Genomic DNA, 55,380 nt, shown 5'->3' on the forward strand with positions numbered 1-55,380 from the left:
ATGGTATACGCTCAAAGCTGAATATTTGAAAACCAAGGATGTAATGGTTGTAATAATCTCGAAGTTTACCCTATCGACGAATGGGGTCTGCTCCTTTTGAAGTTCATGCGATTCCTTCCGTCACTTTTTTTTAACCCTGATTTGTCTTTTTTTATAGATTTATGAGTTTCGAACATCGGTAAACTACGGTTATCTCTGATTTAGGTTTGATAATGATGATAATAATAATAATGTTAATACTAATAATAATAGCAGTAAGAAGAAACAGAACAAACACTGCAAGTCTAAAAAATACCTTTGGTTTGGGCGAAAATAACGATAAGGAAAATGCGTTAGGACGCTACACAAAAGTCGCCAAAACCACAACAGGCCTCTAGTTTGAATAAAAAATATCTGTAACAAAGCAGGTCATACTTCTTATAACAAAAAGTCATGTAAATAATCAATTTTCAAACATTAAATGTTTTGGAGTTATAAACTGAATAAAAAATGTGCTAATAAAACATGTAAAACACCTAAGGGGAATCAGTAATTATATTATCAAGTAATACTGTTAAAAGATGCTAACACAAAAATTGCATAAACTGAAGTGTGTCTCTGGGCTAGATACTAGTCAACAAATATCTGAAACCAAACAGGTCACAGTTCTTTATTTATCAAGTTTCAATCAAGTTATAAACTAAGAAAAACAATAAAAAAAACTTTTAGACCAAGTGTGCCTCTTGTAAAATTTAAAAAAAAGTTTCAACTTCTATTGATTCAAATAAGCTTGTCGAAAAACTAAGTTAACTAATTGAGAGAGCTTTTGATAAAACATGCCTAGAATTTATGTTGTCATTAAAGATATTAAAAATATTATTTCTGCAGAAATTATTTCTTAAAAATGTCCTGTACCAAGTCAGGAAAATGGCAATTGTTATCGTATAGTTTGTTTCTGTGTGTGTTGCATTGTCGTTTGTTGTTTGTTCCCTTCAATGTTTCTGTTGTTTCGTTGTCCAAATGTACTATATTGTATTGTTTATTTGCGTAATTCTCTGTCCGTAATGTTGTTCATGTCATGTAATGGTGTCATTTTAGTGTTATATTTAACATTGCCATAAAAGTGCGAGGTTTGGCTAGCCACGAAACCAGGTTCAACCCACCATTTTTTTCTTAAAATGTCCTGTACCAAGTCAGGAAAATGGCCATTGTTATATTATAGTTCGTTTCTGTGGGTGTTACATGTGTTTCTGTTGTGTCGTAGTTCTCCTCTTATATTTGATGTGTTTCCCTCAGTTTTAGTTTGTAACCCGGATTTGTTTTTTTCTCAATCGATTTATAAATTTCGAACAATGGTATACTACTGTTGCCTTTACTTTACATGTATTGCTTGTCAACAACTTTGTTCGTTATGACAAGATTTTAAATCTTCGAATTATCGAGCTTCCAATGGGTACAAACTGCGCACCTCGTATTGTCGATCTTTTTCTTTACTGTTATAAATCTCCTTTTTTGGCAAATTTCGGAAAGGGTAAATTTATAAATCTGACAAATCAATTGATATTATAAACAATAATTGCAGATGCCTTGATGATGTATTCCAAGTAAATTTTGTTTAATAAAACCAGTATGAACAGTCAATGTTGTCAAATTCTGGAAATAACTGTCCATGTAGAAAATAACAATATTTAAACCAAAATATACGACAAAAGTGACGTTGTTTAACTTTGCCTTCACAAAATTCCCCTTTATTGATGATGATGTTCCGTATCGTTTGACTGTAATAAGCTTTCCTTTGCTTTATCTAATACAAAAGTTACGTTATTATGGTTACAGAGACATCAGGCTTAAGTGTGAGAATAAACCATTGCAGCCGTTTTCTGAATCTTATCTGTAAAGGTAATGCTTGTTGTAAAAATAATATAAGACGGTATTTCTTCCACTAGATTCTATTGTAATGTCGAAAATGGAAGTAAAATTAAACAAATAATATCTTATAACTTGGGATATACTTTTAAAAGTAATTATGCTCTTCCGATTGACTATTTCAATTTAACTCATTGGGAAGGTTTCACGAAGGCTGTTAGAAGTGTTGTAACTGATTTTTGTTTTCATTGAGCAGCCTATATGGCTACTATATTTTCCTATGGATCATTTCTTGTACAATTTAGTAATCAACTTGTTAATCGCTGGACAGTGTATGTGTTTTTGTATTGAGTTTTCTTTTGCGACATATGATCTAGATTGGTAAAAATAGCGCAAAAAAGGAGGGTTACGTGTATTGTGACACATAAACTTGTTAAACTCAACAACACTCTGCGTTTTTACCTAGTCAGGCTAAAAGGAACATGTGTTGTTTGTTCGTCTATTTTCTCGGAGAAGTCTGTTATTCTTTCTTAATTTTTTTTTGTAATTCCTGTTAACCTATATATTTCAACTGACCTTTGCTATGACTTTGCGTCCGTCAATCGCCCGTAAACCTTTCTTTAAGAACCATCTCTGAAACAGCTCAATTGTTTGAAACTATAATTATTCTGCTTCGTCTATTGGATGTGTGTACAATTTAAGGCTTGTAGTTTCCATTTTGCCACTTCGAATTTTCCTATTATGTAAAAAATATAGCTTTAGAAAAGAAAGCCTCAAATTAGGTTTATATGAATATGATGTGAAAGTTCTATTTTATTGGGAATATGTTACTGTAAATTCAGAAATTATTGCGATGTTTTTATTATTGCGAAAAATGCGACAGCGTTATAATCGCAATAATTTAAACTCGCATTTTGAAATTTTTTATATGAATTAAACAGGATTTTTCTCAATATCGCAAAAATTAAAATCGCATTTTAGTCTAAAATGACAAAATCGCAATAATAAATGCACGCAATAATTTCTGAATTTACAGTAACTGTTTGACAGTTTGTATTATCATATTCATTTATAACATGATAATTTGTTCTCGTTCTCAAAATGCATGCAATCATTGCCACTGGACATTAAGAGTTTTTAAAGATTAATATCAATGCTTTCCGAAAAAAGGTATCACTCAAAGGGATTTAGATTTCTCTTCGGGCCAAATTTGGGTGCTAAATGTGACAGTTTCTACGCTGATGTTTGCAAAATTTTAGGCAAACTCGGTGGCCAAGTGTTGCAATGATGACACATAAATATAAGTTATATTTAACACTATTTACTATTGGAAATTAGTTCTAAGGAATAACTTATCTGTATAATCGAATACGAATACGAATACTTTTTATCAAATCCAATTAAAGGGCCTGTTTCCGAGCATATAAATATATATATATAGTGTTAATTATACAGCAATTTTCAAGGTATATTACACTGAATATAAATGAATAACCAATACACGAGGTACAGCCAAATAGACACATCAACAAAACGGGTTTTGTTGCCATACGGGTAGGAAATCCTTATCCCCTCTGTATCACCTAAGTTAATCCCCTTTTTGTGGGCGTGGGTGTTCTGTTGCTTGGCAGGCACACTTTCAGGCAGGGTACCGTAAGGTGTTTTTTGCTGTTCTGTTCATGGCTTTTTAGTTTTATGTTTAAAAGGTTTTATATCTTTTGGCTTTCCTAACGTTCGGGTGCCGAGTGTTCCTGATGAAGATTAGATTCAGAGTTGTGCCTACTGAAATTGGTAACATACGACTGCGCCGCGCTGTTGTTGGTGTACTGTCCCAAAAGAATGCAAACAACATGTTATAAATTTCATGCGTCCGTAAATTTAAAAATTTATAAATGGACAATTTTAGAGAGGTTTGTTATAAATCATGTAAGTACCGAGGTACTGACTACTGAGCTGATGATATCCTCGGGGACTGATAGTCCACCAGCATAGGTATACCAGTTTTGTAAAAAAAGAAAACAACACGTTATAAATTTTATGGGTCCGAGGCGTTTTTCTAGATTTACCTTTACCAGAAACACTCAGAAAGCCAAGAATGTATAAGAACCGAATCTGTAGAAGAGCTATATAACCAAAAAGGACCTAAAAAAAAATAGCCAAATTCTTCTAAGGTCAACTTTGCCTGAGGGAGTTGAAACTTTTTTTTTATAATTTCAATGTTTTTAAACGGACTATTTTATAAAGGTTTGTTATAAATCATGTCAATGACTACTGAGCTGATGATACCGTCGGGGACCGATAGTCCACCAGCAGAGGTATCGACCCAGTGCTGTATAGATGAAAACAACACGTTATAAATTTTATGCGTCCGAAGCGTTTTGTCTCGCCTTGACGGAGTCAAAAAGGGAGACATAAGTATGCTGTTTCCGGCGGCGGCGGCGGCGGCGTCAACAATGTATTAGTTTGTGATTAGGTCTAGTTTAAGGTGAACCACTAGTGGTTGGTCAATGATATTTGGTATGCAGTTGTATTAGCACTGGCACATCTCATTTCTATGGAGATTATTTGGCCCTGCCCTCTCAGTCATGGTCTATTGACTATGAAACTTTTGCTTAGTTTACATGTATTAGTTTGTGATTAGGTCAGTTTATGGGGAACCACTAGTGGTAAGTCAATGATATTTGGTATGCAGTTGTATAAGCATTGGCATATCTCATTTTCATGGAGATTATTTGGCTCCGCCCCCTCAGTCATGGTCTATTGACTTTGAAACTTTTGCTTAGTTTACATGTATTAGTTTGTGATTAGGTCAGTTCAAGGGGAACCACTTGTGGTAAGTCAATGATATTTGGTATGCTGTTGTATAAGCATTGGCATATTTCATTTCCATGGAGAATATTTGGTCTCGCCCCCGCAGTCATGGTCTATTGACTTTGAAACTTTTGCTTAGTCTACATGTATTAGTTTGTGATTAAGTCTGTTCAAGGGGAACCAATAGTGGTAGGCCAATGTTAATTGGTATGCAATTGTATAAGCATTGGTACATCTCATTTTCATGGAGAATATTTGGTCCCGTCCCCTCAGTCATGGTCTATTGACTTTGAAACTTTTGCTTAGTTTACATTTATTAGTTTGTGATTAGATCAGTTTAAGATGAACCGCTAATGTTAAGTCAATGATATTTGGTATGCAAATTTATTGGCATTTGCAAGTCTCGTTTCCATGGAGATTATATAGCCCCACCCCCTCATCATGGCTCATTGACTTTGAAACTTTTACATAGTTTACAAGTCAATGTTTGTGTTTAGGTTTGTTGAAAGGGAACAACTTATGATAAGTCTATGGTATTTGGTATGCAGTTGTATTAGCATTGGCACATCTCATTTCTATGGAGATTGTTTTGACATGTACCTTCAGTCATGGTTTATTGACTTTGAATATTTGCATAACTTACATGTTAAAGTATTGCTATTTTAGTTTCAACATTTGCATTATCAAAAGTACAAGAAGGCGAGACATATCTCTTTGTTAACAGTTTATTATAGATTTACCTTCATCAGGAACGCTCAAAGCCGAATATTTCGATGGCCTGATGCAATGCGACATTTCTTACCCTATCCAACAACCCTGATTTTCTTGAGGCAATAGAAATGCCTTCCCTTCATCCATTGGATCCACTTTACAGAACCTACCAATTCTATTTATTGTTAATTTGTTCTCGTCTTGAATAAGCATGAACCATTTGCCACTTGACGTCAAGCAGTATCGTGAATATGATATTTCGTAGATTTATAAGCATGCCTTCAGTGGGGAAAATGGCTTCTTTGCGTTTCATTTTGCAATTTTTGTAATATTATATTAAAACAGTTGAAAAAGAGTTGAACAGCAAACATATTATTCAATTTTGATGGTCCACCCACACTACAGTTTTATAGCTGCCTTTATTTACCACGCGTTCAAAAACATATTAATATGTACAGTGAACCCTAAGGCTGTTATCTTACAGGTGCTATAATTATGACTTATTTGAAGAAACATCTTTATTAGGATACAATAATAATAGATATAAGCGTGTGGAAAGTACATTCGTTGATACAACTCCTACTGAAACATTTTGGACATACGCATTCAATGCAATTGATTGTCTTACAACTTATCAAAATACCAATCAAAGAATCGGAATTTACCCCCTTCACCAAAGAAGATTTAAATACTCTGTTACTTACGTACGTGAAAGAGAAAGGACGCATATTGCTATGCATTGATAATATGTGACGTTTACCCTGTCCATTAAACTTTCATCTTGCTTCTTTAGAAGTTCAAGGTGTCTACCTCTTCTAGTCACATAATTATGGACATACGAATGGGACAATAACTGTTACATACATCATAAAGTTGTTTTTATGACCTCTGAATTCATTCATTAAATTGACGCCCACTACATAAAGCACATACCATTATACATTTGAAGAATCTAAAACAAGATGTAACAATTTAATTGGCGGTCTGACAAAATTCTAAGAATAATATGTATAAATTAACATCATATGATGTATATTGTTCCCATCGGTACCAAAATCAGGACAAAGCATGTGGGTGCTATGAACTAATGGTGATTAATCATAAGTTCCTTTAAACTATTTTCATTTTGAACCACATATCAATGCGTTAGTATATCAGAGGGAAAAATACAGGTTCTTTAATGAATTTGTGCCTTAAGTAAAACCACAGCACATCTACACAATGTACCATCAAAGAAAAAGCTACTAAAATAAAGCCCCCGTCTATGTTATGCTTATAAAACAATCACAGATACGTATGTACAAATGACTCACCTATACATGGATCAAAAGCGTTTGAAAAAAGACACAATAATTAAAAAAAACCTATTCAGAATTACCAAAACCGTCTTCCAGAGCTTTCGTTTTCTATCATGATTTCCCCGACAGAGGGTTGCTGCTAATTACAGGGAAGCTATTGAACCAAGGGTTTCTAGTGGTTAAGTTGATGTCATCCTTTCGATAGTTTTACGGACGCCATCATGCATTGGTTGACCGTTTTGGAATATCTGTGTCACAGATTACAACGGATATGTTTCAATTGTTGTAGGCATACTCCCGTCCTCCTTTTTACTCGATTTTGATATTACCGAATGAGATAATACTGCATGTTTTCTTACCATGAGCAACACGACGGGTGCAAAATATACCCACTCCCAATTTTTGGAGGGTTCGTGTTGTTCAGTCTTTGCTTTTATGTAATGTTTTCGTTTTTTTTGCCATGATTTTGTTGACCTCTCTTCGAGTTATGAGTTTTTCCCTTTGTGTTTTCCACCTCTTTTTATTATTGACTACATACTGCATGGATTTTTAAAAAGGTTTTTAATGAGCTCTTTTGATAACACATCAAATTTATGTTATAAATAACAGGACAGGACATGCTCACCTATCAAAGTAACTATTTCATTCCGTTTGGAGTTTCGTGCGATTCTAATTGTTTTCACTTAAATGTTTTATATGTCCCACTTTTGTCTCAAAAACTAGGACTACAAAATTAACTGAACATTGTTATAATACCCTTATATGTAATTAACTTAATCTAGTTACACATATGCTTAGCATATTTAGGACCAAAATAAATCACGAACAAGCAGGGTCCTAAATTTTTGATGACTGGGATGGAATGGGAAAAGTCAGAGGGTCAGAAGAAATGATCGCAACAGGTCATTTACGGGTACTCAATGAATTTTTGTAAGGATTTGTCAACATGTTGAGATTGCTTAACTCTCCCAAAAAAGACCATCAATAAAAACTTTCCTATGCGAACGTGCAAATATTATTTTGAGGATAGACAGGTGGAATATTGCAAAGCTAAATGTTTGCAACCATCCGACATATCCTCATTCTGTGACAGTTCAAATATTCTGCCCATTATCCCGATCGATTCACTTTTTATTTAAAGAACACCCCTTCCCTGGCATAAGCTTTAAAGCCGCACGGGAGAAATCAATGTTGATATATATATATATATACGTATACACCAGTATAAAAATAATGAGATGTGTTATGAATCCCAAATGAGACAACTTTCCATCAGTGTTCAAATGACAAAGATATAAGCAATGATAGCTCATCGTACGGCCTTCAACAATGAGAAAAACCCATACCGTATAGTCAGCTACAAAAGGCCCCGACATGAAAAAATGTAAAACAATTCAAACGAGATAAACTAACTGCCTAATTTATAAAAATACAATTTATGAAAAACATGAACCAACAACAACCACGGAATTACAGGTGCCTGACTTGGGTCAGGCACACACAGAGTTTGCCGGGAAAAAAATATATGTGAGCGCTAAACCTTCCCCCTAACCTGGGACATTGGTGTAACAGCACAACAAAAGAACAAACTACTGTAAAAGTCAGTTGCAAATGGATTAACTCAATAGATCGGTACGAAGCACAAAAAATAAACTAACATGAAAACAAGACACAAAGCACCGAATTAAGAGAACTCGCAGTTACAGAAAGCTAGTTTAAAGCCAATTACAACTAATGAATAAATCATGTTCTCTCAGACTAAAGTATCAATCAGTATACATCCAAAATATTTGGTGTAAAGACGTTATGAACAGTCTGAGAACGCACGACCTTGTGCAATGCAAAAATATAAGTAAACAGCATCGACAGAATGTATGATACTGAGTATACATATTTGTACATATGTAGCAATATATATTTAGTTATATTTTTTTTTTCTAAAACAAAATCAATATTAGTTCCGATAAAAACAATATTTAAAGATTTTACTACGGTGTTAAATTAATAACATTTAAGAATAAGTTTATTCAAAGGATAAATAAGTTTACATGGTTTAAATTTTCAGGCTGTAAGAACAATAAAAATAAGGATGTGATATCCCATTTCTAATAAGAACTCCAGCAAAACTCCCGACCCAAATGTTTGTATATATGAAAGAATTTAGTTTTAATTAATTTGTTGTAACGAAATCACTGACTTAAAGTGAAACAAGGGAGGTACCAGGAATAACCATTTCGTTGACTGATCCGGCCCGCAAAAAACATTCTTAACCAGAAAGTGAACAATTATTGCTGCCTGTATTATATTTATTTGAAGTAAATATAAATAAGAAGATGTGGTATGAGTGCCAATGAGACAACTTTTAAAGTAAGTTCCTTTGTATGAATTTCAGCAGTAAAAATCCTTGATTTTTTAAAGCAAAAATATCATCAAGGTAACGATGAGTGTTTTAACATTCATCAATTAAATGTAATTAAGACGGATCTTTACTTAGTTTGGTCACAAACAATTATTCATAACAATAATGATCAATTATAATATTAAAGGTGCGCAATTGGTACCCATTTGTCTAAAACCTGTCGATAAACTAACTGTATTGCCGAATGTTCATAGAAGTTGTCAGGGAGAAAATTTACAGCTTTGATCATCTCATTACAGTTCTAGTAAGTATATCTAGCATATTTCTTTTTTTCATTCCAATAGAAGGCTTTATATGAGTTGCAGCAAATAAATCTGCAATCAGATGTCAAAAGACCAATTAATTGAATACGAGAACATCTTTTTGATAAGATTGCAAAAATTTAGGATCATTCGTATGCAGTATAAAAATGAATTAGCAAAATATCCATAATCATGTTTCAAAATATGAAAATCTTGTTTCATAGATATCCATATGAAAAAAAGCCATGCCGTCGTATAGAAAATGATTAATTGTCCATACCTTTACATACATTTGAACTTCATGTACATTGTATTTATAATTGAAATCATGATTTCCATTTTCACATTTTAAGTGCTGTATTGTCCATCTCTTTTGCGTTTTTTTTTTTTTCCTTCTTTTTTTATTGGAGGAAGGGAAAAGAGAAGTTGCTACACACTAGCACATAGTTCTTGTCTTTAAAAAAATGTGATTTTTGGAATATTGTTATCGTGAAATAATAGTACTTTCCATTGCGAATTGAATCAAAACATATGAATGAAATTTATGTTTGAATTTTTTGATATTATAACTGGATGAACTATGAGGTCGATTCGTATGAATATTTTAACTAGACCGAAGAGAAGCACAGTTGGTTCCTATACGATTGCCTATTGTTTGTTGAAAAACACGTCCTCCAAACGTAACAAATATATTTGTATTAAAAAAAAATATCTTTGTCAGTTTCACGTACAGTTCTCTTGTTTAAACTAAACACTGTTTTACAAAGTGTCATTTGTTCGTTTTTAAAACAAAATATTTGTATCTACCTTGGTTATTTGTTATGATACAAAGTTGTACTAATTAGTCTTTAAGATAATAACGAGATCTTGAAAACGTGTGTAAAGAATAAGAAAAACACGTTGTACATTTTTTCTCTGTTTATTGGTGAAGCATTTGCCTAGTTGCGTTTGTGTCGCAGTGGAAGCTACGTCACTGGTGTTATCTAGGAACTTTCCTTAAGTAAAAATAGTAGGAAAGAAATTATTCAAAATTGTAATTTCTTCTTTGAAAATTACCTAAGGATTGACTAGGTTAGATGGTCATTCCTTGGACTTCTCCAGTTTTGGCAGTAAATTCCTTGCAAAAGTGTGGCGTCCGTTTGGCTGTACGGGATTTATGAAAATCAATAAAAGCCACGTCCGGTCGAAATGGAGATGTTAAACCAGTGTAGAAAAAGTACCACATTATCTCCACGTTAGAGAACCATTGCAACAACTCTCGGAAGGGACCGTAGGTGACCTGTTTCAAAGCAAAATTTCTATCCGTATCCAATATATCCTCGTTTTCCAGTGGCACTCCAAATTTCCCGCCCTTCCTCCCGGTAGACCCATAGGACAGACTGTTTTCCATATCAGAATTTTTTTTAGGGAAGGAGCATGTTTGGATACACGTAAGCTTTATAAACTTTAATTCCGAAATGATTTATTTTGCAATCCTCTTTTAACCAAAATGTGCAATGCACTTTTAATTATTCGTACAATGAAAATAACACATTATTAACCTCGTGCGTCTGAATGGCTTTTGTGGATTGACCTTCATCTGGAACGTTTGAACGCGAGGGATGTATAGAGACATTAGGAGCTATATGACCAAAAGGGACCAGAAAAAAAGACAAATTTCAGCTGTGGTCAACTTTGCCTGAGCGAGTTGGATCCTTAGTTTCTTACTAATATCTAATTTATCAACGTGAATTTTAGAAAAGTATGTTAGAAATGAAAAAAAAAAACACACACCAATCATTGTGCCACTTGCTTTGTATAAGCACAGTTTTTCCTTCTTCCGTGTTTTCTCCTTTTTTAAATTGGAAACAAATCATCTCTTTGGAATTCGACTTTCCTTTGAAAGCCATCCCGAGTGTCACAAAGAATGACGGTTGACGACACAATCATAGTCCACACAATCAACATCAGAAATTTTTTTTTTAATTAGTTGTTATTGGCTTTGAACTAGCTGTCAGTAACTGCGAGTACTCTCAGATTTGTACTTTTGTTTTTTTGTTGTTGTTGTGAGGATGTATAAATTCCCTGTCACGTCCGATCTGTGTATTTGTTAGATGTTTTTCTGCTTTGTATCGATCTGATGAATTAAGCCCTTATCAACTGATTTTTATAGTTTCTTCTTATGTTGTGACGTTACACCACTGTCCCAGGTAGGGGGAGGGTTGGCGCCTTCAAACATGTTAAAACCCGCCACATTCTGTATGTGCCTGTCCCAAGTAAGGAGCCTGTAGTTCAGTGGTTGTCGTTGGTTCATGTCTGTCATATTTGTTTTTCGTAAATTGTTTTGTTATAAATTAGACCTTTAGTTTTCTCAAATGATTTGTTTCATATTTTTCATGTCGGGGCCTTTTATAGCCGACTATACGTTATGTTTTTTTCTCGTTATTGAAAGCCGAACGGTTGCCTATAATCGCTAACATCCACTTCATTTGAACTTTGGTGGATATTTGTCTCATTGGTAATCAAACTTATCTTATTTTTACATGAAAAACAAACTAGAGGCTCCCAAGAACCTGAGTCGCTCACCTGATTCTACTTTGGTTTTGGAAATCATGTAAAAATAGATTAAAATCATAACAGATACCCAAATAATGATTGAGGCCAAATTTGGTTTAATATTGGCCCCGTAATTTAATCAAAAGCAGAAGAATTTTGTAAAGTTTACAGAAATTACCAATAAATTCATTGAAATTGTAGAAAATGACTTTGTAAGGACAATGACAAATCAGCTAAAAAGTAACAACACTTGGTCAGCAACTCAAAAGTCACATTCATACCATGTTTGGTTTCAATCCATTAAGCGGTTTTCTAGAAGAAGACATTTGTATATATTTCCCATAGGGTCCTTTGTTAAACTAAGTCCCCCGTTGGCAGCCATCTTGGTTGATGGATTTGCTACAAAGTAACAACACTTGGTCAGCATCTCATAAGGAACATTCATGCCATGTTTGGTTTCATTCCATTCAGTGGTTCTTCAAAAGAAGACTTTTGAATGTATTTCACATAGGGTCCTTTGTTAAACTAAGTTTCCCGCTGGCAGCCATCTTGGATGATTGATTGGCTACAAAGTAACAACACTTGGCCAGCACCTCATTAGGAACATTCATGCCATGTTTGGTTTCATTCCATTCAGTGGTTCTCTAAAAGAAAACATTTGTATGTATTTCCCATAGGGTCCTATGTTAAACTAAGTCCCTGCTGGAGGCGATCTTGGATTATTGATCACTTACAAAGTTACAACACTTGGTCAGCACCTCATAAGGAACATTTATGCCATGTTTAATTTCATTCCATTTAGTGGTTCTCTTATAGAAGACATTTGCATGTATTTCCCATAGGGTAATATGTTAAACCAAGTCTCTCTCTGGCGGCCATCTTGGATGATGGATCGGCTTCAAAGTAACAACACTTGGTCAACACCTCATAGGGAACATTCGTGCCATGTTTTATTTCATTCCATTCAGTGGTTCTCTAAAAGAAGACATATGTATTTCCCATAGAGTCCTATGTTAAACTAAGTCCCCCTCTGGCGGCCATCTTGGATGATGGATCGGCTTCAAAGTAACAACACTTGGTCAGCACCTTATAAGGAACATACATGTTTGGTTTCATTCCATTCAGTGGTTCTCTAAAAGAAGACATTTGTATGTATTGTCCATAGGGTCCTATGTTAAACAAAGTCCCCCGCTGGTGGCCATCTTGGATGATGGATCGCCTACAATCTTACAACACTTGGTCAACTACTCATAAGGAACATTCGTGCCACGTTTTATTTCATTCCATTCAGTGGTTCTCTCAAAGAAGTCATTTGTATGCATTTCCCATAGGGTCATATGTTAAACCAAGTCCCTCTCTGGCGGCCATCATGAATGATAGATCAGCTTCAAAATAACAACACTTGGTCAGCACCTAATAAGGAACATTCATGCCATGTTTGGTCTCATTCCATTTGGTGGTTCTCTAAAAGAAGACATTTGTATGTATTTCCCAGCTTAAAAAATGTTGACCAAGTGGTATAGCTTTTTGTCGAGTGAGCGCAGCGAACGAGTTCAAAAAGGCTTCATATTGTGCCGATTTATCGGATTGTATTTGTGTAATTGCATGATAGAAACAAGTGTTTTTCTTTTTTCATCAGCAAACCGTAAGATGACGTGATGAGTTCGGATCAAACTAGGTTGGTTCCCTCCGTAAAATATTCAGTATGGCTTCGGAATATACAAATATTATCATATGGCATTTAAATGGGAACTAAGTGCCACCAATGCTGTCACTTTTGCCATCTAAGTGATCATCAACGCAGACAATGTGTAGAGGGTCAGCCAATCGTCACTCTGATAAAATATCGAATCATTTCGTTTTGGGTTTTTTTTAATTGGCCAATCAAAATCAAACATTTCTTATTGCACTACATGGCCATGTTTTCGTCAAATTAGAACCAAATGAAAGGACATATTTCTGCCAAATTTTGTAAGCCATGCCCATGTAGTTTCAGAATAGATAATAAAAATGTGGATTTCCATCAAGTTTGAAAGCCGATCAACAGTGAACAATGGTCGTTTTTAGGGGTCTCTCAATCAATATTCTGTAAAGTGTCAGAGAAAAGTCTTTTGAATTAGAGATTTTCTATTACGGTTGCATTTTTCGTCTGATCAGAACAAAATAAATATCGTTTGTACAGCATCTTCCATAAACCATTTCTGACAAGTTTGTTCAAAATTGGTCAAAATGATTAATGAAAAAAAAAATGAAAATGTGAAGAGTTTACAGACTCACGCCATGTGATGGTAATAGCTCTCATGGCTTCAAAGTAACAACACTTGGTCAGCACCTTATAAGGAACATTCATGCTATGTTTGGTTTCATTCCATTCAGTGGTTCTCTAAAAGAATACATTTGTATGTACTGTCCATAGGGTCCTATGCGAAACGAAGTCCCCCGCTGACGGCCATCTTGGATGATGGATCGGCTTTAAAGTATAACACTGGGTCAGCACCTCATAAGGAACATTCATGCCATGTTTGGTTTCATTCCATTTAGTGGTTCACTAAAAGAAGACATTTGTATGTATTGTCCATAGGGTCCTATGCTAAACGAAGTCCCCCGCTGACGGCCATCTTGGATGATGGATCACCTTCAAAGTAACAACACTTGGTCAACACCTCATAAGGAAACATTCGTGCCTTGTTTTATATAATTCCAATCAGTGGTTCTCTAAAAGAAGATATTTGTATGCATTTCCCTTAGGGTCCTTTATTAAACCAAGTCCCTCTCTGGCGGCCATCTTGGATGACAGATCAGCTTCAAAATAACAACTCTTGGTCAGCACCTCATAAGGAACATTCATGCCATGTTTTATTTCATTCCATTCAGTGGTTCTCTAAAAGAAGACATTTGTATGTATTGTCCATAGGGTCCTATGTTGAAGGAAGTCCCCCGATGGCGATCATCTTGGAAGATGGATCGCCTACAAAGTTACAACACTTAGCCAGCACCTCATAAGGAACATTCGTGCCATGTTTTATTTCATTCCATTCAGTGGTTCTCTTAAAGAAGACATATGTATTTCCCATAGAGTCCTATGTTAAACTAAGTCATCCTCTGGCGGTCATCTTGGATGATGGATCGGCTTCAAAGTAACAACACTTGGTCAGCACCTTATGAGGAACATTCGTGCCATGTTTTATTTCATTCCATTCAGTGGTTCTCTAAAAGAAGACATTTGTATGTACTGTCCATAGGGTCCTATGCTAAACGAAGTCCCCCGCTGACGGCCATCTTGGATGATGGATCGGCTTTAAAGTAACAACACTTAGTCAGCCCCTCATAAGGAACATTCATGCCATGTTTGGTTCATTCTTTTCAGTGGTTCTCTAAAAGAAGACATTTGTATGTTTTGTTCATAGGGTCCTATGCTAAACGAAGTCCCCCGCTTGCGGCCATCTTGGATGATGGATCGGCTTCAAAGTAACAACACTTAGCCAGCACCTTATAAGGAATATTCATGCCATGTTTGGTTTCATTCCATTCAGTGGTTCTCTAAAAGAAGACATTTGTATGTATTGTCCATAGGGTCCTATGTTAAACAAAGTCCCCCGCTGGCGGTTATCTTGGATGATGGATCGCCTACAAAGTTACAACACTTGGTCAACTACTCATAAGGAACATTCGTGCCATGTTTTATTTCATTCCATTCAGTGGTTCTCTCAAAGAAGTCATTTGTATGCATTTCCCATAGGGTCCTATGTTAAACCAAGTCCCTCTCTGGCGGCCATCTTGAATGATAGATCAGCTTCAAAATAACAACACTTGGTCAGCACCTCATAAGGAACATTCATGCCATGTTTGGTCTCATTCCATTTGGTGGTTCTCTAAAAGAAGACATTTGTATGTATTTCCCAGCTTAAAAAATGTTGACCAAGTGTTATAGCTTTTTGTCGAGTGAGCGCAGCGAACGAGTTCAAAAAGGCTTCATATTGTGCCGATTTATCGGATTGTATTTGTGTAATTGCATGATAGAAACAAGTGTTTTTCTTTTTTCACCAGCACACCGTAAGATGACGTGATGAGTTCGGATCAAACTAGGTTGGTTCCCTCCGTAAAATATTCAGTATGCCTTCGGAATATTCAAATATTATCATATGGCATTTAAATGGGAACTAAGTGCCACCAATGCTGTCACTTTTGCCATCTAAGTGATCATCAACGCAGACAATGTGTAGAGGGTCAGCCAATCGTCACTCTGATAAAATATCGAATCATTTCGTTTTGGTTTTTTTTTAATTGGCCAATCAAAATCAAACATTTCTTATTGCACTACATGGCCATGTTTTTCGTCAAATTAAAACCAAATGAAAGGACATATTTCTGCCAAATTTTGTAAACCATGCCCATGTAGTTTCAGAATAGATAATGAAAATGTGGATTTCCATCAAGTTTGAAAGCCGATCAACAGTGAACAATGGTCGTTTATAGGGGTCTCTCAATCAATATTCTGTAAAGTGTCAGAGAAAAGTCTTTTGAATTATGAGATTTTCTATTACGGTTGCATTTTTCGTCTGATCAGAACAAAATAAATATCGTTTGTACAGCACCTTCCATAAACCATTTCTGACAAGTTTGTTCAAAATTGGTCAAAATGGTTAATGAAAAAAAAAATGAAAACGTGAAGAGTTTACAGACTCACGCCATGTGATGGTAATAGCTCTCATGGCTGTTTAGGCTATGTGTGGTAAAAGGACTTAACACTACGCGGAAAATTAACGACTCAAGTTTTTGCTTATGACAAGTACAACAAATCCAGTGCTAACTGGCATTCGTAAATGCCAAAAAAGAGGACAGAATATTGGCTACTACAAATTTGACATATCCGTGCACATCTGTCATCTTAGTCACTGAATAAGCTTTCGCCAAGGATTATCATAGTAAATAGCTAATATTAAGTTAACTAAAAATGTACTGTTGGGAGTACGGTTGTGTGTCATTGGCTACGAGGGACAAAAGTAGTACTTTTGGGTATAGGGGCGCTGGATTGAGATGTATGTTGCTAATTAAATTTATTTTCAAAGTAATACATCTTATCTGCATGCATTATTCAAAGAATAGAAGAATCAGAAATAATCATAGATAAATTAATTCCACGTTTTAATGTTTGTTTTAATACATAAATAACGTACAGGGTAACACATACAAGCTACGACAGCGACATTTTGTTTTAAATACATGTTCTTGTATTTTCACTTTCATAGTATTAAAGGTAACATTACAAATCATGTCATTTTAAAAAGAACTAAATGATTTTGCGAAAGAAATGTTACACAATCTATAACTTTTAAAATTATGTTAGGTAATTAACCATCATGAAAAAGCTGACCTTTTCATGATCACCGCGGGTGGCGGACGTAAAAGAAAAACCACAACAATAACCACAAAAGTGACCCAAGATACAAACTATATGTGCAGAAATATACCTTTATATATATTACCTGTGTCCCAGGTGTTATCATTAAAAACCCAGGTGCATCACAAGAAAAAGATTGTTTACTAAAGCGATATTGTGTAAATTTATACTTCTCATTAATGGCTAAACCACAAACCATTCACCGTTACAACGGCCATGTCACTGGTTTTTAGTTATTGAACTTTTCTGAAGCTTTACACTCTACTGCTTATTAATGTGGGACAAAGTTAATTGAAATATAAGCTTTTTACTACACGTATTGCGTGTGCCGTCCTTGTGGATATATTATTGAATGAAAATCAGTGTTCCATTTTAAATTAAATTAAGTGAAGAACATCAAAGAAATCCTAAATTTCATATTGCGTTTTAGTTCATATAATGTTATAAACGGACCTAGAGATAAAAAGAATTTACAACCTTCCATTCTTAAAAAAGTTTCATTGACAATCCCTGGAATATTTGATTGACGTATGTTCTGGTAGATTTAATTTTAGCCACGCCCCATTTAGAGTTTAGTAACGTATGCGGGCTCGATTATCTATGAGTTTTGTCGACAAAAAGAGGCGCCTAGCTTAATGTTGAAAATGGAGCTTAAAGATTGGAATAATAAAATGCTTTTATTCATATATTGTGCAGAAAAATTATCATTTTTTGTGCATTTATGTTCAAAAATTTTGGGAAGTAATAAAGTGTAATAATTGTGACCTAACATAATGTAAAGATTGGATTTTAAACCTTGCATTGATAAAAACATGTGGATACGACACATTCACGTATTATTATTATTTTTATTGCCGCATGTGTATTGTTCACCTATTGTTTTTAACCACGAGAGTAGTATCGCCACAGCCAAGAAAAAGCATATGAATTCTACTCGGGATAACACGTCAACACAAGGTAAGAGATGAATAAATTGATATTGAATTTGAAAAGTTCATTTTCAATACCTAACATGCATACTTGAGTAGGATCATTGAAATTTGGAAAACGACAGGCTTTTGAAATCTTTCCTTTATAATATACCAACAAAAAGCTCTTACTGCTTTTTATGGTCTGATATTTGGTGCATGTACTTGGTTTTCACTGACATCTGTTTGTAAATGTATGCTTATTGTACAATTCATATTTAAGTATGTTTTAATTGGCAGAGGTTCTTTCTAGTATACCGAGTTTCAATAGGACCAAATTTACTAAATGTGTTTATTTCGACAGGACAAACTTATCAAACTTTAAAAAAGAATCTTAACTCTGTTTTGTTCGTATGCCAAAAGGCTTGCACTTTTGATGGATTTTATGTATTCGTGTTTTAAAGTAAATATTCTGTTGCAAAACCAGAACATTTCACAATTTGACCCAATTTGATTAATGTAAATGCATTCACGACAGGGATACGTCTTCCTCTTTAAACTCTACTCGGTTCAGTAGACAGTATTTCTGCAACACCGTGACAAAATAACAACTTCATGAATATGAAACTGATATGCTAATTGATGTTTAATGTACTTAGATAAAACCCAGGTTTAGAAGTTATCGATGTCCCTGTCAAACAACAAATGATTTCGATTAATGCCAAAACTCATACCCAGTCCTTTTTTAAATTTGGGCTGTTGAATTCTTGTTTAGTCTTATGTATCCAACAATACGCTTTGGGCAACAAATATTGTTTGAAAAACTAAATGTATTGAAGACCCGTATCCATTCCATATTTCATTTCAATTATGTTTCGTGTATATTCGTTACCTTTTTTTTTTATCTTATTCTCTTTTTTTTGTAACGTTTGGCCTTGGTAATTTATTTGCAAGAACACCTTTTAATAACTTCCACTTGATTCCAGACACTTTACCAATAGTATTTTAGTTTAAACATTATACATAAATGTCAAAAGTTCTACATGTCTAAAAAGTACACTTTATGAACCCTCCATCACACGAAACTTGCCCTTATACATACAGTTTTAATCAAACCTAATATACCTGACAACACCCGTCAGATTATATTAATATTATCAAACTTTGTTGTAACCTATCCCGTATGTATTCTGTACATTCAATATATATGGCAGAATGCATGTCTCGTGTATGTTATATCAATAAAAGGGTGGTCTTCAAAACTGTTCACAGTGAACACAAATAAAACTTACCAAAACGCGGTAGTTAATCTCGGCGCAAGTTAGCGATGTTATGATTTTGCAACTTAATGTACCCAATGACATCTAATTTACATTTACACAAATACACACATAAATATATATATTTATATGCATGTATTGACACTAGTTTGGCAGGTACATATGATTTGTTTTTATTTTTCTTTAAGTTTTTTAAATGGCTTTATTAGTTTTGCATTTGATTTAGATGCTTACCCTTGGTTCTGTAATGAAAGTAAAAATATATTGGTGTCCATTATACTTTCCAAAATAATGTAAACTTGATAGACCATGCATCTGATATAAAGTTTGTTTTCTCAAGTACTAGCCAGGACTGTCGAATATCGACTACTCTTAATACTAAGAGTAAATACGACATAACTGAGAAAGTTTAAGAGCATGTTCGGTGAAGGTAAAAAAATTCTAAAGCAAACCTTCTTGTTCGTATGGTACGGGTCGAGTGGCATACATGGTTGTCATAGTACCACAAAGATTCTCATTGAACCTTAATTGGTATACCCAAGATTTCATATATTTCTTTTGAAACTACTGAAGTGATCTGAACCACACTAGTTTACATCCTCGTCCTGTGGTCTCTGGTGGATAGACTCATTGGCAATCATGCCCCATGTCTTTATTTTTATATAGTATAGATACTCTACATTCATTCCTTATTTCGTTTTTGGTATGGTAAATACACGACTGCCAGAGGAAATTCTTGATTATAAGTGGATGAATATATGACTATCGGGTCAAAGCCACAGAGACTAAGTGATAAAGTAAAAACATGTCACCTGGAGGTCTAGGCACGGTTCTTGACGTTAGCAGTCCGAACAACCAAGCACTAAATCACAAAGAAGTGTAATGCTTTAACTCGAGAATACCATCATTCTGCACCCTAAATTGAAAAAAATCATTAAAGAAAGGTAAAAAAAAATTTAAAAAATAATAACTGACGAGTCTCCTGAACGTAAATAAATGGCATCGATTTTTTTAAGGTCTGGAGACTTTTTTTAGTTCTACCCGTTATCTCAATACGTATATAAAATCAAAATGAATAGAGATTTAAACGCACAATAAAAACTATCGGTATTCAGACAACAAAATCACAGCTACAGGTTAAAACAATATAAGATAATAATGTTTCTGAAGACAGCTTGCAGTTACTTAAAACCAATTTAAACTTCTTTTTATATGCTGATATAGAAACTATTACTTCATGGTCAATTTTTTTATTTCTTGTCCTATGAAACCGAAAGAATTTCTCTCTCATTTGTATTAGAATGTTGATTAGGATACCCTTTACAAATATTTTTATTTATGATAATCCGGGCGCATTTGAGGAGGCGATAGTGATGCCACATCTCATAGGTTCCCATTGGACTCATTCTGCAATTAAATTTTCATCTTCTCAAATACTTGTTATAATGTCTAAATGGAACTTGAATAAACAAAGAGATAAAATTTGTTTCATTTTAGATAGTAAAGCAAACAGAAGCTATATGTTTTAATTCTGATTTGGGCATTAAAATTAGAATGGAAAATTGCAATTTGTTTCGTTTGTCTGACTGGCTAAACATTAGCATTCAGGTGGAAGTTCGACCGGACGTTGCTGTGCATGCATATTCATACAACCCACACAGCCAAACACATTGGGACCTGTTTGGGGCATGCACACAGAAACTTGATTAAAAGCAACACTCGGGTAGAACATTTGTTATCGAACATGAGGAGATCGATAGATTTTATTGAGTTCTAGGGTGGCTTGTTCAATAGAAATATATTAAAAAAAGATATATACATATGCATAACATATATACACGTACTACTGTCATACTTTAACACCAAAATATTCATATATTTACTATGTTTGCTTGATTGTTTTAAGATATTTTTCCTATATTTTTACTAAAATGGGCAATACTTCCTTTTTGAACCCCCTTCGTGTATGCATATGCTTATTCCGTCAACAGAGGGAGGTTCAAATGAAGTTTTTCTCTTCAATGATATTATAGACACTTACAGTATAACTGGATATTATTACCAGTAAATGGTAAAGTTGTTTTAAACAAATAATGTATACTCCATTCACAATTTTGTAACCATCTATCACTTCTTGTGTCACCTTCTTTTAAATGCTCTAGTTAAAAGTTTTCATTCATTTCATACGATCAATCATTGACTGTTTAAACGTCTTTTGTTATATTGTTGATTTATTACTATATGACACAAACAACAATATTTTTGTACATTATAGTAAACACACTTCAATTATCTTACCATCAATTTATTAAAATATACTTTTTAAAATCATATAACTTTTATACTTTTATCCTGTTTTGCTTACATAGTCGCTTTTCTTCAAAGTAACATATAAAGTATAATAATGAAAATATATATTGCGTCATCTTTTTAACGTTTACAAATCTCTCGTTTCATTACCATATGTTCGTCGCAATACCCATTAATGTAATGTTGACAATTTGCTAACTTTAATCAGGTGTTCTTGTTCTTAATATTTGTACACGGAATTTAAAATAACGTTCATTTAATGGAGAATTTCCAAAACCGTAAAATCACATTAAAAAGGAGCACACATTATTCATTGTGGTATTCAACCTATCTCAAATATGTTTTTTTTATCAGCAATGCAGGACATCTGCAGTATGATCCAAGCTATAAAGTCATTCACATTTAAAATATATTTAGCCATATCATGACGAATGCACCCTAGATTAAATGTTATTTATAGCAAAGAGGTTTTAGTATATTTTACCTTTGTTTTAATATTTCAATCAAAATTAAATACATTTCTAATATGAGCTTGTTATTTGGCAAATGAAACCCTTCCTATTGACCGGTCCATCATTGGAATTATTGAGTGTTTATATAGCTTGTAGTGAGAAATATTGTATGCAGATACTACACAAGCACCAATAACATAATTAGTTTACATGACACTAAGACACGAGGTCTTTGTTTGACAATGTCAAAACAATGTATTTCTATAATTCTAAACAAGAATCAAGCATAACGGTGCCCTGCATCGGATTAAACGTCCCATTGCTACGGGACATGACTGAATATTCATAGATGCCTCAAAGCAAAAAAACTATAAAAAAAAACCGAAAACGAAATAAACAATTCAATCGACAAGGAACTATTGTAGGATGGTAGAAGTTGGACCACTACTTAAATGTGTCTCTATACTACTGGATGCCATTAAAAAAATTAAACTGCATAATGACTTTACTTTCAACCCCTTCAGCAGCATTTGGTTCAGTGGTTAATATCGTCCAATTTTGAGTATGGTTTGTTTTTATTTCAATTTAACGTGTGTTCTTGTTTAATAGTACTGTTATGTAAGCGCTACTCTCTGCTTTGTTTTTTTAAGTGCTTGTGGGTATTTTGCGCATGAATTAATACCCTTTCTATACACTTTTTTCTCTTTTCTTTTTATTGGAAGAGCATTGCTGTGTGTAACTTACTATAGATCGAGTCATCATGTCATTGGACGTATTGAGAGCAAAAATATTAACTAATTGTTCACTGACCTTCCTTTTTGTAACCTGTTAATACGGCTTCTTGATTGAAATTGCAGTAATCTCAAATAGTTTTTTGTTGGTAAACCCTTGTTCCTAGTAAGAATATTTTAACATTGTGCGTGTTTGTCGATTCCTATGCATACTTAGTTTTTAACATTATAATAATGTTTTTTGGTAATTAAAATACATATATCTGTGAAATTTCACACGATTTCCTGTTGATTTTGACAGTTTCCTTGTTAATGTTAATGTAATTCTAGTGTCTTTTTTTTTACTTCTTTGAAAACTTCACCTAAATAAAGTTCCGAACGACTGCTGGTTCATTTGGTGTATATATGAAAATCAGATATTAGTAATAAACGAGAAAAAAAGTATCTGAAAGATAACATGTATGCACGCGATGACGAAGAACTACAATGCCCATGTTAAATAACACGCATTAATCTATATATGCATGTATACTTTAAAAACTATACTATAAGTTATACCTGTGGCGGGAATATATTAACGGTATTGAATTCAATCGTCGCGTGTCCACTGGCGCTTTTTATACTATCAAGTAAATGTTTTAAGACGTGTTTGACAATAATATCACTTGTCAATATCTCACTTACAAATTTACGTATTGTTTTACAAAATAAAGTCGGCTGCACTGATCATAGTGAGTCATCTGATGATTTAACCTCAATTGTTTTTCTGTTGAACGGGTCGATGATAACAGCAAAGCGATAAGTACTGTAATTTACGGGTGCTTAATTAACTTGCCATACCCGGTCATGATACTACCTACATTGTGTACTTCCTCCCTGGAGTCATTTGTGAGTCACAAGTACCAATTAGGAAATGCAAATGTCGCTACATTACCTCACCAGTGATTCATTTAATCAACTAAGTGTTATTTTGATATCATTTTTTTATATTTTTGCATACTATGTATAATAACTGAATTTTTTTAAAGGACGGTGACTTCATTTTATTTCTTGAAATTGTATTAATCATCAAGAAATAACTGAAAAATTGCTGCATTTCCATTTATTCAGTTTCATACCAATTACCACTACAATGCCATTTAAAGTAATTATTTAATAATTTTCTCTGACAGGTAGGTTTTCCAAGCACAGTAAAGTACTTTATCAATTTCTGAATAGTTCTACATGAAAATTAGCACGTGAAGGGATTTCCTGTCTGTCTATTAATTTAAACACGAAGATTTCGAAACAATTTTCAAAAACCATACAAAAATCGGGAATATACATTGTATCTAAATTTTCAAATATGAAAAACATTTTTTCATATTCCAATTGCTATTTTTAACACAAGATATCGTTTCCCCGTTTACTCATTAATAATTGAGGACAATCGTTGACCCAATCAAGGAACAAAAGTTTTCGATTTCATGTCTTATTGTCGACATACTGGCTAATCAATTCCATATAACATGCATTGTTTTTATTAATATATATGTTTGACTATACAGTGATGTAAATAGAGACTATTTATGGTTCCAAACTGATACTAATTGCCGTAATGTTAAACAATGGTCGGTTTAGACCGAGTGGAAAAGATAGCATGAATTTTTCTTAATATGTCTGCTTAGAGTGCTTTGTGTATATGCAAATCCAGATAAAAAAGGATTGAGTACTAAAAATATATTTTAACCTCACAGCAAGTAGACGAACCTCGCCAATGGTTGCTGTTGTTCATGTTTTAATCCGTTAGAAATTTAGTGGTGACATATCTGTGTGTGCAAGCTGTCTGTATTCTTGGGCATTTTTCATTGTGATATATAATGCTTTTCATACTTATTGGTTATTGAAGACCAAACATATGATGTCAGGTTTCTGTTCTTGCGTATTTATGATTAAATTGAAAAAATACAGGATAAACAAGGCAATACATTCAGAAGTTTAACTTGCACAAAAGCTGTGAAGTATTGAAAAGGTGGAAACTAAAAACTTGTTTTATTTTGTTACATAAGCTTGTTTGGATTGTTGTTTTATAATGTTATATAAGGCCAATCATCAATGGTGTTGTACATGCATTTCTTTACTAAACAAGTAGAGATATATCAAAAGATAGAAAGATTTAAATGAGCAATATTATATGTCTTTTTGATGTCATGGTGTTATATAAGTTAATTGCAACAACTGTTACAGGTAACTGTACAACTTATTAGATATACACTTAACTTTGAAATCATTGGTATTCACACATATTTCTGGAGTCACTTTCGGAGAATCATTAGTAACTTATGTTATTGCGCACCTTATATTTAATTTTTGATTCAAACGGTGGTTTGTCGTATGCAAAAGCAAGAAGTCTGCCAGATCGGCAAATTGGGCTTCTTTTTTCTTCAACTCCCCCATGACAATGTCAATAAAGCCTACATATAGCTTAGTTATATTTTTGACTTTGTATTCATAGGTTTAAAGAGGTTCCCAGAACAAAACACATGACTTTGTCATATCATTACCAGTTTAAGTTTTCTATTAATTTTCTATGGCATGCTTTGATGACTGATTTCTGTTCTCTTGTTTTTTTTCGACTTGGGTTTTTTTCGATTGTCATTTGGAACATTCTCCCTTATTTACGCAGTTTGGTTTTCATGTATCAATAGTCAAAGATAAAGTATCATTATTTATTCACTAATGTGTGCTTTCTTTATTAAAACTACTAGTATTTTAAATGCTTGACATTCGGTATTGGTCAATCCTTGGAATTTTTGGTCCTCAATGCTCTTCAACTTCATATTTTAATTGGCTTTTTTAATTTTTTTTATTCGAGCGTCACTGATCAGTCTTTTGTAGACGAAACGTGCGTCTGGCGCAAATACAAAATTTAAATCCTGGTATCTACATGAGTTTATTTATTTCCACAACCTTGGGCGATTTGTGTTGGTCATCTCATGAGCCATACAGAAAATATGAAAGAAAAGAAGATCTGAGAAACGAGATCTCTTAATATATCATTCGAGAATGCATTGATGATGTTCGTTTTGCATCACAAAAAAAAAATATAGAAAACTTTTTTACTTGATTCGTAGTTAGATGTGGATGAAAATGTTCGTCGTATTCTTCTATTCATACAATACATTTTCAAAAACTCAAGAATCCGACTAATTACAGCTATGGTTTATAAAGGAATTGTCCATTAGATTGACAAAATTTTGTCCGCAGTGAAAGAGGGTCTACTGTGAAGCTGTTTACTCGCGTAGTGGTATTAACCAAATGTGAATTCTAAAAATCTTTAAAGAACTTCTGGATAATTTTAAATCTCGATCTTTCTCTGAAATTAATTCTATTAAAACTTTTGATTTTTCAACCCTGTATACCATCATTCCCAATGTGAAATTGAAAAATCGTCTAAAAGAAATAATCCACAATGCTTTTCAATATAAAAATGGTAGCATACGCTATAAATTTATTACTTTGGGATACCATACGGCAAATTTTGTTAATGGTGAACAAAAAGGTAAAACATGCTACACAGAGGAACAAGTGATCAGTATGCTGGAGTTTCTTATTGACAATATATTTGTTGAATTTGGAGGTATAGACTTTTTCAACAAATTGTCGGCATTCCTATGGGAACGAACTGTGCGCCTCTCCTTGCCGACCTCTTCTAATTTTCATATGAGTCGGAGTTCCGTCAGACACTTGTCAAAAACAAGAAGACCAAAGAAGCCAGATCATTTAATTTCACATTCAGATATATTGATGATGTTCTTTCCATTATAAGAATCCAAGCTTTTCTGGTTGGGTTCCATTAATATATTCCCCAGAACTAGAAATTAAAGAAACAACAGCATCGGCTTCCTCCGCCTCATTTTTAGAACTACATGTATACCTCGAATTTGACATGAGCGGTCATCCAAGTACCAGAATCTATGACAAACGAGACGATTTAAATTCTGAAATTATCAATTGCCCCACCTTGAGGTTCATGTGGACCCTTTGGCTGAAATGGCTGCGTTTTTACCTCAAAACTTAATCTGAGTACAGACAAACATGTGCATCTGGAAAAGTTTTAAGGCATAGCATGCCCTAGATTAATAAAATTCAAATGCATTGTATGTTTTAGAAAATTTAAAACGTAACTGGATTTTGCAGTGCACTTTTTTTTGTCCCTGCAGAAGATAATAAAATTATCAAACAGTTGAGTTTCACTTGATATGGTCCACTCAGGTACACATGCAGTTTATATCACCAATTATTGTCAGGTATCTATTGTCCATCTATTGTCCATGTCAATTTATACAGTTCACTTCAATTTTTACCTGTGGGTCAGTTCTCAAACCTCTTTCACATCTTAGTTTATTTTGCCATCTTCTGGATGAATGAAAAAAAGTGCACTGCAAAATCCTGTTAAGTTTTTAATTTTGTAAAGCATAAAATATATTTGAATTTTATTTATCTAGGGCATGCTGTGCCTTAAAACATTTCCAGATGTCCGAGTTTTCAATGGAACATATCTTGCCAATAAATCAATTTCGAAATGCTTCTATTATGGCTTTCAATGTCATGGTTGTGGATGGAGCTATTTAAAATGATCCGTCTGTGCGTCCGTCCGTAACACACGTGTGGACACTTCAGAGTTTGTGTTTCTCGACTCGTCTTCACCACATACGACATACACATTAAACATAAGAAGGACCAGAAACATATTGAGTTTCATTGTCAAATGGCTTTCTTTTAAAGTGGTTTCACAAATGAGCAATGAAACTATATGAGTCTGTGCATCCGCATTTAATATCATGCAAATACACACACAAGTGTGGTTTAATAAAACGTTTGTTTTTTTGTCAATGTCATCACATATCCAGTTTTTCAATTTGAATTTGATCGTTTAAGCAGAATGTATTAATAATTTTCTCCTAAGTTTGACTGATTTCTGTTCATTCTATTATTTGTACTGTAATTGGCATTTTTTTTCTTTCTAAACTAACCTGATATATGTGCTAATACGGGTTCCATAACACAAAAGTCTCTAAAAAAATAGTACGGGTATCTACTTTACTTATTATTATCCCCTAAAAAGAAGGGAAAAAGTCTTTAATTTATTACAAGAACGCTAAATAATCGCAAAAGGTAAATATAGACCCGGTACATAGTGCTATTGTACGAGTAGATAAATTGACAGGAGTTATTTTTCTGTAGTAAAATCATTGAATTACACTTGCGATGACATATACTATGTTAGTCTGATGACATATACAATGTTAGTCTGATGACATATACTATGTTAGTCTGATGACATATACAATGTTAGTCTGATGACATATAATATGTTAGTCTATGTTAGTCTGATGACATATAGTATGTTAGTCTGATGACATATACTATGTTAGTCTGATGACATATACAATGTTAGTCTGATGACATATACTATGTTAGTCTGATGACATATACAATGTTAGTCTGATGACATATAATATGTTAGTCTATGTTAGTCTGATGACATATAGTATGTTAGTCTGATGACATATACTATGTTAGTCTGATGACATATACTATGTTAGTCTGTTTATTGATGCGATGACATACATACTATGTTAGTCTGTTTATTGATGAACTTAATTAAATTTAAGTTTAAGTAAATGGATGATAATATCATAAAGTTATAATTTTTCTATAATAGGTTTTTTATTGATGGAGTCAAAACAAATGTAAACAAATCTTACTACATACAACCACACGGCCCATTTGGTACACTCGACCACCTAGGCTGAATAAAATATAGCTTTCGGTGGTCGATGTAATGCCTTTCCTCATCGGCTTTATCTAGGGTTGTAACACAGTGGCAAGTAGATGGTGTAACTTTCAGATCAGCTATTTTGTTTGTCACAAAGGATGATAATGTTAATTACCATGCCGCCACATCAAACATATATATATATTATATATTAAGAAACTATCCCTTTACAACAGGACACTTGCAGGCAGGGTAACCACTAATAGCATATACAATGAATTATATACAGTGAAATGAAAAACACATAAGACAATATCGGAATTAAAAATTGATACCCTTTAAAACAAGTCATCTTTCATGAAAAACTACACATGCATTATATAAGATAAAATCTCAACATTTGAAGTTCACATCAATTTAATTGCACACGCAAATCACAGTAAGCTTAATTTTCTAAAATCGAAGACCTGTAAGTTTACATTTCACTCAACAGCTTTTTACTAAAAATGTCCACATGTTTACTAACATTTGGATCATTACATGATAAAAATATTCACCTAGCAATATGTTTATTTTTTCGTAGGACGGTAACACTGTGAAGGATAAGTCGGGGAAGTTAGTACTTAGGTTTCATTGATATCGGCAATAAACTGTTTAGCCGTGAATCAAGTTTTGTATAAATGAATATGAGTGAGACTCCCATTTGTCAAATGTGTTCATGTAAATCTTCAGAACATTCGAGTGCGAAGTGTTCCACGGACTTCTCAGATTTACATGAACACATTTGACAAATGGGAGTCTCGCTCATACTCGTTCTATACAAAACTTGATTCACGGCTAAACAGTTTGTTCGTGCTATCAATTTTAACCTTGTAGACTTTAAGTCGAGCAAGTTTGACATATATCACTGTCTACTAGACGCAAGGTTAAATTTGGATGATGCAGTTAGACTGTTTTTATATCTTATAACTTGAAATTCTCTTTCACGAACAGACTTTCCAAAAAACTGCATGTTTGCAAATCTTCAAGTTAATAGTTGAATTGTAAAAATGATCTAGACCAACCTTATTGAATACATTTTCAATAAACTGTGAATATCCCCACCCTCGATGCATCGTTAAGCCCTTTAGCTCGTCAAATATAATTCGACATCATCTATTCTTATCTAGATCATGGATTTTAGCGAAATAAGACACCCTTTGTCTATCAAGGAAATCATTTATTGGTTCCCACCCTAAATCTATGAAAAAAAACGATTTAAGGATACTCATATTAGTACTTAAAATTAATTTTGCCGATTGATATTGCCAAGTTTCAACATTTTGTTTGTTTAAAGCTGTCGACCGCAGCCATACAGCACAACCGTGTGCGATAGATGGTCGTATTACCGAGTTCCAGAGGGCATCCCCAAAGGATATACGATTGAAAGATCCGTGCTCATTTAGCAACGTAGTCATATAATGAATTTATCTTTTAAGTTAATGTTATGTTTAATTATACTCGTGGAGATTGGGGATTTTTTTTTAATAAAAACAAAATCTGTTCATGTCATTCACTCAATGTTGCAATCATTGACATTGATACCTTCATGACCTAAATCTCACTAATGTTTCAGTGTAAACAGAACAATGACAGTATGACAAGACAGGAGACAAATATTTATACAGCCATTTCACTATGCTGACGCCGGATTGTCCTCTTTTGTATACTACAGTAGTATCAAACATATTTCTGTAGTGACGATGCACTCAACATGTACCTCGGATAAATAAACATGCGTGATTTTCTAAAACTGACTTCGCGAAAGCGGATGATTACTACAATATAATTCATTCCGTTTCGTTCAGGTAACTATGAAAGGCATAGAACAGTTAGTAATACTTGTTCTTTAAACAAAAGTTCTTCATTGTATCAGAATTATGTAACGATTGTTTGACTGTTAATGTAATGTCGGGTATCAAGTAATGTCTCCTCTCCCATAGAATCATGTATAGTATTGTTCTTAAACCTGTCATTTTATGATTTTTCTTTCCAGAAAAATAATGAAATGTTTGAAAAGTACAATTATCTAAAATCTTAGGTTAACTTTATGTGTTGCGGTATTTTTTTTTATAATAAAAATCCTTGATTGAATAGAATGTTTTAAAGGGAGCGTAAAGCTATTGAACGAATCTGCAAGATGAGAGTTCTTTTTGACGCTTTTCAAATTCTATGTAAAGTGAGCTAGAGCAACATTGTAGCAGTGGTTTACTATTCCAGGCTAACATGGGGAAAAGGAAAACAGTGAGTACATATGTTCTCTTATAAGTCTAACATATGGTCATGATAAATATAACCTCTCAAACCGTCGATTTTTGGACTGCATGTATTTTTAAAGTCAAGCGTGTATTATTATGACATAATAAAATCACATCCTTAATTTTTCCTTTCGGTTTTAATGGATAGTTGTCTCATTGGCAATCATTTCACATATCTTTTTTATAATGAATATGATGTTTACTTGGTAACGTAATGTACAAGGGCTGATCACAATAGCTATCAATTAATTATGAATTTAAGAAGGAAGTGCAGTATCTGTATACATGATTAGTAAAAAATCGAATATAGTGAAAATAAATGCGAACAAAACGTATGTCCTTGTTGTAAGATATCTACAAAACCAGTTCCGTTATCTTATTGACATTTGACATTGGATATAACACTTCGGTACTACTTGCCTAGATGCATAATTTATGTCTATGAATTATTAAACTGTTTATAGCGTCTAAATTTAACGACTAAGCTCCTTCTTTAAAACTAGATGTAATCCATTATCATGTAGTTTTTGTACACATTAGGTGAAATAAAAGTATTAACCTCAATGTGGTAATCTATTGTTATTTGACATCTTTGCTTCATTGAACGACGTCGGAATGTGTATGACGTTACGATAGAAATCCATTAGGCGTACTGAAAATGCGATATTTAAGCTAAGTAATAGCAATAATGACATATTACTAATTTAAGTTTAAACTAATTGGTTAAACATGTTTTGGGTCACTAAACTAAATAGGACTGCTAAATCATTCCCAAACAGTCCTCGAAAGTTATATTTTACGTGGAAACAGACAAGAAGTAAGTTGATGAACGTTCAGTAGTATGACCATAACAATTCATGGGAGTTGGTCAACCCCCAACTGAAACTCTTATGTGATCTGCAACTTTTACTAATTGTATGATTAAATTCCAAATAACATAATTTAAATAACTGCAATAATTTTGGGGGAGGGAGAAGGGGTAAACAAAACTTGGAACTAATTGTGTGTTCTTTCATGTACATGTTGTTAATCTACTGAACGCGATTTAAAAAAGGGGAGATTTTAGATATAAATAAACTAGTTTTACCCCGACAACTTGTAAGTGATGTATTAAGTCAGGAGCCTTGCGATGTTGAGAATTCTGTTATTTATTCAAGTCTTTTGTAGACGCGGGGAAATTTAGAGTTTGACCTATTGTGTAGACACTGGTCTATTGTTGAAGATTGTATGATGCCATTTAGATGTCTTTTTGTTATTTATGTCGTTGGGTTGCTGTTTCATTCACGTATACCCCACATCTTCTTTATTCACATTTGTACCAAGTATCAGCTTAATATGTGCAAGGTTTACTAAAGAGGTGTTGACAATTTCATTTTCATGACATTATTTAGGTCTAGGTTCTCTGGAACGCATGGTTTTTAAGCAATATAAATACTTGGAACTTGTTTTTGGTACTTCCGAGCATTGCTTGAGAGAGTATTTATTATTATGGTATGTATTTGTGTTTTTGTTATCTTTCATACTGATATTATAGACTAGTTTATCTTTCATACTGGTATTATAGACTAGTTTATCTTTCATACTGGTATTATAGACTAGTTTATCTTTCATACTGGTATTATAGACTAGTTTTATTCTGTTTGTGTAAAAGGAGGTCGTCATTGAGAGAGCAACCAAACGACACAACAATCATAAGACATCGGACTCTTCAGTGATACTTTTGATACTTCTCTAATCGAGGTTTAAAACGGTTGAGATCTAACAAATACACAAGCCCAAGTTAAACCACGTGTTGGATTTGCCTGTCCAAAGAAAGGAACCTGGTCTTTTGTCGTCCTATCAACAGCATAATGGTTTCCTTATTTGTAGATTTTTTCGTCGATGTATTATATTTGGTATAGTTACTGTTAAGTTAATTCACAAATCACTTGACTATTTTGGACTTGACATTGTGTATAGATGCTCCTCTATCGTTGAAGACCACATGTACTCCTCTAAATGTCATATAATTTTTGTGTAATGCTCCTCTATCACTGATGACCATATGTACTCCTTTAAATGTCATATAATTTTTGTGTAATGCTCCTCTTTCACTGATGACTGTATGTACTCCTGTAAATGTCATTTAATTTTTGTGTTATGCTCCTCTATAATTGAAGACCATATGTTATCCTCTAACTGTCATATAGTTTTGTGTAAATCTCCTTTACCGTTGAATACCGTGTGTACTCCTCTAAATGTCATATAGTTTTGTGAAATGCTCCTTTATCGCTGAAGACCGTGTGTACTCCTCTAAATGTCATATAGTTTTGTGTAATGCTCCTTTATCGTTGAAGACCGTGTGTACTCCTCTAAATGTCATATAGTTTTGTGTAATGCTCATTTATAGTTGAAGACCGTGTGTACACCTCTAAATGTCCTATGGTTTTGTGTAATGCTCCTTTATCGTTGAAGAGCGTGTATACTCCTCTAAATGTTATATAGTTTTGTGTAATGCTCCTTTATCGTTGAAGACCGTGTGTACTCCTCTAAACGTCATATAGTTTTGTGTAATGCTCCTTCATCGTTGAAGACCGTTTGTACTCCTCTCAATGTCATAGTGTTTTTGCATTGAGATAAATAACAGTAGGTCAAATTTCTATTTAGCATTATCTCATTGATATTGATTATTTTTCGATCATGTACTGATTTCGACCTTCCTGGGCCCCCTGTCTTGGTTATGCACAGTTATCTTTTTAAAATTAATTTTACAGTTCCGAGTTATAGTGTTTTCCACATTATTGTTCTATGAACATCGACACTGCTTTTACATTTCAAACCATTTGACTCTCAATGCAATGTATACATTTATGCCGCTGAAGTACTTCTAAGCTGTTAGTACGTAATTCAATTATTTAATGTATATAATTTGATAATTTATATAGCACCTTTGTGGAAAGAACGTGTTAAACGATTCATAACATGTTTTTTAAACAATAAAAATAACAACATGAACAATGGAAAATTGTTGTCTGAAGAAAATCAAAGTAAACAGTGGTTTGTGCAGTTGGTACATATGTTTTCATTCATTTGCCGTCTTAAAGATAATGGCTTTTGGAGTTCAAGGTGTTCATGCGATATTTTCAAGAAAATTTGCAATAGTATTGTATGTTTATAATTGACTTAAGAACTTAACAGAGCAAAGTGGCACTGTCGTGAACAGTCAAAATATACCAAAGAACCAACGCCTTTGTCTATTCCGTTATTTAGAAATATATTACATACACACCTAAAACTTATCATTTGATAATACAAACTCTGTATGTCGTACTAGGTCGGATTGTGTTCAACCTTACCATAAAATCATTATTATTGATTTTTTTTAAAGATTACATGTATGTTTTGATTTTTATAGCCCCTCCTATATAATGAATGTGCTGACTTGCATCATGAATCAAAGCCCTACATACGCAATATACAATTTCCAGACAGAGTAAATATCGTTTTAATTGAACAAATATTTATATGAAATATGCTATGATTACAAAATTTTAAATTGTGTTAAGTAAAATAAATATTTTTACAAAGATTACAATTTAAACAACCACAAGAGTTAAAGTCCCGAATGATGAAATCAAGGGTATTATACGAAAACCATGAATGATACGATATAAACACTTCAAGTCATTCATAAAAACCTACCAACAAACCTTTTATTCATTGATAAATTGACGCGTGGATAAATACGTCGGTGTGTTTACGCTTTAACGGAATTGTTTGCTCATATTAACTTGCGGATATCTTATTTCATTGGTTGGCCATTTCGTGATTAAATAAGCCTTTGAATTGAAGGTATATTTTGCGATGGACCTTGACTTCACTTTCCACAGAACATAAAGTATATGTGTGTGTGTGTTTGTGTGTGTATTTATATAACTACATTTTCTTCATAAAATTTGTAAGTTTTATACCAATTAACAGTATAAAAAAATGGTTACACGTTGCTTTATTCCAGATGCACGTTTTGTAGGCACGAAAATGATAACATTATGTAATTGTGCAGCTCCCTCGGAGTTAGGTCATTTTATAATTTTTTTGCTTTCCAAACTTTTGACCGAGAGCGTACCTGCTGAAGATTTCCCGTTCTAATTAATCCAGTAGCAAATGTTATACGGACGGTAATCATATCCTTTTGAGTTTCTTCAACTACCACTGCTTCGGTACCACTGCCGGTTGTTTATCAGTGCTTCGGTACCACTGCCGGTTGTTTATCAGTGCTTCGGTACCATTGCCGGTTGTTTATTATTTCTTCGGTGTTGGCATGTTCTCAACCATAAATTTTATTTGCAAAATCCCATTTCATAAAATTATGTAATTGTGCTAAAAACTAGGTTGCAACTCCCTTGTGCAGAGTTGACCTAAGGTTAGGCCTTTTTGGTTTTATGTTTTCCTTCGCTTGATAGTTTTAGCTTTAAAGTGCCGTGCGAATTGAACTCAGTTCATTTGGTTTCTTTTTTTATCACTATCAATATCGCTGCAACTGGACTATCCATTCATGAAGGACTAGTCACACATTAGGCAGTGCTAAGTCATTGGTATGGTTAAAATGATACATTTTTTGTCATACGTAAAAGGGATAAAATGAATTATCAAAAAAATTGAAAAAAAACAGCGGACACTCATCTGTCTCCTCCGATAACATTGACGTACAAACGTAGATAAACAAAGAACAATACATAGCGTAGACAGCCTGACTTAGTACGGGAAACATTGTGATTGATTTCAACCAGTTTAACTTACCCACAAACCTCCGCTTTAGACTATCTAGACAATATGGAATAAAAGTCAATCACACAATTATAGCCCTGCACAGTCCAGCTTTCAACTGATTGACCACTAACATGAAAGCCCTTAGGTCCTTTTAGTGTGTTAATGCACTTAAACGTTACATACTTTTGGTTTTCCTAACTTTTGTTAGGTCACTAGTGTACTGATGATTATTTCAGAAATTTTTTTTTTTGTCTGAACGGAAATTATATCATTTGTTTTATTACTATTATTTATTTGCAATCTACACCAGATAAGTTTCTAGTTTGGGGTGCGTCCCTTGTAAGAAATTGCAAATATGTATACATGATAAGTGACTGAAATAGATTGGAAGTAACGAACGAGGCAAATCAAAGGTCAATGAACTGATAGGTGTTGTGGAAAAACGAATACGAACATGGAAAACTAAAAACATTGTAATACCAAGTTTTGATGATTGCATGCTAAAAGTGACTAATACAGCATCTTCTGGGCGACATGGTCATTGATTATCTTTACTGTTTTAAAACCACGTGCTTTAATGTGTTGCAATCTAGACTTCAATTGTTGTGCTATGGCTTCTGTTTCTAACGAAATATGAGGTACCAGTTTACATATATGTCCTATTGATCAAATGAGACCAAAGTCGACGATATTCGAAAAGTATAAAATTTCTCTGATGCTCTATAGTTTAGTGACTTGATGTTTATGGACAAATATTTATCAACAAAATAAATGATTTTAACCTATAATTTTTTTTCTCGAGAAATATCTTTCTACAAAAACAGTTTACCACTGAGTTTTCCTGGTCTGTTACCTGTATGATTACATGATATTCCTTCCGTCAAAACAATTCGTTTACTTTTGTCCATCGATCACAGTTCTCAATTTCACATTTGAGTAATTACAGAGAAATAACGTAATTTTCTTAAATATGTATATATGATTTTAACTTAGTTTTAAAAACTGACATCAGAATAAGATTTATTTTGACATAGGGGAATGTTTGAATCTACAATACTTGCAAAAAATGAAATGTTTTATGAAGGGATGTACGCCTGTATATACATTTCTTTAAAGAACCATTAAACGACAAACATTAAAGAGAGCAAGTTATCTGGATACAACATATTGCCAACAGTTTTGACACGAACGTTTTCCGTTCGAAAAGGTCACATACAAACAAAGAATTTTCTGAAGATAGAGAGTTCAAATACAATTTAACTTTGAGTGCGACATTGTATATAAAATGCAGCAGCGGAAACCTCTCGATGGGAAATATCTGTATATAGTTCCTTTTTGTATTAATCACTCGTTAGTTATCCTTACTTCTTGCTCTTAACGTTCCTGGTGAAGGTTCACTTCAAATTCAAAAATACCCAGCAGGACAAATTTAATTAACTATAGCAGTTGGTCGATAATACTGCTGTTGGACTGTCAAGTCCCTATCGTCCATTTCAATGTTTTGTTGTTTTGGTATTGTTTATTATTTACTACTTTAGATAAAAGGAAATGTAGAGTTTACATCAATGTAACAGAAATACAATAACACCATAACAAATCTCAGTGAACAGTTTCATTAATTCATATATCAATTGTGAATTTTACCAATAAAAAAGAAAAACAAATATTGCAACTCCTTTAAATAAATTTATAATTTGCGTCACTCTCTCACGTATTTCTCTGTGTGAATACAGTTTTCTATGTGTCTACTCCCTCTTTATTAAGAATTAAGAGATGCTGTATGAACTATCCACTAAGAACAAGGATACGAACAACAAGTCCTTCATTGATGTTTGACCGCTTTAACATATCGCTTTTGTATTTCTGGTGTAGGTTTTACTTTGATTCACTGTCACTGGGTCTATACAAATGAAGGACTGCTTGAGAAAATACCATTACTTGATGAATGCTGGGTCTTTACCACTAGTGATGGACTGTTGGGTCGACACCACTACTAATAGACAATGGGGTCTTTACCACTTCTAATAGACAATGGGGTCTTTACCACTACTAATAGACAATGGGGTCTTTACCACCACTGATGGGTCTTTACCACTACTGATGGGTTTTTACTACTACTGATGGACTGTTGGGGGTACACCACTACTAATAGACTGTTGGGTCTTTACCACTACTGATGGGTTTTTACTACTACTGATGGACTGTTGGGTCTACACCACTACTAATAGACTGTCGGATCTTTACCACTACTGATGGGTTTTTACTACTACTGATAAATAAACTCATCATAGATACCAGGATTGAAATTTTGTATTTGCGCCAGACGCGCGTTTCGTCTACAAAAGACTCATCAGTGACGCTCGAATAAAAACAATGGACTGTTAGGTCTACACCACTACTAATAGACTGTCGGGTCTTTACCACTACTAATAGACAATGGGGTCTTAACCACCACTGATGGGTCTTTACCACTACTGATGGGTTTTTACTACTACTGATGGACTGTTGGGGGTACACCACTACTAATAGACTGTTGGGTCTTTACCACTACTGATGGGTTTTTACTACTACTGATGGACTGTTGGGTCTACACCACTACTAATAGACTTTCGGATCTTTACCACTACTGATGGGTTTTTACTACTACTGATAAATAAACTCATCATAGATACCAGGATTGAAATTTTGTATTTGCGCCAGACGCGCGTTTCGTCTACAAAAGACTCATCAGTGACGCTCGAATAAAAAAAATGGACTGTTAGGTCTTCACCACTACTAATAGACTGTCGGGTCTTTACCACTACTGATTGGTTTTTTACCACTACTGCTGTACTGATGAGTCGATATAATTAATAATGAACTGATGAATCAATACCACTTCTGATAAGAGCTAAGTCTTTACTGCTACTGATGAACTGTTTGGCATATACCACTATTTGTAGTGGAATGGGACCCTACTACTACTAAAGAACTCCTGCTGGGTATTTACTGCAACTGCTGGACTGCCTAATCTATACCACTACTGCTAGACTGTTAAGTCTATATAATTAATAATAGACTGCTATGTCTATATGACTACTAACGGACTGTTGGCGTCTATACTACTACTGGTATATTGTTGGATCTATACTTCTATTGATGGATTTCTGGGTCTTTATCATTACGATGTACTATTGAGTCAATATAACTATTGTTGGACTGTTGAGTTTTTACCACTACTGATGGACTGTTTGGTCTATACCAATACTGATGGACTGTTTGGTCTATACCAATACTGATGGACTGTTGAGGTCTATACCCATACTGGAGGACAGTTGAGGCCAATACTGCTAATGATGGTGATGGACTGTTGGGTCTATACCACTACTGATGAACTATAGAGGTCTATACCACTACTGATGGACTCTTTGAGTTTTTATCACTACTGATGGACTGTTTGGTCTATACCAATACTGCTGGACTATTGGGTCTATCCCATACTGAAGGACAGTTGAGGTCAATACTGCTAATGGTGGTGATGGACTGTTGGGTCTATAACACTACTGGTTGACTGATAGCTCTATACATTTAGTTTTTGATTGTTTGGTCTTTAACTCAACTGATAGACTAATTGTTTCCCTGACAATATAATTTGTAGTATTAATTGTCAGTGTTCTGGCATTTGCAATGATTTGTCGCGTAGTTTTTAAATATAGAATCTTTTTTTCTTTTGTTGCAGCTTCTTATTTAAAGTCGAGTTCCTATTTGTTGTCTATTTTTTTATGTCCTTTTGATTACTATTATATAGTTTCTCGTATATTTATCCCTGTTAGTTGCCCCAAATTTATGCTCTTGGTGTTCACACTGAAAAATCATTGTGCATCAAATACAGTTAAAACGGCATAACTAAGTTGGAATTACGTCCCAGTATTCCTCAGTATTCGAAGAGATTTGGAAAAAAAAACAATTTAGCATCCTTAGGAGAATCGAAAAACAAACAGTGATACCCATACTCTAATCAAAATAAAAACTTAGGATATTACTATTGTTTTATCTTCTGTGATCTATTTTAGTATTCCTCAGTATTCGAAGAGATTTGGAAAAAAAAAACAATTTAGCATCCTTAGGAGAATCGAAAAACAAACAGTGATACCCATACTCTAATCAAAATAAAAACTTAGGATATTACTATTGTTTTATCTTCTGTGATCTATTTTAGAAATTATAATCGTGTTTGCGCATAAACAAACTATCTTGCATCTGACATTTTACTGCTGTCACACCTACAATGTATATGTACAGTATATCGTGTAAAAGTCATCAATGGTTCTACAGTAGCTTTCCCATAAAAATAGAATTTTCTTTTGCTCATACATGGTGTTACTATATAACCAAACCTTTCATTCTAATAGAACGGTGCTTTTTTTAAATGTTGGTGTAGTTTAAAGTGAGTATATTACCTCTCCATTGACCGTCGAGTTATTATATCAACTAGTTTTTAAACTATTTTTGCGATGCTCATTTACCCTTTCTCTATGGGTGGTCTTTGCAGTGTCCAATAATAAATTACATTTAGTATGTTTTATGGTTTTGAACTATTTTTCCATAATGTTTATTTTCGGTGACAGTTGAAAAAATATATAAAAATTTTCAATACGAATAATTTGTTTTTTTACTTGAATACATGTACGGTGATCACAAATTCAACATTAAAATAATAAAATAAAAAAAGTTAACATCTTTAGATATCATTTTAATTTAAAAAGCCCTATGTGAACATCATTTGTACAGATGTTTACATTGGATAAAATATATCCCTCTTCCATTTACGGGTAGTTGATATACAAATTATCAAATTACTACGAGTCATTAAATAATTGTAAAGATTTACTAGGTCACGATAAAAACTCTATTACACAGAATAAATCTTTTCCATAATACACAATTTTCGCTTAAAATCCGAATTGTACTGCACATATAATAGTCAAAATTAAATTCGTGGCATCTAGTTGCGGACGTTAATTCGAAGAAACATGTTGTGCACGTGATAAAAGCCTGAGCAACAGCTTCCAGGGATTTTTTCCTGCAATACAAGCTGTTTGGTTCCTAATACTGCTAATTTTTATTTTGACAATTTGTTCTTTTTTTCTAAATACGCAAGTACATTTGACACTGCACATTAAGCAATCAACAATCAGTTAATCATACTTCTGTCATCCCTTTATTCAAAACAGTTTCCAATTCAATTTTTGGTATTTCATGTTTCTTTGAATGAGTTTCATTTCATGGTATACTTAAACAGTGAGGGGAGCATGCTGAGAGAAATAAGACATGGGTATTTTTCTACATATAGTTTAAAGCTATAGCAATTAAACTAATTACTATACTAACAATTTGTAAATATAAAATTCGAATTAATTAAATATAATTCAAAGTTTAACATGGTAAATTACCAACATTTTTTTTATCTACGATTTACAGAAGAATATTAAAAAAATACTTAAACATCATCTGTATTTTGCCACACCATCTAGGACATGCCACACCACCTAGGACATACAATATAACCTTTGCAATTCTGTACGGTCATTCCCATTGGAATTAAAAACAATATGGATTAATAGCAAAACAGATAAGAGTTTGTTAATTTTATGTTACACCTACTAGTTTTTTTAATGACAATTTATCTGAAAAATATCTTTAAAGACTGCATATTGGGCAGAGTAAAATAATATTTCTAGCTTGTGCTAAAGTTTGCTGTTAACATTGAATTTCTGAAGTAATATAACAGTTTTTTTTGCAGAAAATGCCACTTTTCATCGTATTAGTTTCAGGATTCACCGTCGTATTGACATTAGGCTGGTAATACATTTTGAAAGGACTTGATAATTTATGTTAAGTCTCCAATTACTTTTCAAAAAAATCTTGAAAAGAACGAACAACGATTTTTATATGTAATTCTTATCATTTTTTTGTAATACGATCAATTTTGCAAAACATCGAACCTTGTAAATTAAGATCATCTGCACTGAGTTCACACAAGAATGGTAAACATTTTTTTGCATTGGATTGACGTTCATCTAGAACGTATTATTATGTAATTATGGTCAAATATATGAAGTATTTCCTGGAGGTTTGTATAATTTTGACCTTTCTTGAAATCATTTAAGGTCACCAGAACGACGGAGAGCAGCATTAATAGTGTCCTCTGATATATTGAGTATTCCTCAAGTATATTTGTGTGAATTTTAGTCTCATGTAGATCCACCAAATATTCCTTCTGTTGGGTTAAAATGCATTTAGAGTTTAGATGATTTCCAAAATTTACTGTTATGCTGTGATAAAGCACGTAATAATTATAATCAGTTCATACTTCGAAATGCAATGCAAAAAATAATTAGTATTTTTGCAACAGAAATAAAACTTATTACATAAGAAATCATATGTCCATTGTACAATTTTTGCTCTGCGCTGCATATTAATTTACACACTTTCTCTTCAGTGCGGTGATGCCTTCAATTTTATTACTTCTCTTTTCAATGAGATTTATTTATTGTTCATTTCATTTACAAAAGGCAACCTAAATTCGTTTTATTATGCTGCGTAAAATCTACACGCTTCGATAAAATTTGGAATAAATTTTATGACAGCGAAAGGAAAAAATTGTAAGGGTCTGTCAATTTAAATTCAAAGATTAAAATCATTGTTGTATATGCTATAGATCATCCGAAATCATAAATCAACCTATTTATACGATATCATATGTCAGAAACCGAATGGATATTTCAAATTAATTTTTTTCAAACGTTTATGGTTTTGAAATATTCTGACTTTCTATCCTCACATTCAGCATGCAAACCGAAAGGAACGGGATTTTAAAATTTGATATATATTGAAACTGTCCGCGCGATTTTGAGTTTGCTTTGCACCACGATGCCATTATCGCGTCCTTATAAACAATATGTTTGTATATGTGTATTTGTGTGTTTCCGCGTGTCAAAGGGGTTGGCATATTCATTTGGAATTGCCAAAAGTGTAGTCTCCTTGGAAAGGTTTTATTTTCAATGAATAAAATTCACCTTTCCGCAGTAAATTTACTGTGAAAGCCCAAATATTTGTGAATAACTGTTGCAAATTAAACAAATTTTCTAGTGCAGTAAACGTTGGTAGCTTTAATGATATTATTCTTCACGAGGAATATTGCTCTAATGAACAAAGTGGTGTTCTAACATGACACTGGCGTTTTTTTTCTTGTGCTTGTACATAGATTCCAGCCATCGGTTAAACAACTAGTTAAATTTGGTAAATTTAGATATTTAAAATGCATATTCTTATTAAAATTGATGGGAAATGATTAACCATGAAGTACGACAATTAGATTGCGTTTTCTGCAGAATTATAACATTTCATCTGTCATACTCAATTTAATTTTATTTCACATAATTTGTTCTACGAATAGAGCTGCTAATTATTGTAATAAAACAAAAGATAAGTTTTCTACGTCACTGAGACAGCAATCCAACAAATATATAGGTCTACATACAGTCTTCAGCAATAGACAGGTGTCTATACAATTTAGCTCTAAATCGACCCGTGTTTTTAAAGTTTCGAATAAATTAAACAGTAACTTTCAAAGATCTGCTATCAACACCATATTATTCATATAAAAAAGAGATGTGATATCAGATATCACCACTGACCAAGTTCTTATCTCTAGACAGCCAGAACATCAGATATCACCACTGACCAAGTTCTTATCACAAACATTGCAGGATGAGATTTCAACTCTCCCTTTGAACGCCATACAATAACTCCAATTTCATGGGGATTGTAAGATAGGGCGTGATCAGCCCCCAACCATCATATGTCCATAAAGTCAATATGTGAACCATTGCTGTTGAAGTCAATACTGATAAAATATGACAAACTGAACATATGTTATATAGTAAAATTTGTGCATCAAAAATTGAGTGATTGAGTGTTTTTGTCTACCGTCCAGTGACAAATATTTCATGCATATTCAGTGCGAACTTAAAAGACCAAAATGAATATACAATACATATCTCAAAGAACATACCGAGCTTGAGGCCCAGCCTCTTTGTATCAAAACAGTTCTAACCTTCCGAGCAGTTTTATATTCTTGTTTGTAAAATCAATTGGCTTATTCCACCCTTGTTAATCCGATATCGTTCATGCTCGAAGACTTTTAAAAAAAATCCTAAGACGTTTTGCACGAGCTGTGAGGAAAACATAACTATGTATATGACACAAAGCATTGACAGTATAATATTTTTTCAATCTAATTTGTAAGGCAAACTAAAGTGACCTGCTGATATGTATAGATTATCGGGGTTTCTAAACACTGGTATCGTTAAATATCAGGTGCAAGCCACAATCAGAAACTTTTTGGCGAGTCAGCGCAGGGAACGAACTGAAAAGCTTCATATTGTGTCCAGTGATATAGCCGAAGGGGAGAACCGTACTACACTCTTATATCGAAGGACGTACTTCATAAAAAAAATCATACATCAACGTCATTTATCATAGACTTTCTGAATTGAAGTAATTAAAGTTAACGATGTTTTCTTGCCTTAGAAACACAATGTGGTTAAATTGCTGAATAGGTCACATTAACTGCCAATGATTAGGACACTTGCGCGGTATAAATGATACTTTTGATAGCTTATGGTCCACAACAATTAGATATTCCTATGATATCAGAAATTGAAACTAGATTATTTATCCGAATATTGGTACAAGTCAATGATTACTGTTACGGACGCCATCTCGAGTTGGTTGACAGTTATGGAATATCTGTTTCACAGATAACGACGGATATGCTCCAATTGTCGTAATCACAATTCCGTCCTCTGTCTCGAATATGAACTACCGAATTAGACTTATCACCGTATTTGTACTTACATGAGCAACACGACGGGTGCCACATGTGGAGCAGGATCTGCCTACCCTTCCGGAGCACCTAAAATACCACCCCAGTTTTTGGTGGAGTTCGTGTTGCTCGGTCTTTAGTTTTCTTTGTTGTTTTTTTTTTTTGTGTACTGTTTGTCTTTTCGTCGTTTTTTGTTTTTTGCCATGGCCTTGTCAGTTTGTTTTCAACTTATGAGTTCAAGTATCCCTTTGGTATCTTTCTTTTGTCTTTTATAAATTTGTTTCACGTTGTCAGAAACTTTCAGAGGCACACAAAATATAAACCTTCCTTCATAAAACTATTGTAAACATGAACAGGAAAAACCCATGTTAAATAAAAATAAAGATACCCATCGAAATAGCTGTATTCATGCTGCTGTGATCCTTTTTAGAGTCTCTTGAATTGACCACGGGATGAAACTTGTGACTTTAAAATAAGTTATTTGTCAATAAGCTGCAAAGTAATGCCAAATAGACTCTGTGGAATCTGTATCACCTATCTTGCATCTAATCATGATAGGATACCACATTACTTTCATCAGTAATGTAATGAATTGGCCATCGTTTAAATGGGTACAATTTTCTAGCTAGAGACCCTGTTAATGATTAAGGTTTTGTTTTTTCATATTAGTATTGTGCTGGGTCCTGTAGGGAGAACAACTATGTTCTAAAGTGGTTGCCATATAGAGTTTTTGGCTAAGTGATTTAATGTGTAGATTAAGTCATTTTCTAGTCCTTTAACAGAGACTATGTCTCATTGTATATTTATACATACCGCACAGCCAAGTGAATGCGCTGTATAGTAAAGTTTGTTTTAAAGGCTTTTGTATGAAACCTCAATCACATCTCCAATCATTCTCAGAAAAAGAAATCACATTCATTCGGGTGGGTATGCTATAAGCCATATTTATTATGCTGTTTATCTTTGACAAATCAATATTTACTCAATTAACAATAATATTTGCCGTATGCCAAAATTATACAATTATTTCACAATGCATGCGTATTTGCTATTTAGAATGAAGAAACTATATAGAGCGATGATCTTGCCACCAGAAATTATAAACAACATAATGAAATATTCACGAGGTAATAGTAATTTTTCCAAAAAAGATTTAAAAAAATACGTTTTCTAAAAGGTATTAAAGATAGAACAGTTTAAGATGATGTGTAAAAACTATAAATAAAAATAAGACATGTAATTTATAGGCATAAATTGTAAGAGAGTATTTTAAGTTTAGATGACATTTATGTGATGTAAATGTGGTAAGAGGTCCACTGAGGGCAGAACGAAATTTAGTAACAGGTAAATAAATAAAAAAGTATACTTTTGAAATTTAGGAAATATAAAAATGCGTATTGTTTTCTCGTTTAAACAGTCCTTCTTACAAACAGTAGGATTAGGGGGTGCAAACAATAATAGATATGGTTAAAATCCCCTTGAAGACCCATTGTATATAAAAAAAAACACTCCTGGATGCCGATTATGTTCGGCTGAGTAAGTTCCAATTCGAACTGTATGTGTACTATCACACTGTGTTCACAACATTAATTCTATTTTTAAATTTTACTTAAATTAAGTTAATTTAATAAAACAGTTTTGACACGGTATAATATTAAAAATTATGTTCAAATGCTATGTCACATTTGAGTTTTTTTATTAATGGTTCTAAGTATTACTTATCAGTACCTTTTTGAAAAAAACTTAATCCAAGAGCTACATAATTTGATGTAAAGTCTCTGTAATATGGACTTTTCATTGCATTACATCGGATAGCTTATCTAATAATTCGATAATAATTTTATCCTTGTTACGTTAGAAATTCGCTGATTGGAATAAAGACATGAAAATGGACGTGATAATCTGCTGCGTTTTGGCAGGGACTTTCTATACTAACATAGTATAGAAAGTCCCTGGTTTTGGTGAGCAGAAAAAAAATGTCAAAGAGCTTTTATTACACAGTCCCCGCTGCAACTCCGTTCGGGCGTTAAATACGATGACCCGTGTAGGGAGAGTGCCACGCTCTTGTTCTCCGTACGTTAAAGAATCTTTGAAACAAATCATTCAGAGGTCCGTAGGTGGCCTGTTGCGAGGCAAAATTGCCAATATCTTACATGTCCTCATTTTCTTTTGGCAGTCAAAATTTTCGCCTTCCACTCAATTTGTAAAACCTACCTATTTTATTTTTTATAATTGTTTTCTAACAATGTTCCTTTTCAATAAAAGTGATAATTTGTTTTCGAAGTATGGAAAAAAATCGTTATCTTCATTTATTGTGATTAAATAAGCAGTCAGTATTCTCAATCTCTTAAAATTTATATTAATACGCTTAAAGATCCGCCAGAAATGCACTAAAGAGCAGAGTTAATAGGTAGATATTTTAACATAATTTAAATCCAAAGATTTGGTTGTATAAATCATAATATGTCTATGATAGATAGACTCCATGTCTTGTATTTAACGTAAAATTATTTATCTATGAAACGGAAATATATATACTAATAGGAATAAACGCTATTATATATAAAGAGCATTGAGAAATGCGTTCCGAAAATAGTAGCCAGGAATGGTTGATACTATGACTTGTGCTTTTGCAATCTTCAAGCTTTAGAAACAACTGAATATTTTTTAAGATAACGTGGAAATGCACGTTCGTTTTGTATGAGTATTAAAACGATTAGATTTGTTTAAACTTTACTTATTTTATAAATTGAAATTTAATCAAATCGCGTTATATGGAAGCCATTAAGTACTAGAGTTTAAACTTTTACCAAATGAATACACATTCCTACGCGAATTCAGCTTAACTGCTGTTTTTTATCGACAAGGTTCAGTGGGGTTAGGACAAATGTTCACCTTGACTCGCACGTCTGGCTGAAAAAAAACCCGTGCTGTAAGAAAGGAGAAAGGGGGGGGGGTCTTTTTGGCTGTCTGGAACGTACAATTAAGCAGTCACATACGAATTGGAATTGGCACGTAAAATCCGGTGTCCCATGTTGGATGAGGTCAACGTTAACTGAAAGTAAAAATGCCCTCAAATTAACTCACAACAGGACAAAGCGTCTGCTCTTTCCAACATACCCTGTTTCCATTGTCATTTCAAATCATTAGTTCTTCATCAAAGTCGATTGATAATTTAACATGCTAACTAATTTTATATTACACTACACGTTAAGTAACAATCAATCAATTATTTTTTGTTCAACTTCTTTTTTGCTTCCCTTATGTCAACATGCTCAGAAAATGTTGTTAGTTTAAAACAAAGACGCAAAAATGATAAATCATTAGATAATTTGATCGGAATTACGTTCGAACGTAGAGAAAATATTGTGTTATACATATGAACACGCTCATACTTTATCTATCATTGAAAAGGGGGGTGGGTGTTACGAGTGCTGATACTAGTCAAATTGTACCGACAATAAGTGCCAATTGTTCATCACTTTTCAAAATCAAGTCCAGTTACAACACATATTCCCCACGTTACTATACAAAACTATGCGTTGTATGCCGGCCACCAATCCAAGATCTATCAATTTCAAACATATCGCTATGCTCGAAACACCAGGCTTATACATGTTATTATTTGGTACGCTATACGCTATACGCGCATTTCGGTTAAGACTCATCAATGGTTTAAAATGACTGCAACTTAATATTGATAGAAAAAGGTTTTTATGATATCCTAATTCAACTTTCCTTCCGATGACTCGGTTATAGAAAATTATTGTTTTGGCTTCAAATGTACATTGCTTTCTACCTTTTACTTAAATGATTAAAACCAACATGATACTGAAAATACAATTGTCAGATCTCATAAGAGAGTTCTCATAAGAGAATTGTTCTCGTCAAAATTTGTGTCGTCACTGATGATGGCTCTTGATTTCAAGATCTTTATTCGTACCACCCTCACCGCCGTATGAATTCTATAAATCCTTTTAAAATTGCGAATTAAAATGTCATACGACCAGACGATGAACTTTATTAAATACAGGGGTTACAGATAAAGGTTACCAAATTTTTGGACTTGTGAGGGATTTTCCGTTTTCCATATCTTTTGTATCAAAGAATAATTTCGGCCGGCTTAATGATAGCACTCTTGGGTCTGTAGTTTTCCTTGCTCGCTTCTGTAGTGAACTGCTTTAATAAAATTGAATGAAATAAGGCTTAGCACGATTAATGGCCTTAGATATTTTCTTTTATATAAAAACAGTGTTCCACAAGCGAACATAAGTATGAATTATATTTTTACTCTGAAAATTAAATTGTCACCTTTTTCTTTTATAACGAAATGGGTTGTGGTCATTAATGGTGGTATTAAAGTGAAAAATATTACGAAAAATCAAATTTCTTTATTTCATTGTACATATTTTTTTCAAGAGTTTAGTCATTGGTATATTATTACTTAGTATATGTAGTACAAGTCAAGAAACACTCCTTTTCAATAACCACTGGTCTGATGATTTTATTATTTTTATTAGTACGAATTTACACAGATCGTTACACCAGAAGGACCACTTTAAATTGCCAAGTTTTAAAAAGTCAACCATAGATCGAAATGCCTTTAGAAATCATGAAAGAGATAAACGTATCCAATAAGATAGCAAGTTCACTAACATTTTACATAGGAGATGCTCGTTTGACCTTGGACATATTTTACGAGTAAAAAACACTATACAATTTATATCTAAAATATTAGAAAGTTAGATGAAATGATCTTATACGTGTAATACCTGAACAGAAACAAAAGGAGAGAAGTGACACGTGTTTAAGAAAACCAGAAATTTGCTTAGCAATACTATACAAATTTACAATATTCCCTGTTGTCATGGTAACAGTACAAGTTCCGTTATAGACAAGTTATCATGGTTATTGGAACCAACACATCTAAAACGTATTCATCGACAATTTATAAAAAAATATCTCATCTTAATTAACCGATTATAAATTTATAAGAAACTAAGGTTCCAACTCACTCAAGCAAATTTGGCCTTAGATTGATATGGCTATTATTTTTAGGTCCCTTTTGGACATATAGCTCTTCGCGTGGTACTTGTACATCTCTGGCTTTCAAATATTTGGCCTTGTGCTTAACCGATGAAGGTAAATCATGAAAGCGCTTGGGACGAATAACATTATAATATTTCGAAATTTCCTGATTCAAAAGAGTTTTAATAGTAATCTCTAAAAACCCTAAGGTCAGGAATTATATATAGTTTGTTGATCTGATTATTGGAAAATTTGACTGGTTCTATAGGTAATTGGTTAACATGGACTTGTTCGTTTACTGAATCATAAAAAGTGCTTGGACTTTATGAGTAAATTGTTATCCATCGATATCTTTGAAAAAGCTGATTTATAATTTTTTTTAAATTTTTCTTTACATTACAGATTCTGGTGAAATGATGTGTGCCTCTCAGTATCGAAAGAGGTCGATCTATTCAAATGGTGACTGTTCTTCTGCTAAGCCAACCGAACCAATCATTGAACCTGTGTGCGTTGGACGATGCGTTCCGAAAGGGTCCCAACCAATAGAATTATTTACTGGACAACATTATAGGTGTAAACCTGATAAAAAAGTCACAAAAACCGTCAAGTTATTGTGTTCAGGTACCTCAAACCTGAAATCAATAAAAGTGAGAGTTGTGGAATCATGTAAGTGTGTCTTGACTAAGAAAAAAAGACGTAAACATAAGAAAGGAGAAAATCGTCGACGAAAGAACAAAACTGATAATAAAAATAAAAAAAGAAAAGAAAGACGAAAATTACGGGGTAGAAACAGACGAAAACAAAGAAAAAACAAAAAATCTAGTAAATTAACTAATAACGATCGGTGAGAATCCTGTTATGTTAATTAGGAGATTGTTTCTTTTAATTTTGTACGTGTGAGAGAAGCACATTTGCATTTTTGCAAGGAATAAACAAAACGGAATCACGCCCAGTAAGTCAGCAACGCCAAAGTGTCAATACTGTGTGATGCAGTTGGCAAGGAAAGGGTGTGTTTCGGCTGTATTCCAAAGGAAGCCAGTAATGATACAGGGATTTCCTGCCTCGTGGCAAAATTAATCTGTGATCAAATGTAAAGCTTAAAACAGTTTTTTTTTTGTTATTTTATTGTTTTGTTTGCAGAATGTAAGTGTTATCGTATGAATGTTGAATTGTTTCATGATGTCATTACTTTTAAGTTTCATGTCAATGCCTTTTGATCAAGTAGGTCTCGTACAATATACAACATTAAGTTTTTTGAGGTGAAAAAATGCAATCAATAAAACTAAATGTTTTTTTTCACAATATCCTTCCTGTCATTTCAAATATTTCGGAATTTATTCTTTTCAACTCGTGTATCTATACATAATTTAATGGTCTTTTTTTCTCCGCAAATCACGAAAAAGTCTTTAGATGCAATGTACCATTCGCTTCATGAAATCAATTTAAGTGGGGTTCTCAAATCTTGCACATTGAATCATAAATATGAGATCAAAGTAACATACTTTCCATTGATAAATATTTTTAAGTTACTTGTACTAAAATAATTGTGAATATTTGCTATGTTCTACCAAAGGTTCTTCCTAATTTATTATGCTTGACCACACTTTATTGTTTTCTATAATGCCAGACCACATATAACTCTTCGAAAAAGATTTTAAAATATAATTTTGTGAAATGTAACTTGTTACCCTTTTGGTGTTCAACATCGTTGTGGGGGAGTCAAATTTTTAAAGGATTTTTAAAAAAAGCCGGATCTCTGCAAAAGCATTTATTTAAAAATATAAATGTCATTACTGTTGGGAAATTGACAAAAACGAACGTAGAAAATGAAAATTTCCATCCTAAACCTTAAATAAACGTATCTTTTTCTAAGGACAAAAACTCCTGCGTACATTTTAAAAATGTTTAGAAGATTTTGATGATTTATATTTTATACGAGAATATCCATTGTATTATCATTACTTGTACAATATAGTTCCTTAAAGGAGTAAATATGCATGTGTCTTTGTTTCTTAATTGACTGTTGTCTTGTTCATCTTTCTGCAAGTATATTAGATCGAAAACAAATGTTGTAAGAAAATCTTAATTAACCAAATACTTATATATGTGTTTTCCTTATTTCGTGCAGAAAAAAGGACCAAAGAACACACAGGTATATAGTATAACATAATGGTAATGATAAAGGTACTTTTAGCCTAAAACGACTCCGAGTATATATTTCATTTGTTATATTTCTGAAAGGGTTCTAATACGTCCTTCTGAATAAGACAAATCGTGTTAACTCATATTATCAACATTCTGTTCGAAATTTCGGCTCTTCATTATACGTTTTACATGTTTCCACCAGAAGATGATTATTTTGAATATCACAGAATTTTATGAGACTCAAATTTGTAACAAAATATTGTGTAAAAAAATTATTATAAGAACTATTATTTTATGGTTTGTGGTATTCTACTTTTTGCTGGCCAATATTTGGACTATGAAAGAAGTACAAAGGATATTGATGTAGGACACGAAACACACATTCCTAGAGGAAGTGTTTGTAGCAGTTACAATTAATGTCATTCAAGTATAATTAACATTCAAACCAATCACTTATATTTGTATCATATACAGATTTGTATTCTTGTTTGAGAGTCAATAATTGTATGAAAGTTCCAAAACGCAAAATGACAGTATGTGTATATGCATTTTTTTGTTTTCATCCAGTCATTTTACGAGAGAATTCATTAACATTATTTATTATGCTGTTCCGGTCCATTATAAATTATGCCAGTGTATATATGTGTAAACTATACAATGTTAGCATTTCAAAATTGTTATGATATACAATTAAAAGAAAATCATTTTTAACAAAGTTTTAAAAAGTATTTAGCCCTTCAGATATAATAACGAGTCTTTGTGACTGAGGATTGTGGTTAATTCAAATGCCACCGACGGCACATACAGGCACTTGGGATATGGACACCCCCTTTTGTGTTTAAGATATTTCATTAAATTTTCTTCAATATTTCAACTTACTCAACCTTATTTTTGTGTTCTTGCTTTATTCAATCGTACACTAATCGAAATTAATATGCGCTGCCCTTCTATTCTTATTTTCCGCAAGTCAAGACAGATCGAAAACTAGAATATGTTACAAGTGCACGCCTCTGACACATTTTTGGCACCATGTTTCCATTAAATCATCCAAATTAAGACATTTATCAATACAAAGACTTACCTTTTCGTTTCTGTTGAGAGTTTTTTTTTTAATGTACAATCACTCAGCTGTTCAGAAATTTCATATTTTCAATCCCAAATAGCTCAAAGTTCGCACCGTAGACTCTGCGAATTCATAAAGTCGGACAAATCGAAATTTTTTCCGTTTTTGTTTTTATTTTGACGCCTGTAAAAAAACGAGAAACATTTCATAAGATGATGAGGGAAAGTAATTTCAAACATTCAAGAAAGTTTGATAACACAAAAAAACTCTAAAAAGGGGGATATGTTCCACAAGCGCCAGTGACTGGAGTATAAGCAATTCAGTGTTTATATATGGCACCTTTCGAGTTTCTCACTGGAACAAATTGGTAATGAGTAACAGAAGATTATACATCCCGCACAGTCAAACGGGAGCCCCAAATTTAGCAAGTTTTTCCTGCTGGTTTGAAGAAACCTTTTTGACTCTTTTAGGTTTTCTCTCTCTCTCTCTCTCTCTCTCTCTCTCTCTTTGCCATAAGGGTTGATATAATAATAAATATTAATTAAAATTGAAACATTTCAAGCATGTGCGATCTCTAAATGGTTAAGAAGTCAAGAAGAAAACTATCACGAATATAAACAGTGTATTTACAAATGAAAGTGTAAATTAACTTGACTCTGTGAGCACAAAGGACGGAAATTTGGTTATACAAAATGTCATATTGAAGACTTTTTATACTATCATGTCAGAATATTGAACAAACAAGTTCAGTGTCTATATTTGAATAGTATACCTTATATTCAACCTAAGTTGTATTTCAATTGGTCTTTAATATACACTGACATTTCAAAAGAGTAAAACCTGTTCGACGATTATTTACTAAAATCCATTAATTTTAAGATTAAGTCTTCAGTGGAAAAATAGGACCTGTCAACCTATTAATTGTGAATAAAATTTCAACCCCCTTGCGAGCGATTAGACATCATACATACATAAGATCTCCACGCGGGGGAGATGTTTAGCTGGACGATATATACTATATAAACAGTTGTCCATTAAAATAGTTTAAACCATCAGTAATGTTGCCGATTTATGAACAAATGGATTATAGTTTTAATGTTTTAGAAATCTCCATCGCACCTGTTATGAGTTCAGCTAACTAGAATATCTACAATCATATATCTTATTTTGATATGTATGCGATATTATATTATCCTAATAAGGCGGTTCATCACACTGATTATCACAGATTCCTCTCGTCATAGATTACAAAAAAAATGCAATTCATCAAATTTTAAAAGCCTTATTTCTTAATTTGAGACAAATCTGGTGGTAAATTAAAGGTCATTTTAGAGATGAAAAGCTGAAAACATCCATTCACAAAATTTACATCTAGATTCTGCGTCAAAGGTGTCTGAAAATCGCTGTTGAATAATAAAAAAGATGGACACATAGGGTATATAGTACAGTATATGCCCTTTTACGATACATATAAAACGCATTGATTAATCTTCACCAATTTAGGCATATACACATATTCTTGAGGAGATGATGATACTGTGTCTTCTTCCACTGCCCATTACGTTGTTTTATGTATTATGAGAAGCACATCGGCTAATATTACAGTGTATAGGAATGAAGGAATTCTATATGCGAATAGTAAGTACCAAGTTGACTTATTGGTCAGTGTTTGCTTGTAGTCTAGGAATAAATATCTCTATGTATGTCTTAAACGATAGTTTAATATATCATATAAGTAGGAATACTGCAAATTGCCTCGAAGATTGGAAGATTTGGACTGCCAATGGTAAAAGAAGGGTGTGGGAAAGTGGCTTTAACTTTGCCCTGCAACAGGCGACCTACTACACCTATCAAACGATTATCATAAGGGTTCTTTAACCTGCAAAGTCGCGCATGAACGAGATATCGGATTAATATCCCTGTTTCAAACCAACTGATAGTTTTTTGATACATCCAGCTCAACCACAGAAACCCTTTGTGTAAGCGCGCATTATTTGATGCAGAATTATTAAGTATTGATGATCTGTTCCATGTGGCATTGTCGTCAATCATACGACATCTATTTTTTAATGAAAATATACAAGATGGACAACATATACAAACTTACGTACATGCACAAAGCCGTAAGAAATATTACTCTTTTTTAAATGAAGACGGGGCTATTGTATGATGCGAACGGCTAAAAAAGTGATTATCGGAAGTCGCTGTCAAAACGTCTATTAAAAGATATAAAAATGCTATAAGATACCCAGGGTTGATACAAAATCAAGCGAAATTATGCATACAAACAGGATCGACAATTAAGAAATGGTATCAATAATACTCTTAAAATAAATACATGTACCTCCATGCATGCACTATATTTACTCAATGTACTTTAGAACATAAGCATGCAATTATATTTGAAGATTGAAAGTATGTGACTCGGGCAAAAGAAAATATTTCACAAGACAACATAAAATGCATATCATATGAAACTGTTGGACAAAAGCTTGAAAATGTCGTAATGAATAATTACAGGAGAA

General features: G+C 33.3%; 1 long non-coding RNA gene across 1 annotated transcript; it reads left to right on the forward strand.

Moving 5' to 3' along the window:
- Nucleotides 1-17,417: 17,417 nt before the first annotated feature.
- Nucleotides 17,418-51,643, forward strand: LOC127728617 (uncharacterized). The gene is made up of 2 exons (XR_007994276.1): nt 17,418-18,219; nt 50,050-51,643. It is a non-coding gene; the product is annotated as an uncharacterized LOC127728617 (long non-coding RNA).
- Nucleotides 51,644-55,380: the final 3,737 nt, after the last annotated feature.

This window comes from Mytilus californianus, unplaced genomic scaffold, assembly GCF_021869535.1.
Source record: "Mytilus californianus isolate M0D057914Y unplaced genomic scaffold, xbMytCali1.0.p SCAF_2, whole genome shotgun sequence".
Lineage (NCBI taxonomy): Eukaryota > Metazoa > Mollusca > Bivalvia > Mytilida > Mytilidae > Mytilus > Mytilus californianus.